Source organism: Cryptomeria japonica, chromosome 1 (assembly GCF_030272615.1).
Source record: "Cryptomeria japonica chromosome 1, Sugi_1.0, whole genome shotgun sequence".
NCBI lineage: Eukaryota > Viridiplantae > Streptophyta > Pinopsida > Cupressales > Cupressaceae > Cryptomeria > Cryptomeria japonica.
Window position 1 is genome coordinate 39,563,106 of NC_081405.1, and position 72,089 is coordinate 39,635,194.

Sequence of the window (72,089 nt, forward strand, 5' to 3'; positions counted from 1 at the left end):
TGAAAAACATTAAATGCTTTGTGTGTTCAACAATTCAATCTCCAAAGTCTTCCAAAACCACTAATGGCTCTTACATGACCCTTTATGGCTCTTACATAACCATTTATGGTTATTTCAACTTGCACTCATGGGTCTCCTTAAGCATTTATTGCTTTGACCATGTTTATCCCTTTTGACTTTGCACAAGAGTTTATCCATTGGATAAAAGCTTTATTCTTTGAATAAAGAGTTTATTCATTCAACTAACCTTGACCTTAACTCCTAAGGTCATGTCAAACATTTAATGCTTATTCCCTCTCCTCTCAACCTATCTCACATTGACACTTGTCATCCTGGGATTGGGTTGAAAGCCCTCACATGGATTTGAAATCATTCAATCCCGACCCTTGTTGAGATTGCTCAATCTCAACCATCCATTGCTCCATTTTTTCTATAAATAGAGCTCATTTCTTCATAATCCAGATCCTGAAAACTTGTATGCATTTAAGCTATAGGCATTTTGAGAGAGCATTTTAGCATAATCAACTCATATATTGTCATTTTGGTTAAAATAAATCATTTTAGTATCAATAACATAGTATTAGCTTTTTATTCACATTTAGAGCAAATACTTCAATCTCAAACCTCCATAAGCATCCATATTGCAAAAAGCTGTTGAGAACTACACTATTTTGGAACTTGGAGAGGAGAGGAACAAAGGAGAAGAAGCCAAGAGCATGTTAGGAGGCATTTGGAGATGCCTCATCATATTTGCTTTCCTAGTTAGACATTCTATCATGCTTTTGGTATCTCTTTTGATATGCTTGTGTAGAAAAGTATTTCGTTTATGATTTCTGACACTAACAACTTGGCTTTTCTTCTTGTTTGTGTTTTGTTATCATTGACTAACCTTCCCTTTTTGCAGAGCATCATTTGGTGAACCCGACGTGAATCCAAACACTTAAATAAACAATTTTTTTTGACAACTAACATGTTTGAATGTTGAAACTTGACACACAGGTTGCACTTTAGCGCTTTTGATCATGTTGTAGTGCTATTGCAACTTGTTGTTCTAGCGCTATTGTTCTTACAATAGCGCTATTGTACCAAGTGTAGCGCTATTGAAGTTGTTTCAACGCTTTTGACCTTGTTTTGGCGCTATTGCTTTCGCTGTCAGAGTTTTACTTTTAGCGCTGTTGTGTCTATATTAGCGCGTTTGTGTTAAATAGCGCTTCTGTTTAAACACAGAGTAACGCTATTGTAACAGAACGTTGTAAAAAAGACCCTGTAATCGAAAAAGTGAAAATTCTTAGGCTTGTAGAAGCCCATAATAGGTTCGGTTTTTACTAACTATTTGTTTCTTGTGCAGGTCTAAAACCAACCTCCTTAAAAATCAAAACTTGTTTTTAGTGTTTTAAAATTGAACAAAACAAAATTTGCTTTCTTGCAAGCTTAGGATCAAATTTTGTATTTGGTGCTCTAAAATTGAACAAAACAACTTTGTTTATTGCAAGTTTAGGCTTAACTTTTCATTTGGTGCTTAAAATCAACAAGACAAAATTTATTTCTAGCATCAAACTTAAGCAAAAATTTACAATCCACAATTCAATTTTTGGTGCAAATAAAACTCACAATCAACTTGTTTCAAAATTTGTGCAAAGCGAATTTTCCTTCATACGTGCTTCAAATTAAGTTGACCAGGATTTTCAAAGTTCTAGTTTACTAAAAATTTTGCATTTGAAGTTAAAAAGAACACCATGATTGTTGGAGCAACATCTCCAAATAGTTAAAACACATTGTGATGGCAAGTTAAAAAGAACAAGTGCATTTCGTGTTTGGCACACTTGTGCAAAAGGTTGGTCGAGTGGTCCTACTTCTAACACACACTATCCTCTCCCTTGGCTTTCATGGTCCTAGGTGCAAGAGAAAAGTGTTAGTAATGCTCAAAATTTTATCTTTTTAAGAGAGGCCTGCCAAGAGACACATCACTCTTGGGAACGACCTCGTGCGGTAAATCCTTCAAGCCGCTATAGAAATCAGGTGAGAGCGAAAGCTGTAGCCTTGGGTATAGCCGTTCCTACAGTGTAACTTGCTGAAAGGACAAATGGGCCCCACCACAAGTTACAAGGCTCTTAAGTGAGTCACTGTAGAATGAACTTATGTCCAAAGACATAAAAAATGAGTAAACACCTTTAAGTAGTAGCCCACCCGTTCTATTGATTGCGAATATTTGAGATACAATTCAGTGCAAGAGCATAGATGGTTTTGCTCCCAAGATACTCACCATACATATTTCCTTGAGTAGAAACATAGCTTTTTGAAAAGTCACTTGTGGCTTGATAAAAGTGGTGACTCCCCCATTATAGGGATCATCTATTTGTTATACTCGCGCAAGACTTAGTATATCACATCCTTACCTACCATGACGGGATTCATAAGGTATGTAGTACCAAAGTCGAAGAAATATCAAGATGTGGGTTGAATTTATCACAACTGGCCATTTGACCTTAGGGATACAAAGTGTTTGAGGTGTCTTCGTTTTAGTCAAGACCAAGTACAAATTAAGCTGACTTCAGGCTTTGGAAAGAAAAGCACCTAAAATACACTTAAAGGAAAGGGTCATAAAAAGTCCAAGGATTGGGTTGATCTATAGCCATACTCATTTGTGCCTTTTAAAGGCAACATTCTTGTGTTTGTGTGCTTGCTTTGTTTTCTTGTCAAAGAAGAATCAAAGATCAATTCCAAAACAAGTATTCATCCAACCAAACATCTTTCAAAACAACCAAAAATATCAAAAACAAAGTGCAAACAACAAAGTATCAAACTTTATGACCATTCTTCACATCTTGTGAAAGAAGAATTGTCATCAGAACATCAACTTGAAAAGAAGACCATTGAGCTCAAAGGATTTGATCAAAAGAAGGAAATTCATCTATCTCAAAAGACAAATCTTTGTCTTTCATAGAGTTTTTCTACGTCACATGCGTCTCTACCTTCAAGGCAAAACAAATGAATTTGATTCAGAATCATTAAACCGCAGAGCTTTTATGCAATATAGAGCTTTGAGTTATCACAAAAACCAAGGAGGCAAGATTAATCCCAACTTCTTCCCAAACATTTGTATCACATACAACATAACTCAAGAAACGCCACCAACGCCCGAAAGGGAAGAGGTAGAATTTGTTCCATTTGTGACACAAAGCTTTTATTGAAGTTAAAACATTTCATCCATTATCTCACTCATACATCATCACTTCATCATCAATCCGTTTCAACTCTCAAAACATTAAGAGGTTCTTGTCCTAAGTTCTCTTTTAGATATTGCTTGAATCAAACGCATCCCATCACTTTTTAGATTGTTTCTACATCTAGGATAAGCTCATCCTAAGAGACACTTCTACGCAGGTTAAAACTAGTGTATGAGTGAATCCTCTCATTACTAGGTAATTAAATTTGTAACACATCTCAGATTTCTCTATACCTTATCACACCAAAACCTTATCAAACAAAACAAGCAATTCAAAGAAGGAATTTCGGTTACATCTACCTTTAAAAGTGCTAGAGATCCACATGCAACACAATTCACCAACCATCAATCTCTCATTTCATCAACAACTCATCATCATTTTCACCCTACTTCAACAAAAACTTGTAAACAAAATGGGTCATACCCGATCACAGTCAAGGCAATGAGAAATAGAAATTAAAGAAGAAGAGGAGGAAAATATCAATGAATTTCAAGAAGCACTTGGAGGAAATGCAAATGATGAGAACCCAAGTACTCCTACTCCTGCAATAATAGAAAGGGCCCAACATAACCCTCTCTTTAATAGACTTTTTGATGAAATACTCAGGAGCAATGCAGATGTTCACTTTTTAAAGCTTGCTCAAGAAGGAGCCAAGCTCCCCTCTGACTTTGATCTTGCCCAAATAAGACAAGCATCAGAATGACAAAGTCGCCATGAAGAAGAAAGAGGTAGAGATCCCATCAGATATAACATTCCTTGAGGTAACCCACCACCTCCTCCTCCAAATGAAATGGAGATGTTGTGGCAACAAGTTGAAAATCTCACCCAACAACTTCATAGTGGTGTAAAAACCAACCAATTCTCACTCAATGACATCTGTCCCTATCCCTTTGATAGAAATCTTTATATGCCACCCTTTCCACGGGGATTCAAAACACCCAAATTTGAAAAATATAGAGGAAAGGGAGATCCTCGCGATCATGTCAGAGAATTTCATTCAGTTTGCCTCGAAGTGGCATATGAGGACACATACCTAATGCAACTTTTTCCCCAAAGCTTGGGAGGAACAACCACATCATGGTTTTCCCGACTACCAGATGGCATTAGGACCTTTGAAGAGCTAATTCAGAAGTTCTTGGTACATTACTCTCATAACATTGAACATGACATCACCATGGCTGATCTGTGTAACACTAAACAAAAACCAGGTGAACTATTCTCAGTATTCCTGCAACGATGGCATCAAATGTCTAGCAGACATTCTCTTCAGTTACTTGAACAAGAACTAGTGGAAATATTTATTTCCAACTTAAACGAAGAAATGGAATTTCACCTGGATGTCAAAGAAACATACTCTTTTAATGACATGATCACCAAGGGCTTGAAATGTGAGTGGGCCCTCATCAAGAAAGGACTTATCAAAATCTATAATGAACCAAAGGATGGTCCTCGCCCACGCTTCAATAGTGACAAACCAAGCTTCTGGAACAAAAACAAAAATATTGTCAATGATGGGGTTGTGGATGCCAGAACTATCAAAAGTGCACAACTTGTGGTTCGATTTACAGGACAGAATCCCCCACCTCAGACTAACACAAATGTTCATTCAAATCAAAGCCGCATCACATCTCACGATGAACCTAGACCTCGTCAACAAAAACAAAAACAAACATACATTCCCTTAGGGGAACCCATCGAAACAGTGTTGCTACAACTGGTTTCTCAAAATTTGGTAACTCTAGCTAAAACATCAAACTATGAACCTCAAGTCAAACTTGCATGGTGGAGGGTTACTGAACATTGTGATTTCCATCAAGGGAGAGGACACAAGACAAGTAATTGTCACTGATTGAAAGATCTTATTCGGGATCTTATTGACCGAGGTGAAATTGAAATCAAAGGGCATGACCCAAAAACAACAAACAATGATCATCTAATGTTCAAAAATCCACTTCCATCACAAGATCAAAGGGGTCCTTCCACTTCCAGGAAAGGCATTGATACCACTGATTATACACAGGTTGCGTATAATTATACTGTAAATCACCTGTATGATGCCAATGAACAAATTACAACTATAACCATAAAAAATCCCAGCTCCAATTGCAATGTTGTTACATGTCGCGGCAAGGTTACCATAAGGGCAGCTCCACAAGGCACCACCTCCATACCAAAGCAGTACAATCTTGTGGAACAATTAGACAAAATGCCTGCGCTTATATCCATTTTAGAACTATTGCACTTATCTCTATCTCATAAAACAATCTTGGATCAAGCTCTCGAAGAGGCGTCAATCCCTGCAAACCTGAATACAAACCAATTTCAAGCCATGGTTGGAAGTCTAAAGTCATCACCTTGTCTCACTTTTTCCGAAAGTGACAACTCTTCCTTCCAGCAACCTCATAACACTTCACTACACATTGAAGGCTTTATCAAACAACATAGGATCAAGCAAGTCTTGATCAACAATGGAGCAGGCTTAAATATTTGTACACTGCAATTGGTCACAGCGTTGGGATATGCCATAGAATTAGTGGATCCCCGTAAGAAGATCACAATCAAAGCCTATGACGATGCAGAGCGTTCATCCAAAGGAGCTGTGGTACTACCAATCCGAGTGGGCCCTTTGGTGAAGCACATCATCTGTCAGGTTTTGGACCTTCCTCTGCCATTCAATCTATTGTTAGGAAGACCTTGGATACATGCCATGCAAGCCGTTTCATCTACCTACCATCAATGTATCAAGTTCCCACATAACGGTGTAGAGACCACAATCCTGGGCGATGCAAAACCCTTTGCCTATTGTCATAATATCAGTCATCAACCAAAGATTACCGTTCCTAACAATAGAGAAGCCATTTCCTCCACATCATATATAAGTCCAACCTCTCTTGCTAATTCAAAAACCACTATACCCAAGCAAGAAAAGCTTAAGATGAAAATAGCAGAGGAAGGTCCTGGGGAATACAACTTAAGTCAACTCTTTTGTGTGGGGCAAATGCCCACTTCTCCTAGAACACATGGCAAATCGCAACAGTTACTTTGACAACCATTGATCATGCCAGCATGTGCTTTGACGCCTTTCATCCTTGGGAAGAGTCAAGAAGAGGAAACCAAAGATGAGGACTTAGTGGAATGGATCTATAAAGATCCCATCACCACTGATATGCCGCAAGCTACACTTCCCACAGATCAGTATGGCAAAGGCCTCCTCATTATGCAAAGAATGGGTTATGATGGTCATAGTGCTTTAGGATCTTGCAAACAAGGAAGACATGAGCCATTGCTGCCAGAATTAAAGCCCAAAGATAATACAGGCCTAGGCTTTGAAAAGGCGATCTTTCCTAAGCTCAGATTCAAAGGAAAACCCAGCAAACCACTATATCAACCTATTGCAAACAAGACACCTTTCATTATCAAAGCAACATCAAACACCATCGCAACTGCCCCACCGAGGCTCGAAATCCCAACACAACCATCTACAATGCCAATCATCCCACCAAACAAACCAGTAATCCCATCAGTAGAAGCAATAACATCAATAGCACCATTAGCAGCAGCAACTGTATCAGAACCCGCAGCAACATCTACAACACCAGCAGTTCCAACAGAATCAACTGAGTCAACACTACCGATACTACCCGTATCAGATTCTTTGATCCCCATCATCCTTCCTGTAACACCGATCATTTCATCTACAAAGGTACATCAACTAATCACACTTGCAATATTTAACACAAAGGACATCCTGGTATGGTATAGTAATCGAATGCTGGAAAGTGATTTAGAGACCGACTCACATGAATGGGAATTTGATTCCATACAACTTAACACTTCAGATGAGGAAGACACATCGATACCTCCACCCCGCAAAGACATCCCTGTTTACGGAGAAGCACAGATAAAGACTTCTTGGGTTCCTAAACTGGAAGCTTCTTCCACAGACCCTACGTCACATCCTACGCCTGATTCTGACAGGGAGAGTACCATCAATGACCTTCACCATAACGTCTTAACCCTCACTAATACATCTAATGAACTTAACCTAATCGATGAAGTAATGCCCATTATCCATCCTGAACTCATTGAATGGAACCAACCAAATCCACCATGTCTTGACCATTTCCAAAACGATGAGGTGATCATTGACTTTTTGGAACTGCGGGATAACATACCAAGCGGGGATCACAAAGCTGGATTCACCATAGAACTTAATAGCGCAGCATACTTCAGGGCGGATGCCAAACATTTTAGCTACAAAAATATAACAATAAAACATGGATCTTCTAGTGAAAACCACACCGTGGCACTGTTTGATTTAACAAAAGTAAAAAGAAAGAGCGTATCCAATGGTGAAAACCTCTCAGAGGCGCTTGAGGATGAAAGGTTTGACATCCTTCCCTGTAGCACACAATGGGAACGATCAATGATTCTCATTGAAGAAACGAAAGAATATAATGTGGGGACTCCTGAAACTCCTCACCACATACATCTGGCATCTCTTCTAACTCCAGAGGAACAACCTAAATTTGTAGAATTCTTTCAAAAATGTTAGATCAACTTTGCATGGTCATATGCAGACATGCCCGGTCTTGATCCAGATTTAGTCATGCATCACCTCACCGTAGCAGAAGGAGCCAAACCTGTCAAGCAGAAGCTTCACAAGATGTATCCTCAGATTACAGAATTAGTCAAAGTAGAACTTAAGAAACTCCTAGATGTTGGTTTCATTAGACCCATTGATTACGCAGATTGGATATCCAATATTGTGCTGGTTGGCAAACCAAATGGGGGCATCCACATTTGTACTGACTTCAGAGATCTGAATAAGGCATGTCCTAAGGACGACTTCCCCCTACCAAATATTGACATCATAGTAGATCTGACAGCAGGACATTCCATGCTTTCACTCATGGATGGCTTTTTAGGGTATAATCAAATAAAGATCGCACTAGAGGATCAACATAAGACAACCTTCACATGTCCATGGGGCACATACTGCTGGAATGTAATGCCTTTCGGTCTAAAGAATGCAGGAGCAACCTATCAACGAGCAATGACCACCATCTTCCATGGCATGATGCATACTATGATGGAAGATTATGTTGATGACTTACTAGCAAAATCACTCACCAGAGAAGGGCATCTCAACATATTAGATAAAATCTTTGATAGACTAGAACAATACCATGTTCGACTCAACCCAAAGAAATGTGTCTTCGGAGTAACCTCTGGGAAGCTTCTAGGATACATTTTCTCAAGCAAAGGTATTGAGGTCGACCCAACAAAGGTAAAAGCAATCATGGACATGCCACCTCCAAAGAACATTAGTCATCTAAGGACATTACAAGGATGGCTACAATCCATCCACAGATTCATTGCACAACTGGCAGATAAATGTCACCCCTTTACACATTTACTACACAAAAACATCCGCTTTCAATGGGATGCAAGATGCCTGCAAGCATTCCAGATGCTAAAAGATTATCTCATGAATATGCCATTGTTGATCCCACCAGATCCAAGTAGACCTCTGTTACTCTATATATCAGCAACAAGTACAACATTGGGTGTACTATTGGCACAACATAATGCAAAAGGGAAAGAGTGCACTGTTTACTACATCTCTTGTACATTGGTGGGCTATGAACTCAATTACACACCTATTGAGCGAGCTTGCCTAGCAGTAATCTTAGCAGCCACTAAACCGAGGCACTATCTATTAACACACAAGGTACAACTCATTGCAAAGATTGATCCACTCAAGTATTTACTCAGCAAAGTAGCATTGATAGGCCACTTGGCCAATGGGCAATGATTCTCAATGAATTTGACATCGAGTATGTAGACCGTAAGGCTATCAAAGGACAAGTCATTGTAGATCAGTTGGCCGATGCTCCACTCATAGGCGATCATCCTCTCATTTCCAATTTTCCAGATGAAGAGATATTCATGATCACAATAGCACAACCATGGAAACTATACTTTGATGGTTCGTACACTAGGCATGGCTCGGGGGCAGGCATTCTATTTATCACACCTCAAGGTGACAGCATCCCGAAGTCTTACAGGCTCACATTTCCATGCACAAACAACATAGCAGAGTATGAGGCCTTGATCACAGGACTCAGGCTAGCCGTACAATAGAAATTACAAAAACTACAAGTATATGGAGACTCACAATTGGTCATTCGACAAGCAACAGATGAATATCAGACCAAGGATGATAAACTCATGCCATACAAGCAAATGGTGGACAGTCTAAAGGCATCATTTACTACAATTACCTTTGAGCAAATACCAAGAGATCAGAATCGCGCTGCTGATGCTATGGCTACCATTGCATCTCTCCTAGATCTTCCATAGAATTCAACACACTACGAGTTCTTGGTAGAACAACTTTGGATCCCCGCTTATGATATCCCCAAATCCGAGATGATATGTCACCTTGTCGGTTCTGAATCCCCATGGTATGGTTAATTCTACACCTATCTCCGCGATCACACCCTTCCTCCTAACCAATCGAATAACCAACGTAAAACCTTCATTCGCCAAACTGCTCGATATACCATTATCATCGAAACCCTATATCGACGCAGTCTTGATGGTACTCTCCTTCGATGTCTGGAACAAGATGAGATAACAAAGGCCTTGGAAGAGGTACATGAAGGAATTTGTGGAACTCATGCAAGCGATCCGTCACTAGCCAAGAAACTCATGCGCAATGGATACTATTGGCCATCTATGGAAAAAGACTCCTACTACTTTGTCATAAAGTGCAAGAAATGTCAAGTTCATGGAGACCTAATACATGCACCAGCATAGGAATTACAACCAATCACAACACCATGGCCTTTTTGTCAATGGGGCCTTGACCTTGTGGGTAAAATCCATCCATCTTCATCCAATGGCCATAAATTCATTATTACTGCCATCGAATACTTCACAAAGTGGATCGAAGCTGTTCCACTTACCCAAGTTACCGGCAAGCAGATCGCCTCATTCATCCTCAATTACATCATCTACCGGTATGGTGTACCCATGTCTATCATCACAGCTAATGGTCTCCCTTTCAAAAATCAGGATGTCCGTGAACTCTGTGAGAAATTTCACATCCAACACCACTTTTCCACTCCCTATTACCCACAAGGCAATGGTCAGGCCGAAGCATCAAACAAGAACATATTGATAATCCTAAAGAAGACAGTCCATGATGTCGGTCGTGATTGGCATGTTCAATTGAATCCAGCACTATGGGCATATCGAACTAGCATTCAAACCCCTATAGGCGCAACTCCATACTCATTGGTCTATGGTGCAGAAGCTATTTTACCTATTGAGGTCGAGATCCCATCACTACAGGTTTCCTTGCACAATCTCATCAATGATGAAGCATACAAAGTCTCTTGTCTTCAGGACTTAGAGCTACTTGATGAGAAGTAACAAGCTGCATACAACCACCTCAAAGCCTATCAGTAGCGCATGAGCAGAAGTTATAATCATCGAGTTAAGCCTCGTGCATTCGAGGTAGGTAATCTTGTTCTTCGAGAAAATCCTTGTAACCAACCCAACTGAGAGCATCAAGGAAAGTTTGAATCAAATTTGCTAGGTCCATAAGTTGTCAGTGCTATATTTGGGTCCGAGGCATATCAGTTGGCTACTTTAGAAGGAGAACCACTAACAGATCTGATCAACAACATGCACCTCAAACGGTTTTTCACCTAAAAAGTTGTACAGAGCATCAAGCTCTCATATATACTAGCAAAAATACCAAAAACATCCAGATAAATGACTTGAAGAAAATACAAAAAAAAAAAAAACATCAAAAAGAGTAAGAGAAAAATCATACATCCAAATGGTGAACAACCACTCCGGTGGCACCTTGGGTAAGTACGATGGTGAAAACCTGGTAAACAGGTGCCACTCATAAAGGCTATGGCTCCATTGTCTTTTAGACTTGTTGCAATCACATCTACTTCATACATACATCCATTCGTCCAAACCATGGCTTGTTATTAATCTGCAATTAAGAAAGTACTCCATGCATCTTGCATCTCGCTTTTTCATAGTCATGTCTAAAAATGGGGGCAATGCCTTTAACCTATTGATGGAAGTGGATTCTACATTACTTGTGATTCATTGGGGTCTTCATTCAAAACTATATCACAAAATATCAAAAACATTGGAAAACACTCAACAAAATCCAAAAACATTAAAAAACTATCTCACAAAATATCAAAAACATTGGAAAACAATCAACAAAATCCAAAAACATGATAAAACATGAAAAAAATCAAAACAAAAACATGGCAACACATTGTACATACTCATCCGAGTAGATACTAAACAAACATTGAACAATTCTCGCACGATGATCACTTCTCAAACATCAACCAAAACAATCGACATCAACAATCAAACTATCTTCAACAAGGATGCATCCTTCCTTACCAAAACAAAGACAAAATGACATTTTCTTTGACAAGAAAATTGTGTTAAGCTATCAAATACTTGGTTGATTTGTGAGTAATTCATTCGTTTATCTATATCAGGTTCCTACCGCATTGTTTGTGTATCTTCGGCGCATTATTCCGATGAAGTTATGGGGCATGTACTAATGGTGTCTACGTGGGAAGTTCACTAAGCTACATGATCTTATGCAAAATGCAGTCATAGATCACTACGGCTTGCTGACTGCATCATATACCTCGACCATATGAGCATGAACCATTACTAAGGATCCATATTCTTTATTCTTTATGTACATACTGTTTGCTTACCGAACAATGCTCCTTCTTTGGTTCCTCCTCATCCAATTTGGATAAAGGTTTTTGTCTCTTACTAAGGTGTGAACTTGTCTCAGGATATGATCAATTCAAGATCAAGGAGGACGATCCAAGTCATGCATAAATGGAGATGATCCTTGTCTGTTCCGCAAGCAAAACTCAGGTCAACTTGATCCATTATATCAAGTTGTTTGTATTAACTTGCTATATCAAATCCATGTAAGAAATACTCTGGTCATCTTGAATCATTATGTCAAGTTGCTTGTATTTTCTTACAACATTATAAAAGCTCAATGATGAAAAATAAAGCACTATAGATCGTCATTCCATCTCATCTGTATATATTGTATTCCATTGCATTCCACCCATCCATACATTCATAATAGATGCATATCATGCATACATAGTAATGACAATGCATACTCTATTTTTCCTCTTCTATCTAACATCGAACCCCCCCCACCCTCCCCATCTCAATAATCAACATCACATACCCTACATCATTTCCCATCAACCCAATCAAGCCATGTTCATCACCATCCATTCTCTAATAGGAGGGATTGCGTTTCCTTTCCTAAGTCATCCTATAAATCAAGCCAGTTACTCTATCTACACAGGCACATCGACTCACACACACCTAGACTATCAACAGATACTCTGATCAAGTATCTTCGGGTCTCAACAGGTAATCGATCATGGTAATCCTAGACTACATCAGACATTTATCACAATGACCTAGTCTCAACGGGGCTGCCATGATTCCCCACAACCATCCATCAACCGCACACACTATCAGTTGATCAACCAATCAAACACAATCTAGCGGACAATTACATCAATTGTCTCAGTCTCAATGAGTATTTTGCTTCATATACCTTGACTTCATCAGACAATTACATAAATTGTCTAAGTCACACTAGGTCACTTTGATTCACTTACTCAGACTTTATCTTGTCCAAGCAAACAACTGGCATCAACTATCATGCTTTGACTCGACCGGGGCAACTAAACCAATTGCACCAGATTGTTCAAACAATTTTGATCAATTATATAGCATCACTCAAAAACACAACCACCACATTTTCACTGTATCTCTTGCATGACCTCAGGATACTCGCTGGCTTGTTGTTTCTTCGTATTCACTCCATTTTCTCCCATTCTTTCATCATTAGTTCTAATTTCTTCTATTCTACCTCCCCTCCACTTTTCATTCTTTTTCGAGAGATCGCCCGATTTTTCAAAAAAATTTGGCCCATCTCTCGAGGGGGCATACCACCCATTAAATTTACATTTTATGGGGCATCTCTTCACACCTATTTTTCTTTCTTTGAAATGACGCGATAAACCGCACCGTCTCAAAGAGGGGCAAATGTAGTCACACAAATATGTCCATTTTAATTAAATAAATATTTTGCTATTTATTTGATTAAAAATCCACTAGCCATCAATTAATTAAATTAACATTTAATTAATTCATCTTCAAACGTTCTCCTATTAATTAAATAAATTATTCAATTTATTTTAATTAATTCATTAAACCAAATTCACAATCAATTAAATGAATACAATCTATTTATTTAATTAAATACCCCTTTTCCTCTTTTAAATAAATTAAATAAAACTTTTATTTAAATCATTTATCCCCCCCCACTTGCATTTTCCTACAAATGCAACTTGCACACATTTATTGAAATAAATTAATTTATTTTAAATAAAAATCCTATTTTCCCTCACCCACCAAATCCACTTGCATTCCTAAACCCCCTTCTAGATTATTCTAACCCCTTCCTAATTAGCCTAATCCATCCCCTAATTATTGTCACTATCCTAAGCAACTTGAAGTCGCTTCTCAAAGACTTCAAAGTCTTTGAAAAACATTAAATGCTTTGTGTGTTCAACAATTCAATCTCCAAAGTCTTCCAAAACCACTAATGGCTCTTACATGACCCTTTATGGCTCTTACATAACCATTTATGGTTATTTCAACTTGCACTCATGGGTCTCCTTAAGCATTTATTGCTTTGACCATGTTTATCCCTTTTGATTTTGTACAAGAGTTTATCCATTGGATAAAAGCTTTATTCTTTGAATAAAGAGTTTATTCATTCAACTAACCTTGACCTTAACTCCCAAGGTCATGTCAAACATTTAATGCTCATTCCCTCTCCTCTCAACCTATCTCACATTGACACTTGTCATCCTGGGATTGGGTTGAAAGCCCTCACATGGAGTTGAAATCATTCAATCCTGACCCTTGTTGAGATTGCTCAATCTCAACCATCCATTGCTCCATTTTTTCTATAAATAGAGCTCATTTCTTCATAATCCAGATCCTGAAAACTTGTATGCATTTAAGCTATAGGCATTTTGAGAGAGCATTTTAGCATAATCAACTCATATATTGTCATTTTGGTTAAAATAAATCATTTTAGTATCAATAGCATAGTATTAGCTTTTTATTCACATTTAGAGCAAATACTTCAATCTCAAACCTCCATAAGCATCCATAGTGCAAAAAGCTTTTGAGAGCTACACTATTTTGGAACTTGGAGAGGAGAGGAACAAAGGAGAAGAAGCCAAGAGCATGTTAGGAGGCATTTGGAGATGCCTCATCATATTTGCTTTCCTAGTTAGACATTCTATCATGCTTTTGGTATCTCTTTTGATATGCTTGTGTAGGAAAGTATTTCGTTTATGATTTCTGACACTAACAACTTGGCTTTTCTTCTTGTTTGTGTTTTGTTATCATTGACTAACCTTCCCTTTTTGTAGAGCATCAGGTCATATATATCCACAATCACAAATTGAAACATTCATCAAGTCGGCCATCCATATTATGCAATGTAACATGTAACCAAGTGTCGGCTTAGACCATATCTCTAAAACATATGTGGATCAACCAAATGATGTCAAAATTATTTTTACATATTAGCCCTATCATCCCATGCATGAATTTGTCCATCGAACTCACCGCAAAGATTCTAGACCAAAAGTGCTCTGCTATCCTGAAATACCGGTGACAGATTATCAGACCACTCACTTAGCTAATATCTCTGTCGGTTACCAAAATCCATAACTACTAGATAGGATTTCCATGAAGAGTTGCCATCAATGACAACCCTAATCCATTATACATGCATTGGTATCCACTAGATGAGTGTTAATTTCCAACAATTTATTTCCTCTTTTTTTGGGAACAATTTTTCTCTCACAATTTTCTATAAACTGGAACCATGAGATGGTAGTGTGATGGTATTGAGTATTTGCCGGTATTAAGGTACTGCCAAGTTGGAATGTATTGAAGTGTATTATTGAATTTCTAATTGAATATTAATAATATGTTTTGCCTATTTTGAGTGTGAAGTTTTTTTCTTGAAAGGGTGTGTCCATGTGAATTTAGTGTCTCTATGGTTTTATGTTTTTTCCATTGATTTGAATGTGCAATCACATTATAAATCAGATTTAGTAGTATTATTTTTAGATACTACCACATACATACTAAGTTAATATCACAAGATTTATTCACCTTGTTTTCAATGCAAGGTTCAAACTTAATGTAATGCTTTCCAAAATACCCTAGAGAAATAAACCAAAATCTACCAACAAAAGGAGATAATTTTTTTCTTTTCTTTAAGGTAACTATCACTTCTATGCTATTTCTAACATTCCATTAATGCAACATTACTACCAATATTCATCAATGCATCATTATCTTACATGAATGCATAAATCAACGTGAACATATCCATAGAATCATATTTCACAAGAGGAATAACCATTTAATCATTAACACAATATCTATATAAAATCATACAATGCAAACCCATTCCCTAGGGTGTCTCAATGTCACTACTTGACAAAATCCTAACACATCATATATCCATCTTAGAACATCATATTTTATTATCCATCTATCCATTTGCTTTACATACAACTATAATAAATCCTTAACACATTTGTATAATTTACTCACATAACATACTCTTTAGATTCTTTTAGAAACTACCAAATCAAATACTTCTAACATCCATTCTTTCATTCATCATAAAAGAATCATAGTTTGTATAACCATTCTCTTCTATAAGACTAGACTATCGTTCAAGTTTCATTACATATCTTTAAGATAACTAGCTCATTTACCTAAGTAACATAATCCATTTCCTCTAGATAACTTCCATTTCTTTAACAAGATCTATAACAACAACTACTATTCTTCCAACTTAATTTCCATAAGATTATACATACAATTCCATCTTAAAATTTCAATACAATAGAAATGCATACATACTAACTCTTTCTTATCCACATAGAACTCATAATCGAACATTACATAATGAGTACCCAATACATCAATGGATGTACAATGGGGACTACTCCTAAGCTACTATCTCATATTCCTTTTCAATTACACTTACAAATACATATAAATACATGTCTCGAGATTTACATAATCTCTTTTACATATACAAACCATCATGATAAATTGCTTTCTAATCCAAATACAAAGAAATTAACTCCAAAGAATATCCACATAATGAAGGTCCAAGAATCCAATCCATGTACGCTAACATCCAAGAAGAATATCCTAATGGAAGAAGGCATCAAACCACCTGACCACGTGGAACCTAATAGGAACCATTCCCCGCGTTGGGAGATGACATAAGGTTCCAAATCACACTCAAGACCTAAGTTGACACCTAACAACCATAGGATACAACATGGCATCACAAGACTCCAACATGAGAATACAACATCAAATCACATCACATGGCTAAATCAAAGTAATCAACCTCCAGAGGCACAATCAACAAATCAAGGCGTATGGATAGTAGACTCATGTAGGGAAATATTGTCATCACATGCTATCCTCACAAAGAAGGGGCCAAGCCTCACCCTGATAGACATGTGGAACCATCTCAACCTTGGAGTCATTTAAGGGAGATCGGTCTACCATTCCAACGGTATTCCCAAGATCATCTTGAGCATACACTGCTTCTAGGGCTATGAGGTGGGGCCACAAAACCAATTATTATCTTGTTTAGTGAATTTACTAAGTACCAAGACCCACTAACCAATTATTATTATTGTTATTACTTGAAATTACAACATAAACTCTTCATGTGGTTCCATAGGTCTAGACCACCTCCTAGAGATCTAATGTTCATGGCCTTGGTCCTACACATGGAAGAGCCCACTCTCCCTACCATGGACCATAACCACAGGGTAAAAAATAACAAGATACATCATAATAACAACATGAATCTCAACATGGAATGCATCCAATGCTCATTACAAAACCGATATAACTAAATCTCAAAGATACTCATCAACATGCAATCCAAGAGCCACTTATCAAGAACCAAATCTTAAGCTCAAAATGTCAAATTGCAACAATAAAGAAAGCCTCAAGAATGTCAAATACACATAATAAAGGGCAACAAATTAATCCAATAACATATAATACTCCTGTACAGCGAGACACATCATATCCTCTCGCTGAAGCTACAAATAAACCTCCTCAATAGCAAGGAAACACTCAACTTGCTGGAGCAACATAACAATACCTCAATGGACAAGTGGAAAACCACTTACCAAAGCCAAAATGGATTCATACATATCACAATTGAATAGCACAGTGCCCAAAAATCACTCAATATGACAAATCAAGCCATGAAACCAAACTGAGAACTTCAAAATTGAAAATGTCTGATACTATTTAGCACTTTTTTTAGTACTCTAGCGCTATTGACTCCTAGAGTAGTGCTTTTATAGCCTTTTTAGCACTTTTGTTACTAGGTTGCCACTTTTGAAAAATGGGAACAAGAAGCAAACAAACATGCCCAGATTCGGGCAGAGGCACAATCAGGGTTTGAAACTGACCCAAAACACATAGGAAACCTTTACAAAGGCATAATAGGGTTTACTTAGAAACAATGAGTCCATTCATTCAAGGATTTCAACTTTTACGAGCAATCCATATGCACAAAAGAGTCGCAGACTCAACCATACTGATGCAAAACATATCAAAAGGACTCCAAACAATATGAGATCCTAAAATAGGATATACAAGGGCCATTAAAGTCTCAAAAAAGTCTAAACAACATTGCAGAATATCATACAAGAAGTTAATCTAGACAAGAAGATATATTCCATAACCATTTCCAACAATACCCAAAATTGCAATCACAAATTACAACTCAAAAGCATTCCCACTGTAATTTCTTTTTAATAACAAATAATAAATAACTAAAATCACTCCCAAAATTTCCCAAAACAATCTTTTGGCAAACACTTGTAGACAATCTTTCCTAGAATCCAAAACCGGGAATAAAGCATTCAGATCCAACTTGGAAATGAAGCAAAGGCAATGAAACCTGATGAAGAAATCTCCCAAATCCAACAAGCTTCAAGTGCAATCCAAAATCAAAACCAAAACCAAATCCTCAAGCAATCTGCAGATTCTCCCGAAAGCCAACCTTCCGTGAATGCACAGGAACCATAAAAAATACCAAAAATTAAACCTCAAAACTTTAATACCAATAGACCAATCAGAAAATCCCCCAAAACAATATATTATACCAACCCTCACATAGTTCGAGGGAGATAATAAATAAATATATTATTTACCTACCTCCCTCCATTCGACCAATCAGATAAAATGGTAGGTAGATTTATAATATTTCAAATTAACCAACAAGGGGTAAAAAGACAATTGATTAAATAATAGTTTACACACCCCACGATAAATATTAAATCAATACCCCATAATAAATAATAACCAAGGATAATAATATTTATCCATGAATAAAATACCAATGCCTTGGTTAAATAATATTAATTGATTAGATAACAATAAGTAAATAAATAACCATAAATAAACATTAATAATAGAAAATCAAAAAAGATATCACTAAAATAAATAAAATAAATAAATATAAAATCCAATAATCAACACTCAATTAAACTCAATTAAAATATAAGTAAATAGAAGTTAATTAACAATAAATAATAAAAATAGATAATAAATAATAACTAAGCTCTAATTAAACAATAAATCAAATGTTAAATACATTAAATCAATTAAACCTTAATCAAATCAAAAATAAATATTAAATAATTAAACAATCATACATCTCCAAATATGAATAACATAGACTCACATCACCTTTCACTAACAAAAAGGACGATCAACAAATCAAGACTCTAACACCAACTTGCATCGTGGCACAACTAACAAGGTATACAACTTAAACATAGAGTGTGTGAGGGAAACCATGTCATCTCCGACAACTTGCCACTGGGATAGAGACACACTCAGACCTATGATGTTAGGTGGAGTCGATGCCCAGTACCTGCAAACCTGCATCCAACACTAAACACAACATATACAATACATATACATCATAATAAACAAACATGTGATAGAGAATCACGATGACATATCATGCTCGCTATGAGTGATATGACATTGTCTCTACTCACAAAGACAATCACACAATATAGGATCAAAAAATCACATAAAATCATGATCATGAAATAGGGTTAGTACCATTATAACATCATAAATCATATAGTCCACATGAGAAATGAACACATATAAATTCATCATATAAATCCATCCATCATAGTGATACTACGTACTAACATCCATAAGAACCATCAAATTCCATATGTCATATAGTATGTCTAGCATCATCAGTCATATAAATCTCCAAACATGATGAGTCATATCAAATAACATAAATCTACATAGAGTAACTAGCATCATCAATACCACTTAAGATAGAAATAGAGTCATAAATAACCATCTAAGTATCCACCATATGTCTATATAAGTATCAATATGCAAATCAAAATGCAAGTCTAGGAGGGACACTACACTTAAATGGACCTATAATATGATATGATAGTGGACACTATAGAAAGTTCGAGAACACAACATAAAACTCTAAGGATGCACAATTTTCTACATTACATTTTCTCCCACTTTAGTGGGCTTAGACACCAACCTTGATAAACTACACTAAATTATAGAAATAAAACATTGAAAGCAAATGAACAATATATCCAAAAGGATATTATAGAGTACAAAAAAATTATTCAATGAGAAGGATGATGCCCCAAACCAAGAACCTACAAAATCAAAGTATTAAGTGGTACAATCTTGTAAAAATTATAATATTAAAAAATCACATAATCCTTCGAGAACTGTAGTGTAGTAAATTGTATCCCCTTAAAAATTTGCACTTAGGTTGGACCCACTTTGGAAGTTGTGCCTAATGTGCACCCAATTTATGTCTAATTGTGCTCAATTTCGAGACTATTCCAATTAACTTGGCACATTCCACTATCCATGACCTTTTTCTCGACTCAAAACTCTTGGACTAGGGTGCCCGATTTTGTTGTCTAGGCAATTTGGCCTCGAAATTTGAAATATGAATATCAACTTTGTAAATAGAGGGAATTTTCCCTTTGATATTGGCTAACTATCAAGTTTCATCCTATGAGCATTCAATCGAGTATATTTGAGTCAATTGAGCATAGATCTCCAATCAATGAGAAATAAGCATTCAAGTATATATACTTTTTATAGAAATCATGATCAATTACAATGCATTCCTCCACGATGAAGGCGTGCACTAACATCTTATAAGCAACATTAAGCTTCATGTGAGACTTCATGCCAAGAGTTTCATCTTGTTATTGTTTTAGCTTTTTTCCTTCTAAGGACAAGCTCTCCTTTTTACCAATCATATTTGTCGTGGAGGTGGTAACATCAACATGAAGTTTGACTTAGGTAAGCTCCTATACAACACAACCTTTCTTCCTTATTTATACAAACAACCTTATACTGGAATGCCTAGCCCACTAGTCTGATACTTTTAGGTTATGTTTGTAGTCCCAAGTTCCTTTTTGTGTCCTCTTTCTAGATCTGCCTACTGTGTTAGTTTTCTTTTTTGTAATTTATTTATATTTTTGAATGCCATCATTTTCCTATCACTAAACCTATATAATAAGCGCACACTTCAAAATCTCAAATCTAATGAAACAAAGGAACATTAGACCAAAGCACTCATCTCTCCTATTACCTTATTATTGTTCCAATGATATGCTATGCAAATATAAAATCTTAATTTGCATCCATAGGCTAGGATCTCATTTCTATACTAGTTAAGACAAAAATATGTCAATTCAAAAATCAAAGTAGTAAATAGAGGAATTATGAAACAATGAGAAAAAAATACAAAGAGAAAATGGTCAAATATAGGTGAATGTTTTTCCCTGATATTTTTTCCTAACTTATAAGAGAAAAAAAAAGAAAGGTTGATCCACCACTACTCGATTGGAGAAAGGTTGTAAAAATATTCTCTAAAGGATTATTCCAAAAATAATCATTTAATAAGAATATATCACAATGAAGAAGTTGGATGCAATATCCACATCAAGGAACAACACAAAAATTCATATGAAGAGTTATGAAGGCTTTTATACATAAGGTTCTTCATTTAAAAAAAAATAAAAATAAAAATAGTAATAAATAAATAAATTTGCTATTCATTTTAATTGTCTATATTTAAAAAATTTAAGCCCGTAGAGCACTTAGAGCTAGAATGCTTCACATACAATAATTTTTCCACCCCAAATAAGAGATATCTGAGAGTAAGTAGAGAGGGGAGTCGTGATCTAATATGTGAGTGGATGATTTTAAATTAATTTCCATGACCTATATGGCCTATGTGACATGTAGGCATCCTACATAAATGCTAGCATCTAATGATGCACTAGCATTAAGACCTAGCATTCTAGTGTACTTTTTGCATGTAGACATTTTTTTAAGTGTTCTAGCATTTGAAGGGTGTGCTAGAATCTAGGTAGTCCAAGCATCCTATAACAACTATAATTTTTGTTTTGTTTTCAGAATTAGAATTTATTTTTGTGTGATATGTACAAGTGACACATAAATATTTGTAATTGCATCACCCAGCTAGGATGTGAGAAAACATTGGAGGAGGGATCCTTTCATAACTAGGAAATTTCCTTAATATTTTATCACATCATGAGGTCACTCTACAATGTTTTTTAGGGATCTACTAGGTATATACTATGCCAAAGATGCAATTCCATGATCACATGCTCGTGTTTTTTATGGAGATATTATACATGGATGTTTTAGTTTTGTCTTACCACTAGAGAAATTATAGTGCCATTTGAGGATGTATATTGAACATCCTAAGTTTCTCATTTAAGGTTATTAGGTCGCAACTATTGAGAAATAATTGGTTCTATATGTGTAGGTACAATAGATGTATGTGATTAATTAGATCATGTTAAAGGACACATCAAGACACATATGCATAAGGTGGCTAGAGTAGGGATATATCACTATTCCACTTGTGAGATGCATCATGATATCCATTATCACTACGTGAATCATGCAAGATGGGAAAGAAATACATTCACAATGTTCCCTTATCCATATCGTTTGAATGATGGAGGAGATGGGGATCATGTTCATGAGCAGACAGAGTATTATTTCTCAAATTTATTATGACTTAGGCTACTATGTGCACCATGAGGGCCATAGTATTTTGATGTACACTCCATGCATGGGTCTTGTAACACATTATCTATCTATGACTCATTAATTATATATCAATGATCAAGTGTGATGTACTAAAAGAACATTCCTAGCCATTAAGGAGATGGTGATAGTTTGGAGACCTTCTTTTTTGGTGGAAAACTTTTGACTAGATGCTTAATACAAATTTTATCTAGAGGTGATCTAGAAACATGTTAATTTGGTGTGAATGATATTTCCAGCTATCGATTATATAGTGAGACCATATATTTTTAGTCATCTTGACCATAATATTATCCCTTTCTACCATCTAGCAAGTGGAAATATAGTATAGCTATGTGCAATATATCCATCTTGTTTTACCCACCCACATGCACTCTCACCACACCATCATGAGACATAGGGATTAATTCTAACCCACAATAGTATATATCACTAGATAAATGAATCAAATAATGAGGGGGGTAATCTAGTGTCTACATTGGATATTTTTTTCATTTTAGGGTGATGATAGGGTTTTCTCCCTATTGGTAGGGATATTTACTAGCTCTAATATATCTAGTAGATACTCTACTGGGAGAATTTAGACCACTACAATTAGGAGAGGAGGAGAGCAGTGAGAAGGAGATCAAGGAAGAGGGGGAAAAGAGAAAAGATGAGCCTACAAATACATTAAAAAAATGGGTCCATGATCATGGAGGGATGATAATGGAGTGAAAAAGAGGAGAGGCCCAAGGCCAAAACTTAAGCTACACAACCACTACTAACCATGAGTGGTGCCCCTAGTTATGATGTACGAGGAAACTTTATTAGTGTAGCTACTATGAGGCTCTCCACTATGCTAGTGGTGATTACAGCTATGAAAATCCCAATAATAGTACTTACTATACCTTCTAATCCCTTATAGACCAATTGAAAAATCAAGGACTTAGGTGAGAATGTGATTTTGAATATGTATTTTAAATTTTATTAGAATGCTAGATGCATATATGTTTGACTACCTGATATGATTGTGGACTAATTAATGATTTATTTTTTATTTGTAGTGTACATGATGATAGTTCTGATACTTAATATAAGTACATATCCAATAGCCAACAAGATGAGAGGGGGGGGGAGTGAATCATACAAACTTAATCATCCATAAAAACATTAGATTCAACCTCGGTAACATATATATCAGTCATATAACCAAAAACTGTCAAACATGAAAACTCAAAAGCATATGAACAATATAAACCTCATAACACAAGATTTAACATGGAAACCCAAATAGGGAAAAACCATTGTGGGATTTCGGACCCACTAAGAAATATATTCTTCTAGAGTATGCTCGGTTAAAAGCAAATGTTGTTAAAGATTACAAACACATTGCTAGATGTGACCCAGTTAAGGGATTTCCCTCAGATCTGTTAGGATCTTCACTTTGTTAGAAGTGACCTTGTCAAAGGATTTCAAACACTCAATCAGAATGTCACCTTGTTAGAGGATTTACATATAAGACTGTTAAGTCCACTCGGTTAAGAGATTTCCTGTCACTTTCACAAAATAACAGTAATACAATTTGTCTACAACTTCACATCTAAAATGCTAAAGCAAATTCCTATTTGTTCAATACAATCTAGACATAGAACTAATCTTGTCTATCTGCTGGGCATCAATACTCTATTATTCTAATAGGTCTTCAAGCTTCTGTGCTCGGTTATCACTATGTAGCATCCCTGTGCATACACTTGCCCGCATACATTGTTTATCAACAGTTTCCTATTTATAAACAATCTTCTAACCACTTAATCTCATTGATCACATTTCCCATGATCAATCATAGCCATCAGATCTTTTAATCTTGTCCAAGTTCATTGTATCTTTCGATCTGAAAATGTTTTACCCCGCCTTGGAACTTTCACATTCACCTTGGAACTTGTGTTAGGGTAATGCGGTTCAATCTGAGCTGTAGATCTTCTTGCCGACTTTCCATTGCCTTAGATTCGCTTAACAAACTTCTTCCACGACTTACCAATCATTGATCCGCTCCAGTTCATCAGCTTCTTTCATTAAATATCACATGTAAACATTTAATGCATTTTGTTATAGCTCGGTTACAACTCGGTGAATACTAAACTTCACTCAGTAGACATTCTGTCTTCATTAACCGACTGCGATAACCTTAGGGTTTACCGACTAGGTTCCTTAGGGTTTACCGAGTAGGTTCTTTGCTTGATAACATAGTATAGTATTAACCTTTACATTTTACAACATATGTATGATGTTAAAACAATCTAAAACATCAAGATCTCATCATTGTCTAACTCGGTAGTAGTTGCCCATTGAATATCTTATCCCCTTATTCATCATATTCTTTCTTGTGTCTTTACTGACTTCTTTATAATCTTCATATCATACTTCTCAAGATATGGCAACATCATACTGAATTAGAAAATCAATTTCTTGACATCAATGACAAAATAATAATATCAAGATAGTAAAACATCTTTAATCAGTTATGTCCATAATCGTCAACAACCTTCTCAATATCCTTATAATGTAATATTGCCAACAATCTCCCCCTTTGGCATTGATGGCAAAACCAATTGATTTGACCTTTAAAAGATTCGGATTGCTGTGATTCTGAAATGCTTGAAATGCTCTCCCCCATTCATTAGACTTCTCTTCTGTTTCAGTCTTTATTTCAATCTGTAGTCTTCTAGTCTTCTCTCAGTCTTCTCCCATATATTCTTAGTCTTCTCCTCCTTAGGTCTTCTCTCCCTTAGGTTGGTCTTCTCTCCCTGGGTAGGTCTTCTCCCCCTTTGACAACAATGCCAAAAAGAAGAAGAAAGAAAAAAAAAAAGTTGTTTCTGTAAGAAGTTATTTCCTGCTGTTGTGTATCAACTGAGTCTTGGTTAGAGCATTTGTTTACAATTCCTATTCCCTGTATCATTCTCTGTATTATTCCAGTATTAATTCCAGTACACTTTCAGAAAAAACATTCTAAAGTGTATCACTCCAGCATCAACTCCCCAAAAGATATTCAATAGAGTCATCGAAGTGATGCTTTCACCAAACTCGGTCAGTGAGTAAAAGATAGGGGTAGGACCCCTAACTTACTTTTGAGATATTCAAAAGTGTCCTTTGGTAGTGGCTGGGTGAAGATATCAGCTATTTGCTCCTTTGTGTTAACATATTCCAACACCACTTTCTTCTCTTGAGCTTCTTCTCTAAGATAATGATATTTGATAGATATGTGCTTTGTCTTAGAGTGCATAACAAGGTTCTTTGAAATATTAATGGCACTAGTATTGTCACAGAATATAGTTACTGGCTCGGTAACTTTCTCATTTATACCTTCCAACAGTTGTTTGATCCATGCAATGTTGGTACAATTCAGTGCTGCTGCAACATATTCAGCTTCGGCTATTGACTGAGAAACACATCCTTGTTTCTTGCTAAGCCAACTCACTAGTCTTTCTCCTAAGAAGAAAGCTCCTCCACTTGTGCTTTTTCTATCATCAATGTTGCCTGCCCAATCAGCATCAGTATAAACTTTTAAGTCAAAATCATTTCCTTTCTGATATACTAAGCCATAATCTTTAGTGCCTTTTAAGTATCTGAAAATTCTTTTGATTGCCGTCATGTGTATTTCCTTAGGATCTACAAAGAATCTTGCAACAATACCTACTGCATGTGCTATATCTGGCCTGCTGTGAACAACATATTGTAGTTTTCCAATCATGGATCGGTAGAGTGTCTCATCAACAGATGCAGATTCATCATTCTTTGATAGTTTACAGTTGGTAGTCATAGGAGTACTTACTGATTTTGAATCCTCCATTCCAAATTTCTTCAAGATTTCCTTTATGTACTTGGATTGAGTAATGAAAATCTCATTTTTCATTTGCAGTATCTGTAAGCCTATAAAATACTTTATCTCACTGATTAATGACATCTCAAATTCTTTGCTCATTTCATTTCCAAAGTTCTTGCATAAAGAGTCATTTCCACAAAATATAATATCATCAACAAATATGGCTGAGATTAGTATTCCATTTTCATCATTCTTCATGTACATGTTGCTGTTCTCACTTGTCCTTATAAAACCAATCTTAATCAAATAAGAGTGCAATCTCTCATACCATGCTCTAGGTGCTTGTTTTAGACCATATAAAGCTTTGTTCAATTTACATACCTGATCTTTATTATTGTCTTCAACAAATCCTTCAGGTTGTTCAATGAAAACTTCTTCTTCTAATATTCCATTCAAAAATGCAGAATTGACATCCATTTGATATACCTTGAAGTTCTTGAAAGCAGCATATGCCAACAATGTTCTTACTCCTTCAAGTCTAGCAACAGGTGCAAAAGTCTCACCATAATCAATTCCTTCTTCTTGGGCATAACCTTTGCAAACTAATCTTGCTTTGTTCCGAATGACCTCAACTTTTTCATTTAGCTTGTTTCTGAAGATCCACTTTGTATCGATTACATTTTTGTCCTTCGGTCTTGGGACCAGTTTCCATGTGTCATTCTTCTTGATTTGATCAATCTCTTCTGTCATAGCATTTATCCAATCTTCACTGTTAAATGCCTCTTTCACTATTCTTGGTTCAAATTCAGATATCAAACATGTGTTCTATCTTAGTTTGTTCCTTGTCATCACTGGATCATCCTTATCTCCTATAATCTGACTTGGTGCATGGTGCCTTCTGACATACTTGGCTAATACCGTCTCGGTAGGCTCTGTATGATCTTCTTCATCACTCAGTAACTGGATATTTTCTTCTTTTTCTTCAACAATTATCTTGGTAGGACTTCTCGGTTGCACATAGACAAATTCATCATAGTCTTCCGGTTCTTTGGAATTTCCTTCATCATTTCTTTCTGCAAATTCATCAATTTTCACATTTGCACTTTCTACTATTTTATTAGATGATTTGATGAGACATTTAAATGCTTTGCTTCTAGAAGAATATCCTATAAATGTTCCTTCTTCACTTTTCTGATCAAACTTGCCATTTCTATCATCTTTATGAACATAGCATTTACTTCCAAAGATCTTAAAATAACTTACATTAGGTTTCTTGCCATACCAAATTTCATAAGGTTTCTTCAAAGTACCTTTTTTCAATTGAACTCGGTTCAAGGTGTAAACAACTGTGCTTATTGCTTCTCTCCAAAATGTTTGTGGAACCTTCTTCTCAATCATTAGTGTTCTAGCACAATCCACAATAGATCTGTTTCTTCTTTCAGCTATTCCATTCTGCTGTGGAGTTCTCGGTGCAGAGACTTGTCTTTTTATACCATGATCATTGCAAAATAGGTTGAACTCATCAGATGTAAACTCTCCTCCTCTTTCTGATCTAAGACATTTCAGTTGTCTTCCTGTTTCATTTTCAACTCTTGCCTTGTACCATTTAAACATTTCAAAAGCTTCTGATTTTTCTTTTAAAAACATTACTGACATCATCCTTGAATAATCATCCACAAATAATATGAAATACTTATCACCATAATAACTTTGAACTTTCATAGGACCACAAAGATCAGTGTGCACAAGATCTAAAATTCCCTTAGAAGTGTAGGACTTACTTGTAAAGCTAGATCTTGTCATCTTACCCATCTAGCATCCTCGACACATAGCATTCTCAGGTTTTTCAAGACTCGGTAGACCTCTTACTCAGTGCTTCTTACTTATTTTGATCAGATTATCAAAATTAACATGACAAAACCTTTTATGCCATAACCAAGTATTATCAATCTTTGCATGCAAACACTTATTGTGAGTTGAGTCAAGGTGAAATGTATTACCTTTTGTTTGTGTCCCGGTAGCAGCTAACTTTCCATTCTTGTCATGAACTTTGACAATTCCTTTCTGAAATTCTATTTGGTAACCTGTGTTGTTTAGCTGTGCTACACTCAACAAATTATATTTCAAACCTTCAACCCAATAAACATCATTGCATCTTGCATTATCAAGAAGTGTTATGGATCCTTTACCTCTTACCGGACATGGTGCATCATTACCAAATCTAACATAGCCTCCATCATAATCTTCTAACATAACAAACTTGTGTTTTTTTCTCTTCTGTCATATGATGTGAACATCCACTCTCTATAATCCAAGAATCATTAGTGTTTATGTGAGATATTAGGGCTTTTTCTTCATACCTTTCTTCATTTGATCCATCCTTGATAGCCACATAAACAACTTCCTTTGTATCAGTCTCATTTGATTTATCATCGTCAGATTCCTCATCAACAATTAAGCATGTCTTTCTATCTCTTCTTCTAAAGTTTTGGTGTCCTCTATAATGATTATCTTTTTATTTGTCATACGGTAATCTCTCTTTTCAGTGAAATCTTTGTCAGGACAGTTAGAAGCCATATGTCCAATCTTATCACAATTGAAACATTTCAAAGGTACTTTTCCTTTATACTTACCTTTGCCTCTCGGTAACCTTTTGGCCAATAGTGCTTCAAACTCTTCTTGCTTTCTGATTTCTTCATACAGTTTGTGTACCTCCTCCATGTTCTTAAGAAATCTTTCACTTGCTCCATTGTGATCTCCTTCAGAGTACTTATACTTTCTTTCATTGTAATCATTAAATTCATTCAGATGAAAAGAACTAAATGCAGATTCAACTTTATTTACCGATGACCCACTGTTATCAAAATTACTTAACTCAAATGCATGTAGCTTACCAATAGTAGCATCCAAGGAAACTGGCATATTAGGTATAGACCTCAATTCATTGATTGCAAAGACTTGGATTGCATAGGCGGGTAGAAGGGTTCTTAACAACTTACTTGTCACATACTTTTCTTCAATAGTTCCTCCTGCTCCTTTGATTTGATTTACAATCTTCTTTAGTCTTGTACTGTATTGGGTTATGTTCTCACCTTCATTCATCCTCATAGATTCAAGTTGTCCTCTTAAACTATCTACTTTTTCTCTTTGAACATGTTCATCTCCTCCATATACAGATTTGAGCTTAGTCCACATTGCCTTTGCATCATTGCAGCCTTCTAGATCATTAAACTCAGAATAGGTCAATGCAGATGTTATTTCAATCATTGCTTGAATATGTTCTTGCTTCGCCTTTATCTCTTCCATAGTCAATGGATAGGTGCTCGGTGCAACAAAATCATTCTCTAGATAATATATAGCATATTCTCCAACTCCTGATAGATGTAGCTTCATCCTTTTCTGCCATGTAGAGAAACTTGACTTATTCAGCTTAGGTGCATCCCTCTTATACATCTTTGGATCTTTAACTCAAGTGCCTTTAAACTTTCCTTTCAGAGTCCAAATCTCTGATACCAATTGATAGTTCTGATACTTAATATAAGTACAGATCCAATAGCCAACAAGATGAGAGGGGGGGGGGGTGAATCATACAAACTTAATCATCCATAAAAACATCAGATTCAACCTCGGTAACATATATATCAGTCATATAACCAAAAACTGTCAAACATGCAAACTCAAAAGCATATGAACAATATAAACCTCATAACACAAGATTTAACGTGGAAACCCAAATAGGGAAAAACCATTGTGGGATTTCGGATCCACTAAGAAATATATTCTTCTAGAGTATGCTCGGTTAAAAGCAAATCTTGTTAAAGATTACAAACACGTTGCTAGATGTGACCCAGTTAAGGGATTTCCCTCAGATCTGTTAGGATCTTCACTTTGTTAGAAGTGACCTTGTCAAAGGATTTCAAACACTCAATCAGAATGTCACCTTGCTAGAGGATTTACATATAAGACTGCTAAGTCCACTCGGCTAAGAGATTTCCTGTCACTTTCACAAAATAACAGTAATACAATCTGTCTGCAACTTCACATCTAAAATGCTAAAGCAGATTCCTATTTGTTCAATACAATCTAGACATAGAACTAATCTTGTCTATCTGCTGGGCATCAATACTCTATTATTCTAACAGGTCTTCAAGCTTCTGTGCTCGGTTATCACTATGTAGCATCCCTGTGCATACACTTGCACGCATACATTGTTTATCAACAGTTTCCTATTTATAAACAATCTTCTAACCGCTTAATCTCATTGATCACATTTCCCATGATCAATCATAGCCATCAGATCTTTTAATCTTGTCCAGGTTCATTGTATCTTTCGATTTGAAAACGTTCTACCCCGCCTTGGAACTTGCACATTCACCTTGGAACTTGTGTTAGGGTAATGCGGTTCAATCTGAGCTGTAGATCTTCTTGTCGACTTTCCATTTCCTTAGATTCGTTTAACAAACTTCTTCCACGGCTTACCAATCATTGATCCACTCCAGCTCATCAGCTTCTTTCATTAAATATCACATGTAAACATTTAATGCATTCTGTTATAGCTCGGTTACAACTCGGTGAATACTAAACTTCACTCGGTAGACATTCTGTCTTCATTAACCGACTGCGATAACCTTAGGGTTTACTGACTAGTTTCCTTAGGGTTTACCGAGTAGGTTCTTTGCTTGATAGCATAGCATAGTATTAACCTTTACATTTTACAACATATGTATGATGTTAAAACAATCTAAAACATCAAGATCTCATCATTGTCTAACTCGGTAGTAGTTGCCCATTGAATATCTTATCCCCTTATTCATCATATTCTTTCCCGTGTCTTTACCGTCTTCTTTATAATCTTCATATCATACTTCTCAAGATATGGCAACATCATACTGAATTAGAAAATCAATTTCTTGACACCAATGACAAAATAATAATATCAAGATAGTGAAACATCTTCAATCAGTTATGTCCATAATCATCAACAACCTTCTCAATATCCTTATAATGTAATATTGCCAACACATTAAAGAGTGTCTCGACTTCATAGGTCAAGTCATTATAGATATGGTCCTTTTTGTACAACATAGCCATGGTGATTGGTCTAGCTACTACTTAAAACACTTTACAAGCTAACATTGACACATTTTTTGTCCTATAGCATAGTTATGATCCAAATACATGAGGATGTTAGAGTATAAGGGTATAAATGAATCACCCAAGTAGTTGCACTCACTATAGAGTAATACCTAATAATGATGAGAGAAGAGAGTGTAAAGGTTGCACATGATATACTTCAAACTCAGGTGGACCAAAATTGAGCTAATATATAAAGTGACCAAGTAGTTGCACTGATAAACCTAGATCATCCCAAGATTTAATACTTTGTGGGCCAGATAGTTATTTTATAGTAGGAAAAGTTGGAGCTTAACAAGGAGGTCTATGGAGTTGATGAGTTTGGTTAATAGCATACATACATGAATTATGAAAATCTATTATGCAAAAATACTCACACAATCAAATCCAAAAATAAAAATTATCAACAATGTGGATTGTGGAAATCAAATATCATTAATTTATGAGTCAACCAAGCCAACAATAATTTTAGGTGAAAAATCAAACAAGCTTCTAGATATAATAAAGAATGTAATATATAGGCATCCTAATCATTGTGAGGGACAATAATCATGGAGAAAACAATCATGAAGGAATGATAATAAATGGAATCAACAAGCCAATCAATATAGATCTACGTAGAATCAAAGGGAAAACTACATCAATAGTTAGCACCATAGAGTAATTTCTATTCATGGGAGAATCAGAGGAAATATTGTGATAAGGAATAGAATTGAACATGGTTTTGAAAAGAATGGATCAAGGATGGGTTCTAGGTTTAATATCATTATAAAACTACCACAACCATCAACTAAGGAAGATTGCATGATTGGCTATGGCATTATGCGTGTGGCGACAATACTATTTGGATTCTTTTCATGTTTCAATGATGAAACATGTCAAGGAGGGATGGTGTCATATTCATTAGGACTATTATATTATAATGCATTTAATTGGATGGAGATGACAAGTGACATTTATCCCTTAAGTTAGAAATATTGAATATTTGATTATATTAGATGATGAGTAGGCCTCCATCAGGATGAAGGTTTATCCCTCCAATGTATTATTAGGAGGAGGTATATATAAAGGAGGTGATTCTCATTGTAAGGACATGTGTTGAATATGACATTATATTTCTAGGATTTCTTGGAGATATGATGTTGAATGACTTCTTCTATAAGGAGTATTATATAATGTTACCCTACCTCAAGGATTTATTATTTTTTTACATGTATTGGATATAAGGGCATCTCCCATGAATATCTCTTGTATTATGTGAGATGTATAGATTCTATATTCTTTTATTATTATATTACTATGTATTTTAATCATACCACCATTGGGTGTAACCAATTTCTATTTTTACTTTTACTTATGTGGCCTATTTAAAATGAGTGTCAAATACTACTTACTATAAGTGAACTTGTGTTTGTAGGTTTTGAGAAGGAACACTTATTGCATGGATAATGTGTAGAGTCAGCATATGCAAATATTTACTTTTCATGTTGAGTCTCGTTTGCTTTGACATGTACTATCATAGTAGTTCACATGCAAGTCAAAGTAGTGGGAAAGTATAAACATGAATAATGTATAATTTATTTTTTACCTTTTTTTAGATGCTTTGATGTTGCTATGGACCTATTAGAGTTATTAGTATGCAAAATGACATATTTCTATGTGTATATTAGTAAAATAAGACTTATAAACTTGCCTTCCTATATTTCTAGGGTGTAGTTTTTATCCATAATTTTATAAATTCATAACTTTTATTCAAATACACAAACTTGTGAATTTGACCCTTGATCTTTCAAATTTAAAATCAATTATGTGACAAAGTTGACCTTTCAGTTCTAGTCATTGTGAGCTAACTTAAGCACAAAAATTCATATTACATGCTTAGTTGTTTTATAGAAGGAAAACCCCTTATTCTTTTCAAACATCTAGAGAAACCTATAATTAAAGAGCATATTGAGGACAACTCGTGAGAATTGGAGGATTACAATATTAACATCAGTTCATGACATCAATATAAAAAAATTACATGTGATATTTTGTTGCACATCTTAAACAATTATTTTAAAACCACTAATTAAATCTATGGTTTTAATGTAAAAGAATATTTTAACTAATTAGCAAACTCTCAAAGGTTTTTGCGAACACTACCAACCATTTAATGTAGTTTTAGACATTGAGACAAATGTGAATTTAAATTCCAATATCTATTAGATTGAATCCACGTAACAAGATCAATTATGCAAGTGAAAGATCAAATTCAGACTTATTGAGATTGTTTTTTCATTCATAAAAATGGTCAAAATAAATAGACTTTAGGTTTATAAATATAGAAATAGTTTTTTACTCACATGAAGAATTCATTCAAGGATGTATGCTTTAATATAATCAACACCAAATCTAGAAATAAATACTTTTATTTATATATTTGTCATATACATTTATCAATACATTAATTATTATTACTATTTCAAATATATCCAATATTTAAGCATTAACTTTTTGTGACAATGAACTAATCCTACATATTTATGTAAAACATATTTTTATTCCTTCACAAGATTTAAAAATATTATTAAAAAATGACTCATAAATATTGCATAACTTAATTGTCAAAATAATATAATCAAAAGACAATTTGAACAATTATGCTCATTTAATTTAAATATAGAATCATCCTTTTTAGGGTTTTTATTATTGATCAAGAACTCCCAAGTTTATTCAGGTGGGAGAATGAGAGCGAGGATATAAAGAGTCTCACAAGCAATCACAGTCATTGCATAGTGCAATAAGAACATAGAGAAGCCAGTCAACTGAAGAAGAAGTGGTTTATTTCAAATGGAGATGCTGCTCAAGCAAGCACTCATGTATCCCCTCCCCTCAGACATGGATCCTGCAAGGAAAAATACCAGCGAACATATAAAAAACAATTCAACAATTCAGTAAGAACGAAGGAAAACCTACATTTCAACTCACATTCCATGATTTTTTCATAGAAATCTTCGAAAAATAAGAAAATCCATGTTTCAGATCATTTCACATATTTCTTTTATGAAAAATTCTTTTATCGTAAAAGAAAAACAAAACCCATTTTTCAGATCACACTTCACAATCCTTTTATCAACAAATTTCTTTCACAATTTCCATGAAATTAGAATCCTTTATCATGAAAGAAAACTTACTTTGAACAATCAATGTTCTTGGAAATCGTGAAGCTAAGGTGGAGACCACATGCAGGAGCGAGATTTTGGAGAGCTTGATCATTGAGATTATATGTAGAAGCCGCGGTCTTGATACAATTGCACACTCTCTGTATAAGGGGAGTGGAAGTGGCGTGCGCATATAAGTTTGTGACACCTCTGCAACAAGGGCTGTTCTTTTCAGGCACCGACTGCCCATTGATAAGATAACTCAAGCATGGTGATATCGCCTGGATTGCTCTCCCACACTCATCTCCTCCTGCGGCTTCTGCTCCCACTATCACCACCACCACCATCATCACCACCATTATCATCACTGCAATGCTTCTTCCTTCCATTCTTCCTCCTCCTCCTCCTTTCTTAGACTTGTTTGATTACTGAATGAGAGAATGCCTTAGCTACGATATGGGGTGATCTCAATGTGGAAGTAACACTCTATTTATAGAGAAGTGGGAGGAGGAAGAGCTCTCTAAGTTGTGTGAACATTTGTTGGGCTCCGTAAGCTCACACCTCGTTTACCCACAAAATGCTGTTGGTTTGTTATCTGCAAATTTGGTGTGATTTTGTTATCTAGAACGTCATGCTTGTTGTCTTAAAACTTGGGTTCACCTTGTTCTTGCCCTTAATTCCACTCAAACCAATCGATTAGACGAATCTAATCTATAGGTTGTGTTTTGATTATTATCTGTCAATACAATTGTAAAGGAATAACATAGTTCGATTTTATATTAAATGGTCAATCTTAAACCCCATACGCACTAAGCAACATATTAAGTCTAGAGGATATTAGTCAATTTTGAGTGTTTTACACTTTTAAGTTTAGAAATGTATTCTTAGTGTGACAACATACATTAAGCAACATATTAAGCCTAGAAAATGTCAATCAACTCCGAGTATTTAACACTTTTAAATATAGAACTATGATGGTTAGGATTGATAAATTTGATAATCTGTGATAAATATTTTAAGAAAAGGAGTATAGAGGAGAGGAGTACATAGCTCTATGATTGAAGAAATGTAGTTTTTAGAAAAGGGCCTTGATTATTCTATGTTTTTGTCTTAAAAGTGTGATCTCTCTTTCAATTCAATCCCTTCAATTTTACTAATCTTGTATTTGGAATCAAGTCTAGTAGTCTTGATCAAGTTTACCATTGTAGATTGGTTGTTTGTTTGAGACTTGACCTTGCACAATTGTATAGTATACTCCTCTATTCAAATTATAGATATTTATCGTATCTATTCTTTTGTTAGTCATAGTGCTGGCAGTATATAAAAATATGCTGGAATGGTTATCATTTCATTGCAAGAAGACAATTTTTCTTCTAAGGGTCAGCCACTACAAATGTGTAGAAGATTCAAGGATAAGAAGTAAGGGCCTAGAATGAGTCTTTAATCATTTTATCGACTCCTCCATCAATGCTTTAGAATGAGAGGGGATGTTTGAGAGATACACTTTCAAATGGACATAACTAAATATATATAATTTAAATACTAACCCAAACCATTGAATTTCATGAAACATATACTCAGCTCAAGGCAAGAAAATGATGGGAGCTAGTTGCCAATTTTAATTTTCTAATTTTGAAAAGGCAAGAGCTGTCCCAATTTGTTAACCTAGTTCGATTGATTAAATACAATTTATATTAAATTATGATGGTTAGGATTGATAAATTTGATAATTTGTGATAAATATTTTTGAAAAATTTCTATAGAGGAGAGAAGTACACATCTCTATGACTGAAGAAATGTTGTTTTTAGAAAAGAGCCTTGATTATTCTATGTTCTTGTCTTAAAAGTATTATCTCTCTTTCAATTCAATCCTTTGGAATTTACACTAATCTTTTAATTTGTTTGGAGTTGAAAGTTTAGTAGTCTTGATCAAGTTTACCATTATACATTGTTTCTTTGGCTTGAGACTTGACCTTGCGCAATTATAGTATACTCCTATATTCAAATAATAGATATTTGTCTTACCTTTTCGTAGTCATAGTGCTGATAGTATATAAAAATATATTGCCTCAATGGTTATCATTTCATTGCGAGAAGACAAATTTTCTTGGGTTAGCCATTAAAAATCTGTAAAAGATTCATGGATGATAAGTAAGGGCCTAGAGTGACTCTTTAATCATTTTATTGAATCCTCCATCAATACTTTAGAATGAGAGGGGATGTACTTAGTTCAAGGAAAGAAAATGATGGGAGCTAGTTGCCAATTTTAATTTTCCAATTTTGATAAGGAAGGAGCAAAGTATTCAATTATGGAGATGACCTCAAAATCATTTTGTCCACCACTTGACTATAGAAATGGTCATAGGTCTAGGAAAATGATCAAATGATGGTGGCTAATGGCCATATAGGGGTAGATGCATGGATAAATATAATTTATGTATTTATAATACAAAGGTACATATGAATGTATGAATGGGTAAAAGACTAAGGGAATGAACCCAACTTTCCTTAAAATGGAAAAATAAATGGGCACACATCATATATTTCCTTAAAATGGGTGCAAAAATAAATGAGAAATGGAACAAGTAAGAAAATTTCACCATTATAATAATAGCTCATTTCTTTTTAAGTTGCAATTGTGATATTTGTGTACCCATGCCAATTCCCAATTATTCTTGGCCTCATTGTGATGAAATGTCTTAATACATATAGAAAAAAATTGCACTCTTAAATGTGTTGTGTTTATTCATTAATTTGTCATACTTCCCTCTTAACACATACTTCTATACATTTTGTCCTATCCTATCCTTGTTTGCATGTACCCTTATACCTTCATTATCATTAGCCTTGTACTACATCCAAGTTTTTCATATTATTCCACACATCCATTGCCCACCATTATCTCCATACCTTTGTATCCTAGATCAATGCTACATGTGAAACAATTCCTACATCATAAAGAACTAGTTCCACCAAAAATTAAAACTAGAACTATTTAAAATTTTGGCAACTCATGCCTATCTCACTAGTTGTTATTAGATAAATTGAAATATTTACAAAATCAATATCTATATCTTGGTACTTAATGGAATTTTATTATTATTATATATCAGAAATAAAAAGGAGAGTTACATATAATCATTAGATACAAACTTAAACAAAAAGACCATATAGTGTCCCTAATACCTATATTAACATATGACCACACTGGGTCTCTTCAATGAACGATCATAGTAATACAAAATTTATAAAAGGTTCAACTATAAGTGAAACCATCTTGCACGTTGATCAAGACGTCAAATTTGTCATATGTGTTTTGATATAATTCATGTGTGTAAAGATATTCTTCTATAATAACATTCACCATACATACTAGATCAATAGGCACTCCACATGATTTTCAGAGTAATCTATAATGGACCGTTGGGTGCATTTATGATATCACTTGAGGTAAAGGTGATATTTAGTTCACATTTAGGCTTGGATTTCTCTTGGTCTATCAAATTTGCAACATTATTTTGGTTGAGTAAGTCATCATTGGCTATACAACTATCATCTTTAAGCTCAACAATATTCGTGGAATGGGAAGGCAAAGGATTGGGGAACATTTGTAAGTTTTGATTAGGTAGAGCTATAGATTTCTTCCCTTTATCATTCACACCATCCACCACAATAACATTAGAATCAATGATGTCTTTAATTCATTTTTCAAACACATACATCTCTCTATGTCATGCCCAAGTTGACAATGATATTGACAAAAGGGTTTTGATTTAAAGGAAGGAGGTATTTAGGTTTTGATGTATCTACAAGACTGATATGGGAAGTTATTAATCAATTGAAGCATATTGGTATGCAAGGATCGGAAGCAACAATCCTCCTACCTCTACATAGGACACAAATACATACTTACTATCACATATTATTGTACCTAATAGACAGAAGCAACAAATAATTTGAATAAAGGAGCATACCATATAATTTGTATTTATTTTTTTATCAATCAATGCAAGGATTTTTAGCTTAGACAACACCATGTAAGGCCACAATCAAGGGACCTCATCCCGAACATGAATGCACAACAGTCCAAACCAATGAGCTTGATAGCTCAGTAGGGGCACAAATCTTGCAAGCACACTAGCCCAATGATGGCAATGATTGTAGTGATGAAGGCTTTAAGTCACCTAGCATGAACACCAACATTTGGCATGAATGCTAGAGAGCATAACATATAATTGTGCATATTATATAAGTATATATTTCATAAAATTTGATATTTTGGGTTAGTATTTCAATATTTTTAATTGAATTGAATTCATTTAAAAATATCTCATCTCTCAAGCATCCTCTCTTATTCTATAGCATTGCCAAAGTAATCAATAAAATTATTACAAAATCATTCTAGGCCTAAGTTACCTATTATCTTTGAATCTTCCACATATTTTTAGTGGCTAACCTAGGAGTACTTGTCTCCTTGCAATGAAACAGCGACCATTTAATGACTAACAAAAGGAGTAGAGAAGACAAATATCTATTATTTGAATAGAGAAACATACTATATAATTGTAAAAGGTCAAGTCTTTAGCCAAAATACTGGAATCGACAATGGTAAACTTGATCAAGACTATTGAACTTGAGCTCCCCAAAAAGTACAAGATTAGTTTATAGTCCAGAAGATTCAATTGAAAGAGAGATCACATTTTTAAGGCAAAAGTAAAGTATATTCAAGACTCTTCTCCACAAACGACATTTTTTCAGTCATAAAATTATGTACGCCACTCACTTTCCAAAACATAAGTATTAAAAATCATCAAATTTATCATTCCCAACTATCATAATTTAATACATACTTAATTGATTGCATTTACTCAATTGAAATAGGAATAGGTTAACAGATTAGGAAAGCTTATATTCTTTTACAATTATATTTAAGTATAATAATGAGAAAACTTCCACAATCTATAAATTATAAATCAGAAACGCTTCTATGCTTTGATCCCTATTTCTGCTGGCTGTAATGAGTTGGTATGTGTACAACTTGGTGGAATTAAGGGCAAGAACAAGGCGAACCCAAGTTAAAAGACACAAGCATGGCATGCCAATTCTATTTGGTGCCATGATATTCTAGATAACAAAATCACACCAAATTTGCAGATAACAAACAAACAGCATTTCATGGGCAAACGAGGTGTGAGCTTACGAAGCCCAACAATGTTCACACAACTTAGAAAACTCTTCCTCCTCCCATTTTTATATAAATAGAGTGTTACTTCCACATTGAGATCACCCCATATCAGAGCTAAGGCATTCTCTCATTCAGTAATCAAACAAGTCTAAGAAAGGAGGAGGAGGAAGAATGGAAGGAAGAAGCATTTCAGTGATGATAATGGTGATGATGATGATGGTGGTGGTGATGATAGTGGGAGCAGGAGCCGCAGGAGGAGATGAGTGTGGGAGAGCAATCCAGGCGATATCACCATGCTTGACCTATCTTATCAATGGGGATCCGGTGCCTGAAAAGAACAGCCCTTGTTGCAGAGGTGTCACCGACTTATATGCGCACGCCACTTCCACTCCCCTTATACAGAGAGTGTGCAATTGTATCAAGACCGCGGCCGCTAGATCTGATCTCAATGATCAAGCTCTCCAAAATCTCGCTCCTTCATGTGGTCTTCACCTTAACTTCACGATTTCCGGGGACATTGATTGTTCAACGTAAGTTGTCTTTCATAGGTTTCTTTCATGGACATAGTGGAAGTGGTTGTTGATAAAAGGATTGAGGAGTGTGATTTGAAATGTGGGTTTTATTTTTTTTTATGATAAAAAAAAATTTGTTCATCTGAATTGTTTTTATATGTTTTCTGTGGTTTTTTTCTTGCAGGATCCATGTTTAAACCACTTCTTCTTCAGTTAGCTGGCTTCTCTATGTTCTTATTGCACTATGCAATGACAGTGACTGCTTGTGAAACTCTTTATGTTCTCGCTCTCATTCTCTCACTGAATAAACTTGGGAGGTCTTGATCAATAATAAAAGCCCTTAAAGAGGGCGTTTTTAAAAATTTTAAATGAACATATTTGTTCAAATAGTCTTTTGATTATATTATTTTGAACAGCATATATACACAAGATCTCATAAAAGTTTGATTAGTAATTTTAATGGAAAATAGACATAAAAATCTACCATTCCAACTAATCTAAGTGTAAATGAAATTTACAAAGTGCTTACAAAATTTTTAAGAAAAGTATATAAAATGTTTATTGAATTCTCTACACTATCAATAGTTTTCTTATACACAAAACAAGTTCAATATACAATTTTATCAATAAATTCAATATCTAAATAAAAGAAACTTCAAATAAAAACAAATCCTTATAAATAAACAGACAAGAAGAATATCTATAAATAGATTTTCTTATCAAATCATCTCTTAACACTTTCCTTTTGAAAATAGTAATGACTAAAAATAGAATGGACTAAAAATAACTAATCAAATGTTAATTTCTTGCAATTCTTCCTCACTCTCACCATGGAGATTTTTTGAAGAAAGGTAGAAATTTATAACCATTGATGACTCACCAAGTTATCTTGGTGACTTGAATTAACTCCTTTGTTAGAGCTTTAGATTTTATCTACGATGAATTATTTTTATCCAATATGAACAAACCATCTATCTTGGAGTGCCTTGAATAAAAATGAAGGAAATGCTACGGTTAGCTATGATTATTGTAAGTGCTATAATTTTTTATCCCTGCATAAATGTAATGAAAATTAAAGAGATTTCCATTGATGAACTATCACATGCTGAGGAATTTGATTCAATGGCATTATTTTGTGTTTTGAAGTTGAAACTTGAACCAGCATGTAGAAGATGTGCTTTTGAGACCCTTTTACATCTTTTGATGTTTGTGTTGCCACTAAAGTGATTTTCTCTCTTTAGATGCAAAGTTCTAAGCTTCCAAGAGAAATTTTTAGTTATGTTTTTTTTTTACTTTTGTCATCCAATCTCTTAGGTGCTTGCTTGAACACTTAGGAATGATTTTTTTATGTTCCAACCTTTTAGGTGTTTGCTTGAACACTTGGGGATGAATTTTTTTATGTTTTCACTTTAATATTTTGATAGTTAAATGAATTTAGATGCTTCTAGAGGTCAAATTGCAATTTTTTTCTTCTAATTTCTCATTTACAATTTGACATCTAACCTCTTGGGGGAACACTTGAGCACTTGAGAGCATTTTTTGATGTTTTTCTTAGACATCTTAACATTAAAGTGAATTTAGGTGCCCCTAGAGGGTATGGTACACGTTTGGCATGTAAAGCAAGTATCATTTTGACATTAAGTGACTAGGAAAATGCTAAAGAGATTAAGTGTCAATTTTTAGTGTGTTTTGATAAGTTTTTTCATTTAAGTGAATGTTCACTTTTTGATATAATTTGTATTTGACATTATTACTCACATGAAATTTTTTTTTTTTTTTGTTCTAATTCAAAATAACTATTGTCACTTAAGTGAAAAAGTTCACTTTTGGAGTTGGAATTTCTATAAACCTTCCACTTTCAATTAAGTGGTCAAAAGTGCATCTTTTTACATTTTAGAACCTTTTCTACCCTCAAAAATAGTCACTCTAGCTTCTTTAGTCCTTATTCCACTTGAAATTCTCTTAAAAGTGGCATCCACAAGCTTAAGGGCATACTTGGGTCACTTAGAGATGATTTTTGTTTTTTTAATTTTTATTGTTGTGAATCATTATTATTTCCCCAATGCATGCTTTGTATCATCAATGTACTTTTTCTCTTGAAACAATAAAAAACACCTTCCCTTCATCAAGGTGTTCTTGAAAAGTCGCAAATATCACTTCCATACCTTGGGACTTCATTATCTTTCCTTGTATCTAAAGCATTCTCTTGCATGCCATGTACAAAGGCATTAACTAGAACTGATAACCACATTGACAAGTAGCAAAGACAAGGACTCAAGAATAGCTTACATACAAGAAATGACTAGCTCTTAACATGAAATTTAATTCAATGCAAAAACAATCATATGGATAATTACAATATTAAAGTCGATTGTAAGTGTTTCGTACACACACACAAGCATATGCATGTATATGCAACTTTTCTCCTTGCATTAGTATTGCACTTATATGAAATTGAAGACGAGGTTGGTGTTGGCCTTTTATGTGATAATTGCTAGTTTTTTTCATAAGCAATAAATCAACAAAGACCTAATACCATAATGATAGCCACAATACCAATCAATATTAGATAATGGGATAAACAATGGTATTTATATTAATCAATGGAGCAATAAAATGAGAAAAATAAATTTATGTAAATGAATTTATTAGAAATGTAAAGGAGGAGGAATATGGACACCTCATCCACTAGGAAGTATAATTCCTAAGATATGAGAAGAAATACTTTGTGCTCCATTCACTATTATTAAATGCAAATAAGCCTACTTAAGGAAGCTAAACTAGGTGTAGGAAAAGAAATAATAAAATAAAAACAGAGTAAAAATAAACACCAACTTGAGTGCAACTCAGGTGGGTGAAAAACAGGTCTTGACAAATGTGTAGCCATATTTTGTACCCAAATTAAAATTATTGTCCCCCAAGAAAGAAAGAAACCCCCCTCCACCCAATTAGAGAGTTAAAAGAGAGAAGCACCATGCAACTCCCTAAATGTATATCCCAAAGCATTGGTATTAAATTCTAAAGAATATTAACTATTGTTGAACATTTTTTCATGTATGAAGAAATAGGCCCACAGTTCCATCTAGGTGATCTTCCCATTTCATGAGGGAAAAAGAGAATAAAATACATGATGTATGCCTTTGTAAATTTTGCATATTTTCTTGTTTGGATATAAAGATGTGTCACTATTTGGTCAAGAACTATAGAGTACGACAACTCAAAACTATGTATAGTAGGCGACAAAAAAGGTGTCAATGAAGATGAAGATGTAGCTACAAAAGCATTATCATCAAAGAGGGAAAAAATGCCCTCAAGATATAAAAGGTGTACCTCTATAAATAGATATGAAATAAGTAGTTAAAAGATGGACCCCAATATGGTGGCTTGACAACACTAATGGACATGTTTAGAAGAATCATTAGATGTCTTTCATGAAGCAATATTGGTTTATGTTGAAACAATGGGTGATGATGGTGAAATTTCATAAACTACATTGCTCACCCCATGATGTGTCCAAATTTATTGATGTTGGAATAAAAGAGCTACCATCATAATGTTGACTCAAAGATAACGAATGTGAAGTATTTGAATTTGCAATAGAATTCAATGAAGGTGAAGAATTAATAGAAACTTTATAGGAAGAGGAGCATAAGGAGAACTTTGTATCTCATCAAAACATTAAATGTTTTCCTATTCAACAAGAACCTTGATTATATCATGGTCATGTGGTAAAAAACATGAATATATACAAGACAATCTATAGTAAGATTATTCAATAACGGAGTCTCATTTGGATCTCCATGCACCTCCCAAATTATGGTCCAAACCCACATTGTGTCAATATCAACACAACAATTAATCAATACAATAACATGATCGACAACAAAAAGGTATTGGATTATGGAACAAGTTCACAAAAATGAGGCAAGAAGTTAATTCATTTCAAATTTGAAAAGATTTCATCTTGATAGGACTTATAGTTTTATTTATCCATTTTTTATAGCAATAGGATGCCATTTGATAGTCATGAAGAACTTCTCAAATCAATCAACACAAATCAATAAATAAATTCCCTTAGGATGGAGCTTTATCTTAATTTGTGATTACAATATCCCTCAAACAAGCATAAGAATGTGTTAATCTATCATTGGTTTGTGTTCACAAGATTTGATGATGATTTCTAAGTTTTTATAGTGTCGAAACAAACAAAATATTGAAAGTATAGCCAAATTGAAAATTAAGAAAGTTAATAACCTATTCCACAATGTAATTCTTGGAAAAATATGTAATTTAAAAAACAAGAGAACTCAAAAATAACTTTGTCAAATTTATGAGCAAAACAAGTTTTGAAGTGCAATAATAGACAACAAAAAAGTTCCTAATAAAACTCATTTTGTAAAAATGGGAAGTGAAAATTGAAAACCACTTATTCCATCATGAAGCCATTAAAAGGTTAGTTAGGTTGTAAAAAGGAGACTCAAAAATAAATTTAAGAAAATTAAAACTAAGGAATAATTGAGTGTGTTTTATCAATAGTGTTAAGGTTAACATAAAACGTAGGGTCTATAGTTGGTGAGTGATAAAATTATTGGTCAATACAAGGGGAAAAAATTATGGAACAACAAGAATGATTAAACAAGAGATAGTTAGTTAAAAGGAAGAACTAACCAACCATCGAATGTAATTTAGAAATAATAATAAATTTAAATATTATTGTTTTTAATTATAGGGGAAAACAAGTTTTGAAGGGACCCAAAAACCTATTTACAAAACATTGCCAACATATAAAACACAGCTAATCAGTAGCCAAGTAATAGTAAGCAAAAAGAAATGAAATCTAGTAAAAATAGGGACAAAAAGAACCCTGCTATGTATTTTCTTAAGAGTCTCAACTACTTCAAGTTCTTGTTGGTAAAAATTATTATGGAGGTGAGCCAAACCCAACTGCTTCTTTTCTTCTCTTCAAACAATTTCTTCTTGCTCCCTTTAGCATGCGAGCTTGGTCCTTTCTTTGCAAATTGATTAACTTGTTCACCTTTATCCTTGAAGCTTTGTCCATCGTTCAAATCCCCAACAATGATAGCCTCCATAAGATGCTCATCAAGTTAAGCTCCTTGAGTTTCAAGGTCAGAATCCTATTCCCTTTCATGCTATACGAAATTGTACAGTCGTTAGTTTTCACCACCCATTCTAGGTTCTAGTTAACCTCAAGCAATGTGTCCTCCAAACTCTTAATTATTTTATCATAAGTATTCATCATTTGAGTAATCTTATTAGCCATATGCTTTAGCCTAGAATATACCTCCCTTTCCTCAATCAAACTCATGGCCCTCTCCTCGGTCCTCCCTATTCTAACATCTATCTTAACTTGCAAGGCTCTCAATTTAACATTTACCTTGTTAATTTCAACGAAAAAAATATTTTGACAACTTAAATTGACCCACCAACCCTTCTCTAGCAAGCCCTAAAACATTATTTAAAAAGTTGGTTATTATTGTTAATGTTATTAAATTACTTTAACATTTAATATATATTTATTCTAACAATCCCCCCATATTACATCATTTTCTCAAGAATACAAAGAAAGAAGCTCTAGAAAGCTTTGAATTTTATGGCATCAAAAGATCGTGTGAAAATTTATTTATTTTCTTCTTAAGCTAAACAATACTAGAGTTGAATATTTTGTTGTTATTGCACATGCTAGTGGATGTAGTGATACTAAATCTCAATAGGTTTATTGTGTTCCTAAAAAATAGAGTATATACAAGCTACAACACTTCCTCCATTTTATAGAAAAGAATTGTAGGTTTTTGCACACGCACACCAATTCCTACCAAAATGTGATGTAACCATTTTATCTCGTAAACAACTCCACTTATAATATAATATTTTGTTTATATAGAAAAGTGAGAAACAATGTTTCTCTTTTTACTTCTCTTAAATCAGATTCTAAAAAGATCACAAAGCTTGAAATAATCTTCCTATCATTCAAAAATTTTACAAAATTTGCATATGTCAAGGAAAAACGGTCGTCTTCCAATCATTCAAAAATTCTACAAAATTTGCATATGTCAAGGAAAAATGGTCATTTAATTTATATCTCAGGTTGTACTCCACTTACCATGGATGAACCTCACCTCAAAACTTGTTTGGTTACTTTCTAGCATGAAACCTTATGTACCCACATAAACCTTGAAAGATAAATAACAAATTAGTTGGCAGTAAAGAGTTACATTACTTTAAGGTGATGGGTCATGTTTGGAGAGTTGCAATATTATCTACGTGGGTGTTGACATGGGTTTGAACTTTGAAATCTTCCATTTTGCATTTCTCAAGAAACGACTTGGGATATATAATTTGGGATGCAAAATTTATACTATTTTGCCACACTTCTAGTTCATTTCGTCATCCTGTAATAATAGCAATCCAGGATCTCACATCCCGTTCAGTCATTTCGTCAAACACTTAATATGTAATTTCTATAATCCCACATTTGTAGTACAAGTTAGCAATGGCATTTCCCACAAAGATGTCACAATAATACTCTGTTTTGATAGTAATAGCATGGATTTGTTTCCATCCTGCAATGCAGCAAGATAGAAACACGCACTAAAAATGCTCAAGAGAGTGGCTCAATCCAGCCTCACACCCCACCTTTCATCACATTATCCAGCAATCATCACAGACCATGAGAACGCATCCTTTTGAGACATTCCATCAAACAAGTGGTGTGCGTTAAGCAACCTTCCATGCTTGGTATAACTCGCCATCATTGTATTCCAAGAAATAGCATCTCTCTCAAGCATCATGTCAAAAGCCTTTGTTGGATTATCAACATTGAACTGTCATACATGGTAACAATGGCATTCTCAACACAAGCATCCAATGCAAATCCTATTTTGATAATATATTCTTGGATTTGTGCACTATTCTCTGAAACCCCAGTCTGGTACAGGCATTGAAAGCGCAGGAAAAAGACAATTTGTTTGGTTTGAAAGCGACTACCATTTGAGAAAACAGATCTAGGACATTAACTTCGAGCCACTTCTGTACATACCCTGTGATCATTGCAGTCCAACTAAGGTCATATCGTTGGCATTTTGTCAAACACCTCAACTACTTCCTCTATTTTCCCATTGTCAGAGTGTCCTGCAATCATGGCGTTCCATGAGGCCACAATTCATGATCTGCAGATGGCGGAATGAATAGAAAACTATATGGAACATATGATTGCATGGGATTTTCTCTCCTCATGACCCCATCGAATCTCACTCCAAACTATTTTTTTTTTTGAGAAACTCTTATTTGTTGGCAGCTTTATATTTCTGGCAGTAATTCTCATGTTGTTCAAATTCACCCTTGAGCAGGTCATTTGTCTTCTCTAGAACCATAATATGCTTTTCATATATAAAACACAAATGGTCTTCCCTAAATCATAAATAGCAGGCCACGATTTACTGCCATGTTTCTCTTTTCATGGACATTTCTGTCTTTTCTGCAGATCTTTCTTCTCCTTGGGTTATGCTTTCTTTCTTTGCAGTAGTGTAATTTTTTTATTTTTTTGGGGGGTGGGGGGCATAAACTATATTTTGCCACACTTCTAGTTCATTTCGTCATTCTATTGCAGGATTTGTTTCCATCCTGCAATGCAGCAAGATAGAAACACGCACTAAAAATGCTCAAGAGGGTGGCTCAATCCAGCCTCACACCCCACCTTTCATCACATTATCCAGCAATCATCACAGTCCATGAGAACGCATCCTTTTGAGACATTCTATCAAACAAGTGGTGTGCATTAAGCAACCTTCCATGCTTGGTATAACTTGCCATCATTGTATTCCAAGAAATAGCATCTCTCTCAAGCATCATGTCAAAAGCCTTTGTTGGATTATCAACATTGAACTGTCATACATGGTAACAATGGCATTCTCAACACAAGCATCCAATGCAAATCCTATTTTGATAATATATTCATGGATTTGTGCACTATTCTCTGAAACTCCAGTCTGGTACAGGCATTGAAAGCGCAGGAAAAAGACAATTTGTTTGGTTTGAAAGCGACTACCATTTGAGAAAACAGATCTAGGACATTAACTTCGAGCCACTTCTGTACATACCCTGTGATCATTGCAGTCCAACTAAGGTCATATCGTTGGCATTTTGTCAAACACCTCAACTACTTCCTCTATTTTCCCATTGTCAGAGTGTCCTGCAATCATGGCGTTCCATGAGGCCACAATTCATGATCTGCAGATGGCGGAATGAATAGAAAACTATATGGAACATATGATTGCATGGGATTTTCTCTCCTCATGACCCCATCGAATCTCACTCCAAACTATTTTTTTTTTTGAGAAACTCTTATTTGTTGGCAGCTTTATATTTCTGGCAGTAATTCTCATGTTGTTCAAATTCACCCTTGAGCAGGTCATTTGTCTTCTCTAGAACCATAATATGCTTTTCATATATAAAACACAAATGGTCTTCCCTAAATCATAAATAGCAGGCCACGATTTACTGCCATGTTTCTCTTTTCATGGACATTTCTGTCTTTTCTGCAGATCTTTCTTCTCCTTGGGTTATGCTTTCTTTCTTTGCAGTAGTGTAATTTTTTTATTTTTTTGGGGGGTGGGGGGCATAAACTATATTTTGCCCACATTTACAAACTATCTCTGCAACCGCCTTTCCATCACAGTTTTGGAGGATAAAACAAATTGCTTTAATACAATGAAAAGTCTATGGACTTTCATCTGTTGATAAAGTTGATTAGTTTTGAATAAGTTATCAAAGATCACGTCTAGTTGAATGCAATGTCTTGACATCATAAGAGTTTGGGATTGTGCCCCAACAATATTTGTAAGATCCGCTTTCAATTGAAGAGGTTTCAGTCTAGGGTTTGTGTTTCAGCATTGGATAGCTAAACAATTGTGAGTGGTTTAATATAAAACCCTTCAACAAAATTGTGCAAAATAATGAACTAAATTTTATTGCTAAACAACAACAATATATACAAAAGATATTCTTCAGTTCTTAACCCTTGTCGAAATGGTTCTTAACCCTTGTCGAAATAGTTTGAATATTGCTCTTGTATTAAGTAGCCAAACAATTCGATGATTTTCATTTAAAACTCTCAAACAAAGTTTATTGATCAATAGGTATTAAGTAGCCAAACAATTCGATGATTTTCATTTAAAACTCTCAAACAAAGTTTATTGATCAATAGCAACAATATATACAAGAGGTACTGCTCAATCCTTAACTATTAGTAGAAATAATTTCAGCCTAAGACTTGTGTTCCCATATGAAATAGTTAAATGATTTTGCACATTTGATATAAAACTCTCAAACAAAATTTGACAAAACAATGAATAAAAATTTGTGAATAATTTGTTTTATTTGAACATTTTTTTCTAAAATGTCATTCATCTTTTATGCCTAGTTACATGAAACCTTCTAGAAATGCTTCCTTCCAATATGTGATTGTGAACATGTGCTAGATGTTAAAATGTCTAGAAAAGATGTTCAAAAGGAATTAGATAGAGTTTTTAAACTAAACTAATAAGCCTTTCATATAAAAAAAAGGAGAGACCTTGCTGGATTTATAATTTGGATAGTTCTATGAGCTATAATTAGGATATTAGAGGCCACTTCAACTTTATATGTTTTTCTATTATGTTTATCATTTTTGTTTTTGTTTTTCTTTATGTTGTAATATTTTAAATTTTGATAGGTTGAATGACTTCGTTGTTTATGTTTCTTGTACCTAAAATTTATTTGAAAAACATGCTTATACACGAATTATGTTTCTTGTTCATAACTCTAAACAAGCTAATCAAGACAACCTTGTTAAATGTAAGCTACATAGTGGCTTGTCTTGGGATTAATATCTAAAAATAGCATCATTATGCACCTAACATCATCTTTCCTAGAGCATTGAGATGTTTTAAACCCTTTTATGATTGGAACTTTGACAATGTCCTTCTCTGTATCTTTCTTGTTCTTGAATAAATTTTTACCCCTCTTTTAGTTAAAACAATGGCCTTGTTGATTCTCTTTGGTTTTCAGTATTAATCATTTTCTTAGGTTTCTCTTCTTATATATGTCTTTCGTATCACATGTGCATTAGATATCCCATTGACTTTTCTTGCTACAACTTGTTAGTAAATAGACCCATCCCAAAGTTTGTATAAAACCTTAGTTTTTATGGCTTTATTATGAAGATCTTTCCATTTAAGTTGTACGAGAGTATTCAATGTTTTTTTAATACATCTTGTTAAGTAACCTATATATTGGTGAAAAGAAGGTCATCATAGCTTATCTCATATTTTTCCCAGCCTATCTTAGCCATTTCTAGCTCACCTATATTTTTCACAATTATAAATGGACTGGAAGGGGTTAATAACCCATGCAAAAAAAATAAAATTAATGGATATGTACCTAGTACCCAATATGGATATGATATCTAGAAAGGATAGGACAAATTTTCAATGACCTTTGGATAAATATTATAACATACCTCATTTAGGTAACTATTTTTCTTTTGTTAAAAAAAAGGGTCAACTTCACTCATATTTACTCAAAAAGGCCTTCCACCCCATTTCAACCATTTCTAACTCCCCCTATATGCATCACAATCATAAAACCAAATTTCATGGCTACGTATTTTGTGTCCAATATGGGTAAGATACCCAAAAAGGATGGAATACTGATGCATGGAATTTTGGAGGCCATAATCTTTTACCCAAAAATTCAATTGGAGCAAGCTTGAAATTATTCCAATTTGAGTTTTTAAATTAATTTCAAACATTTTGATGCAGGAGCATCCCCGGTTCATGGCAATCTTGCATCAACCAAAAATATTTCCTTTCTGTTTTGCATTTCATTATGCATTTTCTGGCATTGGCTCACCGGATCTCGAGGAGTTGGATTTTGCTTAAGGACTTGATCATCTACCTTATTCCCAAGTCGTGGAGCATTTGGATCATTTTTCGGCAAGATATTGCTACCGATTTTTGAGACAGTTTTTTGGTACCGGTTGCCTGGTTGTAATCTACCGGGATCTACCGGATGCCTTCCGTAGCTTGTGGAGCCCTGAGCATTGATTCCAATGTTCCTTGGCCTGTGGCCGACCTTTCCCTGTGATCTACACTTCATCCTTTGGATTTTCCGGAGGAATTTCTTTGGCGGAGGTTGACCTTGTTGTTTTACACGTTAGGTCTTGTTCTTCGGCATTTGATCCTTTTTTGGGCCGACTGGATCCCTTTGGATTGTATAAATCATTTTAATTGAGCATTAGAATGTAAGATAAGTAGAGATAAGCTAAGAGATAGAACATAGAAGATAGATCTGAATGTTTGAGGTCTCGATTGTGACATGTTCTGTAATTAAGCATGTTATAGCAGGCTAGTGAGTCGGTTTCTGTAACCCGGTTGTTACTAGTTGATTGTAAAAAAATTTCATGATATAGTTCATTCAGTCCTGCATTGCCTCCATCATATCCTTGTGTTTACTCTTGCTAACCGATTCGGATTGATCTCTTTGAGTTCCCTCCTAACTGGTGACTGCACCACATTTGCACGTAATCATATTAAAAAATTGAAAAATATTGTTGCTTTAGTTAGTTTAAAACAATTGAAAACTTTAAATAACTTAAGAAAGTTGCAGAAAGAATTGCCAAAAATAATAATTTTTAGATTTTAATAAAATCTACTATAAAAAATGAAAATATTTGATTTTAATAAAAAATGTCAAAAAAAGGGTAATTTTTACTTTAAAAGTGATGCAGGAGCATCCCCGATCGATGAGCAATCTTGCATCAACCAAAAATATTTCCTTTGAGTTTTGTTCTTGTTTAGTTCATTGTGTAGTTTTCTGTGTTCTTACCAGTTGGTACCGATAGTTGCTTTCTTTTCGTGGCAGATCTTATTTTTGGTTTCCAGGCTAGTTCATGTGCTTAATTCCAGATTTCCAAATCATTTGGGTTCTTTTCTAGTTAGTTATCGCTTCCGATTGATTGTTTCTGGGTTCCGCGATAGTTCTTGTGCCTACCAGTTAGTTTTCCTTCATTACCTACGCGATTCTTGGCATGTGGATCTATTTTGGGTCTGGTCTAGTGTTCTTTGGCATATGGCCGACCTTCCTACTAAACCGCATCTCTTGGTTGTTATTTTCCGGAAAGATTTCTTTAATTCTTAGGGTCGACCTAGTTACACGTTCCATTTCCTGCATTGGTAAATGTAATCTTATGAGGCCGACCCAGATATGTTCCGGTGGGTATAAATATGATGTTATGTTATCATTTGTAGGGGCAAAGGAAGTAGATTTAAGAATAAGGATTGAGATTCGCATTTTGTGATCCGGTTGATTCTTAGAGTCCCAAATTGGATTGTATCTGGTTGATAGCCTACATATAACCGGTTGACTACCAGATGTTCTTTGATGATTATATGATGATAGTCAAAAGATTTCCGAAAGTTCTAAAGCAATAATACGATATGTTTGTGCAATCTTATTATGTTTTCTTGTTGCTTTCGTTGTGTTACTCTTGCTGCATAAGCCGGTTGATTCTCTTTGAGGGTTTTACCAGTTATGGCTGCATCAAGTGGTATTAGAGCTGGTTATGGACTAGCTAGTGGAAGAATTGTTTGCAAACATTGAGGCATTCCTTTGGGTGGACAGATTGTTGATTAGAGGAAGGTTGCACATGTGTTCAATAGATCGCCGAGGGGAGGCAATTGAAACTAGCAGTCAGATCGTCGAGTTGAGGCAGTTCACCAGAGTGGAAGAGGATATGCCACCTAGAAGGACAAACCCCCGGAGGGTAGAGAAGATGATGGAAGACTTCAAGAATGAAGTGAGGAACGAAATCCGAAACACTTTGGTTGGTTTGCTGAGAAACCTTGATTTTGAGGATGAATATGAGGAATCTGGTGAAGAGCTTGAGGAAGCTGAAGGACCGGAAGATTAAAGAGAGGAAAGATTCTTGAGAGTAGTGGCGCAAGCGAATAAATTTCATAGATTTGAAGTTTCCAACTATTTTGGAATGCTGAACCTAGAGGATCTGATTGATTGGATCAGAGAGTTGGAGGATTACTTCAAGTTTGAGGATTTCAAGGACCCGCAGAGAGTCTGGTTGGCACAGAATAAGTTGAAAGGGAATGTTGCCTTATGGTGGAAAGAATTGCAGAAAGATAGAGTGGATAATGGTGAATTGAAGATCACCTGGTGGAGACAGATGGTTGCAAGATTGAAGGCCAAGTTCATATCAGGAGACTATGAACTGGAGTTGTTCAAAAAGTTACAGAACCTAAAATAGAGAAACATGACTGTGAAGGAATATACTGAGGAATTCTACAAGGTGGTGATTAGATCTGGACATAGAGAGATGGATAGAGAAAAGCTAGCAAGGTACATAAATGGACTTGCATTTAGTATTCAAGATGAAATGAGTATGTTGAGGGTTTCCATAGTTGAAGAAGCTTACCAGTATGCTTTGAAGGCTGAGGAGGGTTTCCATAGTTGAAGAAGCTTACCAGTATGCTTTGAAGGCTGAGGAGAAGATGAGAAGAAGACAACCGAATAGAGGGAAGGAGAAATTCAAAGGACAGATGAGTGACAGTATGAAGAAACTGGTTGAGGAAGATGAATCAAAACCTAAGTGGAGTAAAGATCTAGAGAAGAAGACATAGAAAAAGGTAGTAGAAGTACCAGTAGAGAATTCTCTGGCAAATGTTACAAGTGTGGAGAAACCAGACATAGATTCTATGAATGTAAGGGAATGGCAAGAAGTTGTGTGGCAAATGAGGAACCGGAAGGTGAAGGTACCGGATCTGACTGTGCATCGGAGCAAGGAGAATCCCTTATGTTCAGGATAAAGGATACCGGATCTACTCAGAGGAAGAATCTTTTTCAAACTGTGTGTAAATCAGGTGGCAAGTGTTGCAAGGCTATTGTAGATAGTGGAAGTACTGACAATTTGGTATCTGAGGAGATGGTTGTGAAGCTTGGATTTAAGAAGCTTGAGAATCTTTTTCCTTATGAGGTAAGTTGGTTGCAAGATGATCAAAAGATAGAGATAAAGGAGCAATGTTTGGTTAATTTCAACATTGGGCCTTTTAGAGATGAAGTTTTGTGCGATGTTGTATATATGAGTGCTTGTCATGTCTTGTTGTGAAAACCTTGGCAGTTTGATAGAGGAACTATTTATGACTGTAGAAGATGTTGGCATTCTGATGCAGTTTTGCATGACCGGTGAATAATATGGTTGTCATTGTTGGCAACATCATCTCTTAAGTCTTCAGTCCATCGGTAGTAAGTAGACTAGGATACTGAGGTCAACCGGCTAAGCAATAAGTAAACAGGATAAACAGTGAGTGGACCGGCAAGCAGTGAGTAGACTGGCAAGTAGTGAGTAGACCGACAAGCAGTAAGTAAACCGGGTACCAGTGAGTAGATCGGCACAAAAGAGGTCCACCAGCTAGGCAAAGAGCAGACTGGTATACAGGAGGAAACCGGCTAGACATATTTTGATCGGTACACCGGAAGAGTCTGTAACCGACAGAATAATAACGTTCAGTTAACATTCAGTTAAATTGAGAGTCTTCTCCAGTCAACCAGCGGACTTATCAGCATGTTAGACTGTCTTGACAGAGATTCCTGCAATGATTTCAGAGACATGATTTAAGGCATGATAACAAAATTTTTAAAGGGATGTTTTGGAGGGAAAATTGGCGGCAGACTAAAGGGTCAATAAATTCACATATCTCATTCTTGAGATGGTTCTTGTCAAGGTGAGTTGAGATAATGTGAAAGTGCACACAGGGGGAGTTTAAGAGATTGTAGAGTCGAGTGACAGAGGATCGGTAGAGTGAAGTTCCACAGAGTGGTGACCCAAGTGACAGAGGACCGACAATATGGAATCCAAGGATCAGCAAATCGACAGAGGACAAAGTTGAAGGTTTATTCAGGAAATTAGTGTTGTGCGGAACAAACACAACCGATGCAGACATAGTGTGATTCTTCAATGTGATCTGATCAAGCTAATGTGTGGCCACTCTAGTAGATCATCATTTTGTTTCTCTCTAACCATTGCAACTAAAATCCCTTAATAGGGTGGACTTTAACAGGTCCCATTGTAAAAATCCCTTAACCGGGTGTCATCTTAATTGATGATCTTAAGACCTTTGGACAAGGCTACCTCTAACAAGGTAAAGGCACTAACAAGCCTTAGACAAAATCCCTTAACCGAGTGGCACCTAATAGTGTCTTTGTAATCTCATAATAGGGATGGCTCTTCACCGGGCGTACTTCGGAAGAGTACAAATTTTGTGAGTTACTACTCACACTGTGGTTTTCTCCCATTTGGATTTCCACGAGATAAATCTTGGTGTCACTGTGTTTCCTTTCATGCATGGTTATTCTTCTGGAATAGTTATTTATATAAATGAATGTTAAGTTAGTGATAACTTAAGTTAAAAGTTCTAATTGAGCAAAACCGGTAAAGTGTTGATTCACCCCTCCCTTCTCAGCATCGGTTGGGACTAACAGAAGAAACCTAGTCACTATTGAGAAGAATGGGCAGAAGTTCACATTGATTTCTTTGAAGGAGAAAGAGAAGGAGGTGAAGAATCCGAGTCCTGAGAAAAGTTGCAATATTGAGAAACCGGTGGCAAAGGTTATACTGGAGGGTTTGAAGAAAGATCTAATGGAAGAGGTTATACTGGAAGGTTTGCAGGAAGATCTGATAGAACCAGTTGTAAAGGTCATACCAGAGGGTGACATGAGTTTGCAGAAGGATCTAACAGTTGAGTCTAATGGACAGATGGAATGAGATGACAGAGAGCTTATGGGGACAAACTAGATGAAGTCTTGTGGTAGAACCAAATCAGAGTTGGAGAAGAAAGAGAACATTATGCAAAGACAATGTGCGGATCTAAAGCAAAGGAAGAGAAACAAAGAGAGTCAAAGGTTAGAGAAGTCGATTGAGGCACCAAAGGAACTAAAGCAGAGGTTGGTAGATAAAGAAGATGTTTGGATCAGAAATGAGCATGGGGTCTTTATTCTGAATCCTTTTAGATTTTCATGAGTTGCCTCTCATGGAACATCTTTTTCTGCATGGGTTGTCTGATGCAGGAGCATCCCTAGTCGATGAGCAATCTTGCATCAACCAAAAATATTTCCTTTCAGTTTTGTTCTTGTTTAGTTCATTGTGCAGTTTTTTGTGTTCTTACTAGTTGGTACCGGTAGTTTCTTTCTTTTCGTGGTAGACCTTATTTTTGGTCTACAAGCTGGTTCGTGTGCTTAATTCCAAATTTCCAGTTCATTTGGGTTCTTTTCCGGTTAGTTATCGCGTTCGGTTGACTGTTTCTGGGTTCCGAGATAGTTCTTGTGCTTACTGGTTGGTTTTCCTTCATTACCAGCGCGATTCTTGGCATGTGGATCTATTTTGGATCTTGTCCAGTGTTCTTTGGTGTGTGGCCAACCTTCCTATTGAACCACATCTCTTGGTTGTTATTTTTCGAAAAGATTTCTTTAATTCTTAGGGTCGACCTAGTTACATGTTTCATTTACCTGCATTGGTAAATGTAATCTTATGAGGCCGACCCAGATATGTTCTGGTGGGTATAAATGTGATGTTATGTAATCATTTGTAGGGGCAAAGGAAGTAGAATTGAGAATAAGGATTGAGATTCGCATATTTTGATCCGATTGATTCTTAGAGTCCCGGATTGGATTGTATCTGGCTGATAGCCTGCATGTAACCGGTTCACCACTGGATGTTCTTTGATGATAATATGATGATAGCCGGATGATTGCCGAAAGTTCTAAAGCAATAATATGATTTGTTTGTGCAATCTTGTTATGTTTTCTTGTTGCTTTTGTTGTGTTACTCTTGTTGAATAAGCCGGTTGATTCTCTTTGAGGGTTTTACCGGTTATGGCTGCATCAAAAAGGCAAGTTTGTTTTCAATTTTGAGAGGACGAAATGAGGAATGAAGAGAGATTAATGAATGTTTTTTAGTCTTCTATATTTTGTTTTACAATAAATTTTATATTGTGAATTTTGGTTGCATCATGCAAGAAGAGGGATAGGAGATGAAGAGGAAGAGGGGGTATTCCCAGATGCGTAGATGTATGCAAAATCTACAGAAACAAGTAGTAGAGCTTGTAGGTGTAATAGAAGATCAAAGAATAAGGGGAAATGATTCTAATAAAGAAATAAGACAAAGTGGTGAAGATCAACATACAAAATATGAAGAGGAAGCACTATTAGAGCACCTAACCTTTGAAGAAATTATACTCAAAGGATTAGAACCTAAAGAAATGAAAATGAAGGAATCAAAATTGAATTTTCTAATTATGCAAGTAGTCTCAAACTAGAGGAGTAGATTTCTTGACTAGTATGAAAATTTTCATTTAATGGAAGACTATAACAAAATAAAAGAAGGTAAAATTTGCATGCACTAAATTCAAGGATCATGCAATGATTTGGTGGGATTATCTACAAAAGAAAAGAGTTATAAAGAGGAAGGATAAAATAAAAACATGGAGTAAAATGGAGAGGAATCTCGGAGAGAAATTCCTACTTGTAAATTATGCACAAACACTTTTTCATCAATTTCAAATTTCAAAGCAAAAATAGTCTACTATGCAAGACTATATAAATGAATTTTATAAATTATCCATTCATGTGGAGCATCAAGAGATTGATGAACAAATGGTATATAGCAAGGTAAGTATATGGCTTAAATTTCTCTATTCAAGATGAACTAATCATGTACAGAATTAGAGTATGTAAGAGGCATACCAATTAGCTTTAAATACGGAACAAAAAAATAATAGATAATATCTCCAAAGTAGTAGAGGAGCGAGAAAAGCTACTAAATAACCATTGCTGAGTGATTTAATTTATGGCAAGGGAGAATCATCTCAAGGAGTTGAAAAATTAGATGATACCCGACAAGACTTTTAAAATCAAAAGAGGAAGAGGGTTTCAAGGGCAGAGGTTACAATGGTGGTAGAGGATGGGAAAACCCATGGAGACCTTTCATTTTATTTAGTTGTCATGAAGAGGGTCATAGGGCATTTGAGTGTCCAAATTACCACATGCACTTAAATAACCTAGATTGAATTTGGTTCAAGCTAAAGATGAGGAAGACGTTGTAAATCTAGCGATTCTACAAGATATGGGAGAGAACCTAAGGATGGGAAGGAAAATGGTGATTCCAAAGGAAGAGAAAATATGAAACAAAGGTTGAGATAATTCCTCGCTTCGAACAAATATATTTCCAACCAAATGCACCTCAAGAGGAAACCTATATGTCAACTTATTATTGATTGTGAAAATTGTGAAAACATGGTTTCTAGATAAATGGTAGATAAATTGAGCTTACATTGTAAAAAACATCCCCATCCTTACCATATTGAATAGTTTAAAAAGGGAAATGAAGTCAATGTTGATAAGAGGGGCAAAATGTAGACACCTAAAATTGACTATACCCTTGTGATAGTTCTAAAAACACGTCAACATTATCTTTTGATAAATCACCTAGTTATTCATCTTGCTAACACCACCTTATGTAACCTTGTGACACATTTATCCTGTTTTCCAAATTTAAAAAAATGAATTACATTAATTAATTAATTTAAATCTATTTATTTATCCAGTCATATAAATTAAATAAATCTTCTTTATTTAACTAATTTATCTTCCCACATTACCCTTATAAAATAACTACTTGAATAATTTTATTACTATTTGGATTAATTTGAGAGTCACGTGACTAACTAAGAGCTTTTGTAGATTCATAATACCTAGACACTTGACACAATCAATAAATGAGAGGCACAAAAGAAAATTTGGCTTTGCATCTCAACCAACCCTTTTATACTATATCTCCAAATCTCAACCATTCACATTAGGATATGCCGAAATCAAATCTCTCTTGCATCTCAATGGACACTTGTCACATGACTACAACTCCAATCCAAACCCTAGTCCCCAATCAATCCTAACCATCCATCAATCAATGCATCTTGTCCATTGATTTCCCTTTTTAAATTTTCATAAATGAGGAATCTCACCCCATTTGCATATCCAATCTTATGCTACTATTATGCTATCATTTGTCATTCTATCATCTCATTCACACTGTCATAATGTTGGATTTATGATTAACCACAAAAAGTCTATCTACACATCCTACATGATCTTTTTGAGGTTTTCAAGTATTTGGTTTGATTTAAGCTAGATTTGATATGTATTTCAATTATATCATTTTCTTGTGATACACAATGGATCACCTTTTTACCAAATCTAGTTGATTAAAAATTAACATGACCATTAAATATTTGTTCATCCTCCAACAAATAAATAAATAATACTCTTAATTAATTTCAATTTTGTTTCTATAAATGTAAAGATGTCTATTTTTTAGGAATTGTGGCCTATAAAGTGAATTTTTGAGAAAATATTAAATTATTGTAACTCATTCAATATTTATGATCAAAAGATGATTTTTAAACTATATCTTTCTTATAATATCCCCCACCTTCAATAAAAAAATGTAAAATGATTCATATACATGTATAAGGTAGATGTGAATCGTCAAAAATTGGGGTTTCATCTTCACCTTTACCCAAATTAGAGCTTTGATACTATTTTATATGGTCCATGCATATATTAATGGTACTAAGATAATATCAAATATAGGTTTCATAAAACACAATAGAAATAAATGGGTCAGATTCCCTAATATGCAATATATGCAAAAAAAGAATAATCCCTTGAGGCGGGGTAATATTGTATAAGACTCCTTATGGAAGAAGTCACTCCATGCTATATCTACAAAATATGTCAAATAATGTTGTATTCATCACGTGTTTTTACAATGATAATAACAACCTTTATATAGACATCCTGATATTAATATGATGGAGGGACAAACCATAATCCCAATAAAGGTCTACTCATCACATAATACAATTAATTACTTGATATGACTAATATAAAGTATGTGTGTCATATGTCAACATTTGCATCAACTTAAATATATTATAATATCATATATATAAGCACATCATAAATGAGAAGAATGATATCCATTAGGCATGGCAGTATCCTTCCAAATACACTTTATTCATGTCAAGGTTTATTAAGCATGATGGTAGCCATGTAAATCCATGTTGAGGATGGAGGTATCTATACAAAGGTCCCTAAGAAATGGTAGTGGGCATTAGAATATTTTTTAGACATGGTGGTAGTCATAATAACCATATAAATAATCATTTTATTCATAGTCATCAAATAGGTCCAATGATATTATATGAGATTGATAAAACAACCTCAAGTGATATCTAATGATCGATTCTCACATCAATTCATTGTTGCAAACTTCAAAATAATATTATAGAATTCAATTATATGTAAAATTTAGTAACAACATGTTAAATTAAACTCACAAAAATATATGAAGTCAAAAAAAATAGAACACACAAACAAAGATTGAAACAAGAAACCAAGCTTTCCCTAAAGAAAACCATATTTTTATGAAAAACTTAAACAAGAGTATACCATAAAAAATAATCAACAAAATACTTTTACTAAAGCCAACAAAGATCTTAAATGTTAAAGGAAAATGTAAGGGGGGATGCATTAATTTAATCTTAATTTAATAATCAAATGATAACTTTATGTAAAGCAACAAGATTAAGAGGTAGTATAAATGGGGATTGGTTTATCTCCATTTTATTCTTGTTATGTAGAATATACATAAGCGAATTAGGAACTGAAATGATAAAGCATGTGGCTTGTGTGAAGAATATATTGAATTTGATTTCATTAATATTATCTAAATGTGTAAATAATTATAGAGGTGATCAAGGAAAATTGTATTCAAGTGATTAGGCAAGGAAGACATTCGTGTGACTTAACATGGCACCTTGAAAAGGTGCAACTATATAATAATGATGGTTCTATAAGGTTAGAATTGTAGGCTTGTAATTATAGAGGTGATCAAGGAAAATCATATTCAAGTGATTAGGCAAGGAAGATATTCACGTGACTTAACAAGGCACCTTGAAAAGGTGCAACTTTATAATAATGGTGGTTCTATAAGGTTAGAGGTGTAGGCTTGTAATATAACATGTTCTCTTGTGAGTTTAAAACCGTCTACCTATATTATGAATTTGGGTGGTACTTATACAATGGTCATTAGCTAGGCATACAAGTAAAAATTAATAGACATCATATGCATTCGATGTGCTTGTTAATTTGTTGGTGAACCCCTCTCACACAATTGTTGATTTTTTTGTTTAATCCCTCTCCCTCTATATATGTGGTCATCAAGTAGTAGAGTAAGCAGTAATTATATGATAGAGGATTCATGGCACATCTGCACATCACTAGAAATTTATCAATTTATTATAATAAAAAAATTATATCATTGGTCCACAAATTTATCTATTTATTATAAAATAAGTATATCATTAGTCCACAAATCCAAATCAATAAGTTTGGGTCTTATATTTCTAACTAGTTCTTATATTTTATCCTTGAGTCATTCTTTCAAAAAAGACGCACATGGAAAATATTGAGGATTATTTATTGTCATTTTTCACCACCGTGCTATTTTAAATTTAAATATTCCTTCAATGATCATGTTTTAGCATTTAAGATGTAGTAAAAGTTTAAGATAACTCCACTCTAAATAAAAGTGGTAGGCATTCATATGCTAAGTGAGATGTTTTATCTAAATTTCATGAAGATAGTTAGTTACATGAAATTTTTCCTCATGACCATGGCATTAATTTTTCACCCACCTTCCAATTTTATAGAATGGGAAAAAATTTTATGAATAAGAGCTTCGAGGTCAATTTTTTAGTTATAATGTACTAGGTAATTTTATACTAATATATCTCTACAAACTTAGTATTCTTATATGTTCTTTATTCACAACAAGTCTTCTTGTTTCAAGGGTTGTTGTGATGGTTCATAAGTTTACAATTATGCACTATTATATGATCAATTACAAGTTGAGATCAATTTATTTTCTTGCTTGAGCATAAGAATATCCTTTTTTCTTATTTTTATGAACGTTTAGGTCACAATATCATTAATTGTTCTAAAATTATCTTTATTGAGGGATAATTAAATTATCTAGTGGGTAATCTCTAATTGTTCACTTGGATATTATCTAATTCTATATTTTCTTTCATTTCATTCTTCCTTTTTACTACAAAATAATTGTTTTGGACTTATTAAATATCCAATGAGAATTCAAGTTCATAATCTTGAAGGTTGTCATATGATTCATGTTTCATTTTGATAGACTTTACATAATTGATGTTTGCATGAGCATAGATTTATAAGAAAGTGTAAATTTTGAACATCAACACTTCTCATTGGAAACAAAAAATATATAATTAGAGAATTGAAATCCCATTATCCAATATAAAAAAAAATCTATTCTACTAATTAAGTTTTATGCATGGAAATTAAAAGGGACTTCCCTAATTGAAAGTTATAGTTAACAAAGGGAAGTATGTTGAAATAGTTTCATAGAGGTTTAATATATATGATAGTAACCAAACAAATGCACCTTTTACATTTGGTATAAAGATCTTGAAGACATGTTTAATATAATTTATGGAAGTGTTCTAGGGTATTCTTATCTATGCAATAGTTTATACTATACTATATATTGCCTAGGTAGTGTGGTTTTTTGGGTATTTAATTATGTCTAACTCTTGTAGGGAATATTGGTCCCATGTGCAAAGGTATATAGTTATTTTCATAGGAATTTTCTTTAATCTATTTATTACTATGTAACAAGTAATGTTGGTTGAATATTAGACATACATTTGTGTGTTGAAGAAAGATGCTCTACAGATTTGAATAATAAGTCTAGGTCTACAAGTAGCTATATATTCTCCTTCTTAGAGGAGTTGTTAGCTAGACAAACAAGAGTTGATAGTTTGTTTCCCTTTCCAATATTTAGACAAAATATATGGTTGCTACACATTCTTGTAAAAAGGAAGTGTGATTATAGAAACTATGCTTGGGTATTGGTTCTATATAAAGGATGAGAATGATAACTTGTGTTAGTCGAATAATTATGATAACTTGTTCTAGTCAAATTGTCATTATTTTGCAAAGAATCCTACCTTTCATGCTTACACAAAACACATTGATAAATGGCTTTACTTTGTTTGTGTTATGGTGTAGGATAGTAAGATATGGATTCAAAAGGCTACTAAGCTAGTGAGAATAAACAAGTTTACCTAGTGAAAAAGAATTATGGACATATATACCCTTAATTATTAGTATTCTTTGTTCTCATGCAATATATACAAGTGGGAGATTGTTAGAACTAGTTTTTGATACATACACTTTTCAAAGTCTCATGTTTGTACTCAGTTAATGTATTTAAATAGGGTTATATATAAATATGGATGTCTTATTTGAATTAGCACTCAATGCATTATAGGGCATCGGTTCCCGAGCTTAGGCTTAATAGCTCATGGGAGGGTAGCCCTTTTTGTATGTCACTTTGAAATATTATATGATTCCACATTCCACTTAAGACAAAATTTTGGTAAGGAGACTACTATTCTTAATTAGTGTAAGAGGTGTAAGACTTTGTAATAGCATGTATGTCATTGTAATATGTGTAAGAGCATATATGACATTATCAGATGGGATTGACAAAGTGGACTTTAAAAAGGCATTTGAGACTATCTATTTCAAACAAGTATGGGAGTTATATTCTATTTTAGGAAGTGTAACATGTGTGAAGGATATTGGAGATGGATTTGAGCTCCTTTTTTTCATGGTTTTAGTTTATGGTTTAAAAAAATTACTAGTAGTTTTTTGGGTCTTCCTTACATATATATCAAGGCCTTAACATAGAGGTTTAGCATCAATTTTGGAAACATTTAAGGTGTTGTAATTTCTAGTATTGTATTTTCTATCAAGATTTTGTTGGACTGTTGATACAAAATATAAATCATTTGTGGGGATATCTTAATTTTATTGTATGACAAGATATAATTTGTATGATAGTTAATTTACCCAAAATATTTTTTTACATATATACTTTGTATTATGTACTCTTCTTTCTATTGTTTTTCTTCTTTTTTATCTTATTTTAAGTTTCATTAAAGCATTCAACAATTTTGAATCCATTTGATTGTTACTAGATAAAGCATAAACATTGTAAAACCAATAGTTAATAATATTAAAGCACTTGGCCCCACTATTGTGTTTGCTATCGAAATATTCTTGGAGTGTTTCAATACAAAATCAAAATCGATTGTGGGGCTTTCTTCATTTTATTGTAAATGAAATATTCTTGGAGTGTTTCGATACAAAATCAAAATCGATTGTGGGGCTTTTTTCATTTTATTGTAAATCAAGATATGCATTTTGGTGATAAGTTTTTGTATCCAAAATGTTCTTCACATATAAGCGTTGTGTACTCTTCTTTCTATTGTTTATCTTCTTTTCTATCTTATTTTAAGTTAAATTAAAGAATTCAACAAGTTTGAATCCATTTGATTGTTACTAGATAAAGTATAAACATTGTAAAATTAATATTGAATAAGATTAAAGCACTTCACCCAACCATTGAGTGTAAAGGCCCAACAATTAATGACAGTGATGGAAATGGCTAAATATTACCCCATTTTACAGATACTTGTCTAATTTGAGTTATGGAAGCACCCATTTCATTAATCATATACATGAAAAGATTAATTTCAAATTAACTTATATTTTTCCTATATATAATAGATGTGAAAATTATGTACTAAATCTAATAATCGAAGACTACTAAATGATATGGAAATTATCCAATCCTTCACATGCTAACATACTCTCTATATAAAATAGACAGGCCTTCACAAGAAACATTGATTGCTTGACCCTCTAAAACATTTATTTTGGCATAAGATTCATTTCCCTTGATAAAATAAATAGCATATTTTAACAATTTGCAATTCAGTCCAAGAGCTATGAGCTCAGCTGTTGTGGGGAATTATTCTAAAATTCCTACTCAGTTCCATTGAGATGGTTTGAATGATTCGTAGACACTAATGTAGTTTCTTCATATTCACTTTTGAGCAGAGTGACTGGTAGACATTAAGTTAAACAGGTGGAATCTTGGAGCTGGTCTTCCATTCCTGAGGTACCCTGCAGCAGCGAAAACCAAAACATTTACAATGGCCATGCTTTATATTCAAATATTAATGGAAAAGATATCAGTTTTTTTCAAATTTGATTGTCTATTTTTTTTTCCATTAATGTTTCGGATTCATTATCAGAATGCTAAAGAGCTCAAGAAATGGAAATGTTTTTCTGAATTTGATTATCTGTTTTTTTCATCAACATTTCAGATTCAACAACAGAATGATAGAGAACTCAAAAAAAAAAAAAAAAAAACATTATACATTTTTCCTTTAAGATCTCACTCAAGACCCTAAGACTCTGGTAGTCCAACTAAGAAACAAGTGATCACAGAAAATCTCATAAAACAAAGAGTACAAAATGTGGCTTACTTTGAGCAGTCCATGTACTTGGTGAGATTGAAAGGCAAGAAAACAGAGCAAGAAGGCATGAGTGTGGAGAGAGCAGCATCATTGAAGTGGTAAATATTAGCATCAATCTTCATGCATTGGCAAATGCTCTGCATGTCCACATGATTGTTGACCTGGCCATGGAGAGTTTGCACTCCTTTACAGCAAGGGCTTCCAATCTGTGGAGGTGGGTTTCCTGTCATAAGGTATCCCAGGCAAGGTACCATTTCTCTGGTAGCTGTAAAACAGTCTGGTACAGCAGCCCACGCCATGATCACACTCACACTCATGCTCATGCCCACCAAAATACCCAAAAGACCAACACCAGGAACTCTACTCACTCTACTTTCCATTCTCATCCTTTTTTCAATATTCCAAAGCTTGTAAAACCTGAGACAATGGTGATGATGATGCAGATGGGGAGTTTATATTGGCTGGAGAAGAGGCCATTGTTCCCTTTCATTAGGGTTTCGTGGGTCACTCATGCATTTTATGCCTCCATGAAATGCAGTTTACCACCCCAATGTGATGGGATGCAGTTATAGGTCCTAACTGCCGGAGCCAGCGTGGGCTGCTGCATTAGTGTTGCCATTATTTTTTATTTCATAGTAGTATAAAATTTGCTATCTTCTTTTTTTTTCTTTTTATAATTCAAGGGTGTCCCTGCAATCTAGTCAAGTCTAAGCCTCTCTTAGGGTGAGACTAATCTCTTGGGGATGACAGCAGCAGTAGGCAAGCCACCATCATCATGTAAGTTTGGGCAGAGAGAATCAACCTTGGGATCTATAAAAAAATTCTCTTTAATGTAGAATTGATTAAGGGTATAAGCAACCGAAAAAAGGATTTGAGTTGGTACTGCCCATCAATGGTTTTTTTTAAGGGATAGTTGCATTGGTAGAGGAAGGACTTGATTTGGTATTGACCATCATGTAAAAAAACGTAAGATTTTATTCATTAACAAAAAAAATCATTAACAAAAAAAAGGAGCACCAATCGCTGGCATTAGCATGTTGTGATAGTTAAGTTGTGGAGTCGTTGTTCTTGCCATCAAGGTTCAAACATCGTCACGTTGCTATTGTTGAATGTTTAAATGGGGTGCTAAGTTATTGATAAATGCTATTATTTATAACATCAATTCCATTGTGAAAATGAAGAAGTTGAAACTACATCTTGTAAGAAGTGCAAATTGCTCTATATGTGTAAACGTAGATGAAAAAACTTTGTTTTTAATTTTGTATCTTTTTGTTTTATATTATTATTTGTGGATATTATAAATATATAATTTTAACATTCGATTTATTATTTTTGGTACATTGGTAGACCTTAAACATGTGCTCATCATTATAATATACTAAATTGTCACTTCAAATTAAGAGTAGCTCATTTTCTTATGGTTTGTTTTTCTAGATTAGATTGCATGCATGACCTAGTTCTTTTCATTTGAAATTCTAATCTTCCATAACTGTCTTGTTTGTCTAGGAGATTCACTTAAATGAATATGATTATCATCTATTGGCTTGTTTGCCTAGGAGATTCACTTAATAAACCAATGGCACGAAACGTCTTCATAAGGTGATAATAAACACTTTTAATCGCATTTAAACCATCAAAAAAAAAAATGATAACCCTTTGCATACACTATAGTACAATTAAAGTACCTCCCTAATTTCACTAAGGATCATATGCATCTAGTTTGTATTATATTTGTGCATTCTCTTATTATTTCTAGACCATATCAACCAAGGGCACTACCTAAACCAACATCTAACTTAAAAATAATTTTGATTGTGACCTCATACATTAACGCCACAACATAGGAAACATAGATGAGCAACAACAAATATGTCATCCAACATAAAGTTTTGATTAAAATATACATATGAACCCACAACTCCTTGTCACATCAACTCTAATAATGAATGATCCTAATAATAGATATCACAATTACACTATATATATTAATTTAAATTATAATGGAAGGATTGTCAAGATATCTAGTGATTGTTGAGGGTAAGGTTGTGACATTACCAAAAGGTGTTTAATATTTGGTTTTAGAAAACTAGGGTAAAGTTGCATTGAACATGCATGGATTTGACACCATCATTGTTTCTCTCATTGATTGCATTAGAGTAGGGATTAAATAGGAACCACTAGGATTAAAGCTTTAACATAATACAAAACTAAGTGGTGTAAAAAAAGAGAGCTTCACGACCTTGGCAAGAACAACATAGTAAATATTAGGTCCTTTAATTGACCTATGCAAAGTGATTTGTAGAGGATTTGGAATGTCACTTATAAAATTCTCACTCTCTTCCATGTATGTATCCTAACCCCCAATACCTAACAATAACACATTAATTAGAATATCCCCTTTCATCTAAAATTCAAGCAATATATCAGGTACAATTTTGGCTATTTAAAAGGCATAATATGCATGCATGTGATGAGATGTTGCTTTAGAGGTGAATACTCTAGGATTGTATATACTTGAGCTATATTTAGGAACAAGATCATAGACTATTTAATCCATTACCTAATAATTTTTATTTCCAAATTCAACTCATGTCTATTGTGCTTGAATAAGCAATGTTATGCATGTATGCATGGTTCATAAAATTGGATAGGTAGCAAAATACTATCATTTATAATAGGTATAACTATGGAAGCAGTCTCTCATTGCCTTGAAGGAGAATTCGGACTTAATCATTGCTCCAAAGAATTGATGTTGCTTCTCTTGTTTTATGGTTCAAATACTTTTTGTTATTGTGGCTTGTGTGCTTAAGTGGTTACTTTTTTATATACAGGCTTTAGGAAGGACTTCTTAAGCTACGAGTTTAATTATGTTTTTTATTATATGGGTTTGTGTGCCTCAATGGTTATATCTACTATTAGGCTATGTTTTGGACTTCAATAAGGATGGTTTATGCTCCTATGGATATATGTTAATTAGTTGTTAGGCTGGTTGGGTGGTTGTTTGATCAATCTGCTTTTTGTTGGTTGTTTTTGGTGTTGTATGATGGTTTTATTTGGGCAGTAATGACCTAGTTTTTCTTTTTGTCTATGGGATCAAGGTCCGTCCCTACATATATAATAAAAAAATATAGGGAATCCAATGGACCACTCTCTTCATGAGGAAGGAGTGCTCTATGGATAACAGGGATATTTAGTCAATGTGTGGTGATAGCAATATGTATTCACTTTTATGCATAAGGTATGGACTTCATGTGGAAGATCATTAAGGTTTTATTGCATTTTTTCAAAGAGAGAATTGAAATGAGTAGTCTCCCTTTCCAATAGCTCATTTAGATGAGTTATCTCAATCACTTGAAATGAATTATTTCCATTTTGAACTTGTTCTATAATTTATTCTCTTCTACTTCAACATGCATAGGATTTCGTGAAGTCTCCTACAACTCTCTCAAATTGGCCTCCACATAATCCTCTCTTAGTTCTCAATGAATAGGCTTAGTATGTAAAACATGACCAAAGAGGAAAGGAATAAGGTAGAACTATTACTATTCCTTTTTTTCACTTTCATTGTTGGTTGTTTATTTTTGTATTCAAATGTTTGGTGTTATATTTTTTATGACTACGTAAAAGGAATTTGTGCTTTAATTGTTCAAAAAAAAAACTTTATTCAAATTGTTTCAATAAAATTCAATATAGTTATTTGAACTAAGTTTGAATTGTATAGTTCATGCAAATGAAAAGGTCCTAATTGTTTGGCTTGTTTTGTTTTTGTGTTTTAGGATGCATTCTATTCAGGTGTAAGCCTCTCTTGGGATTAGACTAATCTCTTGGGGATGACAACAACAGTAGGCAAGCCACCATCATCATATAAGTCTGGCCCGGGAGAATCAACCTTGGAACCTATTAAAAAAAATTAATGTAGAATTGATTAAGGGTATTGTTAGAGTCAAGGAACATTAAGAGGGGGAGGCGGGGGGGGGGAGGCGGGGGGTGAATTGATGTTCTGTCGGAAATCAAATTCACAAACTTATTCTTTATCCATCGGTTAGCAATGCATAACAGTAAAGAACATAAGCAAGCAATAAATAAACCATGAATCCACAATATTCATATACTATGGCGAGGAGTACATAAACATTACATAGATGGGGAATGCACTTGCATTTAGGCTCACTGCTCAATTACAATGACCCGGAAGGCTACAACCTTCAGGGAAGTCTCATTGACTTACAATTTGATTACAATGAGGAAATACAATTAAAGAACTCTGAAATAGAATCTAACAATGCAAAAATGAGTTCCAATTAAGCACAAGATCTTTGAGTGTACTCGCTATGCTCTATTTTTGTCTCAGTCAACTACCGAATCACTTGGGAATCAAATGCGCACGTGAAGCTGAGCTCAATCGCACCAAAATTGATCACCACAATAGTAAAAATGCACCAAAAACCAATCACCAACTCAATTATATATATCTGGTCATATCAAGAATAATCTCCTCCAAGTCGGCAACTAAAAATGTAACGTGTAGCTTCAAATCAACTTCAATCTCTAACAAAACATAACACCGGACAAAAATAATTTACCAAAATGCTTCACCAATGTTGGCCTCACCATTTTCACCTCGAACTTAGTCATCAAAATCACCGCAATCACCGGAAATCTTTCCGGACCAAAACTGCACTGTTCTTTCTGAAATACCGATTAATCGGCTACCGGTTAACACCTACTTCCAGATAAGAAAAATTACGACCACCAGATCGGATCTCCAAGAAGAGTTGCCATCAATGCCAACCCTAAACCAATAATCATCCACCAGAAACCACTAGAAATCATCGAAAACCACCAGAGACCACCGGATGAGTGTCAATTGCCAACAATATCCCCCTTTGGAATTGATGGTAACACACATGAAAAATGACTAAGTGTTGAGAACTGTACACTGGTTCAAAAGAATCAAAAGAATTTCTAAGGCTCCCCCTTAGACAAAGAATTCCACTCTTCAATACATTTTTCACCATTCCTCTCCCCCTTTGACAGGAATGCCAAAAATGGGGTGTTGTCCAAAATTTATATACAGATGACAAAAACTTTACAAATACTTGAAGAGGTCAGCATAAACAGTCTTCAAAAATCCTAGGTGAGTATCCCACCCACTCTTCAGGTTGTCCAAAACTGTGATGAATGCACTAAATATAGTGGCATGAATTTCTAACTCTCTCAGATCTAGATGATACAGGTCGGGCCATCTCCTTCATACAATCCACCTTATTACTTAATATAGTGTCCAACCGGGTGGCAATCAGGTTCAGGAGTTCACCTACTTTTCTCAAAATGTTCTTGTAGACACCTAAAATTGTCCAGTCTAATTAAATAAATATTTTATTTATTTAATTATCTAAGCTTAATTCTTCTATTAATTAAATAAATCTTTATTTATTTAATTAATTCATTTATCCTCTTCTAGCCTTATTTCTCATTTAAATAAATACATTTATTTATTTAAATTATCCTTTTCCTAAATTAAATAAATATTTTATTTATTTAATTGTCCTACTTCTTCTATTAATTAAATAAATCTTTATTTATTTAATTAATTCATTATCTTTTTCTACACATGACACATGTCATTCATCTCTTAATTCATACACTACCTACCTCGTTCATTATTTTGGTATTTCTTCTACCTACCCTCTAATCCTAGCCGACCTCTCTTTTTACACCTCTCAATCTTAACCCTCCATTTCTTATTGTGTCTTCTATTTAAGAAGATGCTCTCTTCATTGTCAAACCCTAATGACTGATTTTGGAGTACTTGGCTACACTACGATCCTACTTGCAACCACATTCCGTTCTTTGTTGAGCTCTTGTGCATATAAAAATCTGAGAGCAAATATATCAAGCAAGATCAATGGAGATAGGAAAAATGGAGATCAAAACCCTATTGGACATGTGATGGTATAATCTTTGTGATTTCATTTGATTTGCATTGTCTTAGGTAATCTTCATATGTTATGGTGGATCTTTGTTGATTGTTAGGCTAGGGTTTGGTGGTTGAAAAACAGTCAAACAGTAAGATTTGGTCACAACAAAACAACTTCACACATTGGAAAAATTGCACTAAGGTTACAGAAACGCGTCTGTGTCTGTTTGAACCGCGTCTGAGTCATATAAGCGCGTC

The 72,089-nt window shown here is 34.5% G+C and overlaps 3 protein-coding genes across 3 annotated transcripts; 1 reads left to right on the top strand and 2 right to left on the bottom strand.

Annotated features, from left to right (window-relative positions):
• Positions 1-34,144: 34,144 nt before the first annotated feature.
• LOC131027404 (non-specific lipid-transfer protein) lies at positions 34,145-35,139 on the bottom strand. Its single transcript, XM_057957447.2, has 2 exons — positions 34,704-35,139; positions 34,145-34,414 (listed from the first exon to the last, which is right to left on the bottom strand). The coding sequence occupies exons 1-2, from the start codon at positions 35,057-35,059 to the stop codon at positions 34,402-34,404; spliced, it is 369 nt and encodes a 122-aa protein (XP_057813430.2). The 5' UTR covers positions 35,060-35,139; the 3' UTR covers positions 34,145-34,401.
• A 4,721-nt stretch (positions 35,140-39,860) lies between these two features.
• LOC131027403 (non-specific lipid-transfer protein 1) lies at positions 39,861-40,740 on the top strand. Its single transcript, XM_057957446.2, has 2 exons — positions 39,861-40,385; positions 40,552-40,740. Exons 1-2 carry the CDS (start codon positions 40,027-40,029, stop codon positions 40,562-40,564), a joined length of 372 nt encoding a protein of 123 aa, XP_057813429.1. The 5' UTR covers positions 39,861-40,026; the 3' UTR covers positions 40,565-40,740.
• A 24,482-nt stretch (positions 40,741-65,222) lies between these two features.
• LOC131027402 (non-specific lipid-transfer protein) lies at positions 65,223-66,397 on the bottom strand. The gene is made up of 2 exons (XM_057957445.1): positions 65,921-66,397; positions 65,223-65,555 (listed from the first exon to the last, which is right to left on the bottom strand). The coding sequence occupies exons 1-2, from the start codon at positions 66,295-66,297 to the stop codon at positions 65,510-65,512; spliced, it is 423 nt and encodes a 140-aa protein (XP_057813428.1). The 5' UTR covers positions 66,298-66,397; the 3' UTR covers positions 65,223-65,509.
• Positions 66,398-72,089: the final 5,692 nt, after the last annotated feature.

Bases quoted from the DNA above. Each gene is read 5' to 3' on its own strand.
- LOC131027404 (XM_057957447.2), bottom strand. From the start codon at position 35,059: ATGGAAGGAAGAAGCATTGCAGTGATGATAATGGTGGTGATGATGGTG.
- LOC131027403 (XM_057957446.2), top strand. From the start codon at position 40,027: ATGGAAGGAAGAAGCATTTCAGTGATGATAATGGTGATGATGATGATG.
- LOC131027402 (XM_057957445.1), bottom strand. From the start codon at position 66,297: ATGAGAATGGAAAGTAGAGTGAGTAGAGTTCCTGGTGTTGGTCTTTTG. The intron at 65,556-65,920 runs GTAAGCCACATT...TCGCTGCTGCAG, and splicing joins AAGTACATGGACTGCTCAAA to GGTACCTCAGGAATGGAAGA.